Source organism: Quercus lobata, chromosome 2 (genome assembly GCF_001633185.2).
Source record: "Quercus lobata isolate SW786 chromosome 2, ValleyOak3.0 Primary Assembly, whole genome shotgun sequence".
NCBI classification, from domain to species: Eukaryota; Viridiplantae; Streptophyta; class Magnoliopsida; order Fagales; family Fagaceae; genus Quercus; species Quercus lobata.
Window position 1 is genome coordinate 97,078,393 of NC_044905.1, and position 72,089 is coordinate 97,150,481.

At 34.5% G+C, this 72,089-nt stretch overlaps 4 protein-coding genes and 2 pseudogenes across 9 annotated transcripts; 3 read left to right on the forward strand and 3 right to left on the reverse strand.

Moving 5' to 3' along the window:
- Window positions 1-5,503: 5,503 nt before the first annotated feature.
- On the reverse strand, window positions 5,504-9,890 carry LOC115973975 (receptor kinase-like protein Xa21). Its single transcript, XM_031094210.1, has 2 exons — window positions 6,789-9,890; window positions 5,504-6,049 (listed from the first exon to the last, which is right to left on the reverse strand). Exons 1-2 carry the CDS (start codon window positions 9,772-9,774, stop codon window positions 5,676-5,678), a joined length of 3,360 nt encoding a protein of 1,119 aa, XP_030950070.1. The 5' UTR covers window positions 9,775-9,890; the 3' UTR covers window positions 5,504-5,675.
- A 6,716-nt stretch (window positions 9,891-16,606) lies between these two features.
- Window positions 16,607-21,773, reverse strand: LOC115977394 (FGGY carbohydrate kinase domain-containing protein-like). Of its 6 annotated transcripts, none has more exons than XR_004088550.1 (7): window positions 21,237-21,773; window positions 20,164-20,237; window positions 19,906-20,046; window positions 19,497-19,680; window positions 19,308-19,416; window positions 19,097-19,216; window positions 16,607-17,130 (listed from the first exon to the last, which is right to left on the reverse strand). XR_004088550.1 is itself a non-coding variant. In XM_031099225.1 (6 exons), exons 3-6 carry the CDS (start codon window positions 19,522-19,524, stop codon window positions 17,027-17,029), a joined length of 342 nt encoding a protein of 113 aa, XP_030955085.1. In that variant the 5' UTR covers window positions 19,525-20,046; window positions 20,164-20,237; window positions 21,237-21,771; the 3' UTR covers window positions 16,607-17,026. The 6 variants fall into 6 exon arrangements, 3 of the variants coding, with proteins under 3 accessions (XP_030955085.1, XP_030955083.1, XP_030955084.1); XR_004088549.1 differs by having other exon boundaries at window positions 19,497-19,711; XR_004088548.1 differs by having other exon boundaries at window positions 19,497-20,046.
- A 3,119-nt stretch (window positions 21,774-24,892) lies between these two features.
- On the forward strand, window positions 24,893-26,847 carry LOC115973976 (annotated as a pseudogene).
- Window positions 26,848-29,305: 2,458 nt separating this feature from the next.
- Window positions 29,306-30,100, forward strand: LOC115973978. The gene has a single exon (XM_031094211.1). It carries the CDS (start codon window positions 29,306-29,308, stop codon window positions 30,098-30,100), a length of 795 nt encoding a protein of 264 aa, XP_030950071.1.
- Window positions 30,101-32,707: 2,607 nt separating this feature from the next.
- LOC115973979 (probable LRR receptor-like serine/threonine-protein kinase At3g47570) lies at window positions 32,708-37,171 on the reverse strand. Its single transcript, XM_031094212.1, has 2 exons — window positions 34,179-37,171; window positions 32,708-33,080 (listed from the first exon to the last, which is right to left on the reverse strand). The coding sequence occupies exons 1-2, from the start codon at window positions 37,165-37,167 to the stop codon at window positions 32,725-32,727; spliced, it is 3,345 nt and encodes a 1,114-aa protein (XP_030950072.1). The 5' UTR covers window positions 37,168-37,171; the 3' UTR covers window positions 32,708-32,724.
- Window positions 37,172-63,154: 25,983 nt separating this feature from the next.
- Window positions 63,155-69,282, forward strand: LOC115977392 (annotated as a pseudogene).
- The last annotated feature ends 2,807 nt before the right edge of the window (window positions 69,283-72,089 follow it).

Genomic DNA, 72,089 nt, shown 5'->3' on the forward strand with positions numbered 1-72,089 from the left:
AGTATATATGTATATATATTATTTTCTGCTTCAATTACCCAAGATAAATCTGAGCACATTTACATCTCCTATGGGAGGTGGTTTACTGGTAGGAATCCAAATGATCCATCACACACGAGAGTCTTGGAATTGTGGGTTCGACTAGTGGCAAGTCTCATTTGTTTCTAGGTGGTTTCATGCCATAATACAATACTGGGTTTAAGTGGTGTAAAAATAGCAACCATACGGGGTTTCTAGGTGGTTTCCATTAGCATAATGTGTGTGCACAAGAGAGACAGAGAAGGCTATTTGGAATAGGATAGTCTTGCCGTTTCATTGGTACAACTTCTTAATACATAATCATTTCAGATGTATTATATTCATGATGCGTATGCAGCATGGTTATTCGACCCTATGTGTGAACATAATATAAATTTTTTCCACTTTACCAAAAGTGGCATGTCTCAAAATTCTAGTCTTGTCTATGGTGACGAAGAAAAAAGAGGGATAAACACAAGAAATCTATGGAACATGACATGGGATGAATCATAATAGTTGTAAGATTTTTTCTCGCTGAAGTTAGGCTCATCTCAATTAGAATATGTTTTTCTATTTTTAATGGGTAAATTTACAAACGCACTTAAGGAAGTGCCCTTTGAATTGTAAACTGATTGACAATCTCACTTGGAAGTTGGAATTCAATACCCTATCATGATTACCAAAAAAAAAAAATGGCCAAGTAATTATGGAAGTGAGATGATGACAGAGTAGAATTAAAGGTAGCACACATATCATATACATGGAAATGGAATCTCGAGCTTGACTAATTCAAGTAGTATGATTTGAATCCAAAGTCAAGGAATTAAGTGTTCTTCTTTTTTTTTTTTTTTTCTTTTTTTTTTTAAATTTTTATAGGGGAGTTAGCTTCAAGGAATTTTAAAGCTCCATTAGAATGAGTATTTGTAAACTAAAATCAAATACATATTTACTTTCCCAGCATGTTATTTCCTCTTAGTTAAGTACAATTGAACATTCAAAAGAGCAGTGAAATCCAAGAAAAAAAATTACAATGCATGAAGACTAATCTCACAAGTGATATGAATGTTGACCTTAATTTCTTCATTCCCAACACGGAGGAGTACTGCAAGTTGGTTGCTTGTGCTGAGGAAGAAGCTAGTGGAGATCAAATTTGGGAAGCCCTAACTCGTGGATTTGGGAGTTTCATTATCTGAAAATTAGGTTTTTTTAGGGGGTTAATTTAGTGTTTTGTAATGTAGAACAAAAATATAGTAAAGCAAGATATTGTTTTACCTCAATGAAATCTTGACGAATCAAGGGAAAAGAAACTAAGAATCCATTAAAATTTTTAGATATTCTTAGATAAGTATTTTATTTGAATCTACTAAAATCAGTCTAAATAAAAATACATATTCCAAAATTACAAAAAGATACCATTGAATTTCCTATAGTATTGCTACAAACCAAATTATCAAAATAAAATAACTAAATTTTGGCCTTAAAAAAAAAAAAAAAAGGGACACAAGCTTTAATGAGGTCTCTTCAAGTGCACACATACGGAATTTGAGCAATAACATAAATATCAGACACCCCTACTTTTGTTTCCAAGTAGTGTCAATTTGATTTTGTTAACCTTGGCCACCACATCCTTGATGTCAAGTCTTCCATTTGGTAATTCTTCCAAACACCTCAAGCCTAGTTCCAAGATAGATGAAACAATAGTTTGCAAGGCAATTACATCTCTTCCGTCTTCTATCCTAAGCAAACCATCATCCACAGCTTCCATTAGGTCATGAAGTAATGCAATCCATTGCCTCTTACCTAGTACTCCAACAAATATTTCATCGGTAGGTTTCTTTCTTGTGTTCATCTCCAACAAGGTTATCCCATAACTATAAATGTCACCTCTAGTGGATATTCTTCCTCAGAACCATACTATATCATGCTCATATTTGTCAAGAAATCTTTAAGTTAGTGACCCACATATATGTTTCCAAGAGTAATTTACAAATATAAACTTAATACACTGATATATATACATAGCTTTATACATTATTATTATTATTATTTTACTATAACATCCATGATCCATCAAATGATATATATATATATATATATATACACTTGATTCTTTTATTTATTTATTTATAGTATACCACTGTGATTTGCAAATAATAAAATTAGTGTTAATGTGGGTTCTATATAAAAGTAATGATGACAATTTGTTAAAAATGGTTATGTCCCTAATACTGATGGAATAGTTTTGAATTATTTTCAACTCTCAACTCTCAAACTGAGCACCATAGCTGAATTTTTCTAGTCAATTTTAGGATAACTTATCCAATAGGATCATTACCTTGAATAGTGTCGATGGCTATGAAATGAGCTATGAGTGGGCATAAGGCAAGCCATGCCAATACCATGGTTGCATTAACGATTCCAATATTAAAGTAATATTAAATTAATTTGTATTTGTTCTCTCAACAAAATTAATTTGTATTTGACATGTGAGCAAAATGCATAAAACAAATAATTTAAGGGTATTTTCATAAGAATCTAATGCAACTACATTACTGAGTTGATGAAAAATACCACTCTCATGGTTATTCCTAAAATTAACCACTATTAATGTTATTCACGAAATTAACCTTAATACATGCATACCTGGTGCAATGTAGCCAATTGTACCCTCGATGGTTTTGGTATGGGTTGCGTCCTTGTTTTCAACTAAAAAATCTTTGCAATGCCAAAGTCACCAACATGCACAACCATGTCCTCATCCAATAGAATATTGCTAGGCTTTAAATCACAATGCACCACAGATTCTGATTGACCATTGTGGAGATAATCCAACACTAATGCAACATCAACCATAATGCTTACTCTTTGAACATGATTCAAGCAATAGTTGTGAGAGTATAACCACTTTCTACCATTTGACATGTATTGTAGCACCAAAGCTCTTAATTCAGGATAGTCTTGCCGTTTCATTGGTATAGCTTATTAATACAAAATCATTTTAGATGTATCATATTCATGATGGGTATGCAACATGGTTATTCGACCCTTATGTGTGAATATAATAGGCATAAATGCACTTTTGGTCCCTATATTTTGGGTAATTTCTCGATTTGGTCCCTAAACTAATTTTGCTCCTGGGTCAGTCCTTGATTTTTTAAAATCGTTTTTAAAATGGTCCCTGCCGTCAACCCAGTAACAAAAAAATCTGAGGTGGCAAACGGAGTGCATAGGTGGCATGTTAGATGCTGATGTGGCTAATAAAATAACATTAATAAATACCACGTCAGCATCCATGTCAGCATTTTAATTAATAAAAAAAAACAATTTAAAAAAAATTAAACTGAACAAATTCAAAAAAAAAAAAAAAAAAAAACTTTTTTAGAAGAACATTATTCTTCTTCTTCCCTAGGACATGAACTTCATGCTTCATGTTCTTCTCCAAATCAAACCCAATAAATCCAAGAAATCAAACCCATAAACATCCAATAAATCAAACCTAATAAATCCATGAAATCAAACTCATAAACCACCCAATAAATCTAAGAAATCAAACCCATAAACATTCAGTAAATCAAACCCAATAAACCCAAGAAATCAAACCCATAAACCCACAAATGGGAAAGAAAGTGCACCTAACCTTAAACTATAACCAACCCAGATCTGAGTTTTTTATTCAACAAGCGAAACACACAACGTGTGTTAACGAAACCCAATATAGAATCCAACAACCTTAGCTCAAACGAAACACTATTAGATACAATTCGAAAACAACGACCAGATCTCGGGTTTTTATAAGTAAATACTAAATAGTACCAAACTTTTGAAACCTCCAAACGGCTCACTAACAAACAAAACAAAGCATTTTTTCTCTCAACCTCGAACAAGTCGAATAATCTAAGTTATTGGAGTTGAAATACAAACAGGAATTGGAATCCACGAGAAAATGGAAAAGAAAAAAACCCAGATCCGGAATAAGAATTGCAGTAGTTAAAGTTGGGTCAATGAAAACAAAAACCAAGAAACGAAAGAAAGAAAGTTTGGGAAATGGGATGTACCTGGCGGAGAAGAAAAGAAATACAAACAGGAATTGGAATCCACAAGAAAATGGAAAAGAAAAAAACCCAGATCGGCTTATAATTTCAACTATAGATAACTCAAATTATGAAAAAGTTTTTTCCTTTTTTGTTTTTGATTTTGAATTTTTTCAGTTTAATTTTTTAAAAATTTTTTAAATTTTTTTATTAATTAAAATGCTGACTTGTCATTAAAATGCAGACATGGATGCTGACGTGGTATTTATTAATGTTATTTTATTAGTCATAACAGCATCTAACATGCCATCTATGCACTCCGTTTGCCATCTCAGATTTTTCTGTTACTGGGTTGACAACAGGGACCATTTTAAAAAATCAATGACTTACTTAGAAGCAAAATCAGTTTAGGAATCAAATCGAGAAATGACCCAAAATGTAGGGACAAAAAGTGCATTTAAAATTTTTCCACTTTATCAAAAGCGGCATGTCCCAAAATTCTAGTCCAATCAATGTTGATGAAGAAAGCAGAGGGATAAAATGGAACATAACATGGGATAAGTCACAATAGTTGGAAGATTTTTTTCTCGTTGAAGTTAGGCTCATCTCAATTAGAATTTGTTTTTCTATTTTTAATTGGTAAATTTACAAACGCACTTAAGGAAGTGCCCTTTGAACTGTAAACTGATTGACAATCTCACTTGGAAGTTGGAATTCAATATCCTATCATGATTACAAAAAATAAAGGGCCAGGTACTTATGGAAGTGAGATGATGACAGAGAAGAATTAAAGGTGGCATATATATTATATACATGGAAATGGAATCTCAGAGCTTGACTAATTCAAGTAGCATGATTTGAATCCAAAGTCATGGAATTAAGTTGTTTATTTATTTATTTTTTTTAATTTTTACAAGGAGTAAGCTGAAAGGAATTTTAAAGCCTCGTCTAGAATGAGTATTTGTAAATTAAAATCAAATATATATTTACTTTCCCAGCATATTATTTCCTCTCAGTTAAGGACAAATGAACATTTAAAAGAGCAATGAAATCCAAGAAAAAATTACAATGCATGAGGACTAATCTCACGAGTGATATGAATGCTGGCCTCAATTTCTTCGTTCCTACCACGGAGGAGTGCAAGTTGGTTGCTTATGTTGAGGAAGAAGCTAGTGGAGATCAAATTTGGGGAGCCCTAACTCGTGGATTTGGGAGTTTCCTTATTTGAAAATTAGGTTTTTTTTTTTTTTTTTTTTTTTTTTTTTTTTTTTTGGAGTTAATTTGGGGTTTTATAATGTAGAACGAAAATATAGTAAAGCAAGATATTGTTTTACCTCAATGAAATCTTGACGAATCAAGGGAAAAGAAACTAAGAATCCATTAAAATTTTGAGAAATTCTCAGATAAGTATTTTATTTGAATCTATTAAGATCAATCTAAATAAAAATACATATTCCAAAATTACAAAAAGATACCATTGAATTTCCTATAGTATCGCTACAAACCAAATTATCAATATAAAGTAACTAAATTTTGGCCTGAAAAAATAAAATAAAAAAAGGAACACAAGCTTTAACAAGGTCTCTTCAAGTGCACACAAACGAAATTTGAGCAATAACATAAATATCAGACACCCCTATTTCTGTTTCCACCCCTATTTCTGTTTCCAAGTAGTGTCAATTTGATTTTGTTAACCTTGGCCACCACATCCTTGATGTCAAGTCTTCCATTTGGTAATTCTTCCGAACACCTCAAGCCTAGTTCCAAGATAGATGAAAGAATAGTTTGCAAGGCAGTTACATCTCTTCCCTCTTCTATCCTAAGCAAACCATCGTCCACAACTTCCATTTGGTCATGAAGTGATGCAATCCATTGCCTCATACCTAGTTCTCCAACAAATATTTCATCGGTAGGTTTCTTTCTTGTGATCATCTCTAACAAGATTATCCCATAACTATAAATGTCACCTTTGGTAGATACTCTTCCTTCAGAACCATACTCTATCATGCTCACATTTGTCAAGAAAATTTTAAGTTAGTGACCCACATAGATGTTTCCATAAATAATTTACAAATATAACCTTAATACACACACACACACACACACACACACACACACATATATATACACATTCATACATTAAAAAAAAAAAAAATTGTTTGTTGTAACTATCCATGATCCATCAATTGATGTATATATGTATACTTGATTCTTTTATTTATTTATTTTTCAAGTATGCCATTGTGACTTGCAAATAATAAAATAGGTATTAATGTAGGTTCTATATAAAAGTAATGTTGACAATTTGTCAAAAAAGGCTATGTCCCTAATATTGATGGAATAGTTTTGTAATTATTTTCAACTCTCAACTCCCAAACTGAGCGCCATAGCTGAACTTTTCTAGTCAATTTTAAAATAACTTATCAAATAGGATCATTACCTTGAATAGTGAAATGACTATAAAATGGGCTATAAGAGGGCATAAGGCAAGCCATGTCAATACCATGGCTGCATTAACAAGTCCAATATTAAAGTAATATTAAATTAATTTGTATATGTACTCTCAACAAAAATAATTTGTATTTAACTTGTGAGCATAATGCATAAAACAAATAATTTAAGGGTATATTCATAAGAATCTAATGCAACTACATCACTGAGCTGATGAAAACTACCACACTCATGGTTATTCCTAAAATTAACCACTATTAATGTTAAATTAACCTAATACATGCATACCTGGTGCAATGTAGCCAATTGTACCAATGGTTTTGGTATAGGTTGCGTCCTTGTTTTCAACTAAAATCTTTGCAATGCCAAAGTCACCAACATGCGCAACCATGTCCTCATCCAATAGGATATTGCTAGGCTTCAAATCACAATGCACCATGGATTCTGATTGACCGTTGTGGAGATAATCCAACGCTAATGCAACATCAACCATAATGCTTACTCTTTGAACAAGATTCAAGCAATAGTTGTGAGAGTATAACCACTTTTCAAGACTACCATTTGACATGTATTGTAGCACCAAAGCTCTAAACTCGGGGTTGGAGCATGTACTAATGACTTTAACTAGATTCCTATGTCGGATTGCCCTTAACACTTTGCATTCAACATCAAAACTTCTTAAAGCACCCTCCAATTGCAAGTTTAGAACTTTGATAGCAACAATGGTCCCATCAAATAGTACCCCTTTGTAAACAAAGCCAAAACCTCCAATTCCAAGCAAGTTGCTTTCACAGAAGTTGTTTGTCCCACGACAAAGCTCATGATATGATATCATTCTATAATCCACTGCACGCAATGTGTTAATAAAACTTGGAATCTGGATTTTACATTTTGGGTGTCTTCTTAGCATAGTAACCAGTGCTGTAAAGATTATAATTGATGCAATGGCAGGAATAATATATCTAAGCAAAATTTGCTTCACCCTTGATCGTTGAGAAGAAATCTGACTTGTACAAGGTGGAACTCCAAAAATTGGATTCCCACAAAGAAGTTCATTGCCTAAAAATGATTCCGCTGTGAAGTTTATAAAAGCTCCACTAGATGGAATCTCTCCTGATAGCTTGTTGAAAGACAAATTCAAATACTTGAGATATGGAAGTGCCACAAGAGACTTAGGAATTGCACCAGAGAGATTGTTGTTCGAGAGGTCCAACTGATCCAATCCTTTCAAAGATCCGAAAGATTTTGGAATATCTCCTTGAAATGAGTTCTTTGACAAATTAAGACTACTTAGGGTTTGAAAAAAACCAATGATACTTGGAATATTTCCAGTAATTTGGTTACAAGACAAATCTATGAATATAATAGCATCTAGTTCTCTCATGTTTGGAGACAAAGATCCATTGAAGTAATTCGATGATAAATCCAAGAACAGCAGATTTTCAATGCTCCATACTTTCAGTGGGATTGATGATGTCAATCTGTTATGACTCAAGTTTAATCTCTGCAAAAGATTGAGGTTTCCAAGGCAATTTGGGATGGGTCCAGAGATTTTGTTATGTGAGAGAACTAACTGTCCCAAATTCCTTAGCTGACAAAGTTCTTTTGGAATGTTTCCTCCAATATTGTTGACTCTAAGAAGCAACCTCTGCAACCCTTCAACTCCTCCTAATGTTGATGGTATGTTTCCAGTCAAATTGTTATAGCTCAAATCAAGAAAGGTCAAGTTTTTCAAGGAACCAATTTTCATTGGAATTTGACCCTTGATTTGGTTATAACTTGCAATGAATTTTTTAAGTGAAATGGATAAGTTTCCGATGTAATCTGGAATTGTAGTATTGAAGGAATTGAACGATATAACCAGCTCTTCCAAAAATATGCAATTAGATAAAGATGAAAGGAAAGTCATCTCTTGCTCTCCAGGCTCCGCTGTTAGCTGATTGTCATACAGAACAAGAATTTGAAGGTATTTTAAGTTTCCAAGACTTTTGGGTATTGGTCCAGAGAGTGAGTTCCTCCCAAAATCTACTTGGGCGAGATTGGAACAATTTGAAATATCCGATTGGATATGACCACTAAGTTTGTTGCCACCCAAATACAAAGTTTCAAGATTAGGACAAGAAAGCCCAATATCTAATGGAAGATTTCCGTACAAAGAATTTTCTACTAAGGAGATCTCTTGAAGAGAGGAAATGTTTAAAATGTTGTTGGGTATTGTCCCTGTGAGATCATTCAATTCAAAATTCAATATATATAGATTAGTAAAATGCCATGAATCACTCGGAATGCTTCCTTTAATATTGTTATCTTCAATATAGAACTCTTGTAACCTCGAAAGGTTACCTAGGCTAGGAGGTATGTTACCACTTAAATCGTTACCACCAAGATAGAGCAGTTCAAGGTTTTCTAAACTCCCAATACCTTTTGTAATACTTCCAACAAACTTATTGTATGACAGAGATATTGCTACAAGGTTTCTACAGTAATGGATTTGTGAAGGAAGCTGACCGCCTAAACTGTTTTCTGAAAGATAAAGTCCTTGAAGATTAGGACAGTGGGTGCAGAGTTCCATAGGAAGAGTTCCTGAGATGTAATTTGATGAAAGGAAAATATTGGTAAGAGAGGATATGTTAAAGATGACATGAGGAAAAGGACCAGAAAGGAGATTGGATTCCAAATTCAAGAACTCTAACGATGAAACATTGCTTAGGGACCATGGAATTGCACCCATAAGACGGTTTATACCAAGGTCTAAATAGCGAAGCATTGGTAACATGCCTAAACTTCTAGGTATGCTACCATTTAACTCGTTTCCTGGAAGAGATAAATATTCAAGCTTGTGGCAATTATGTATAGTTGGAGGGATACTACCTTCCAATAAGTTGTATGACAAGACAAGTTCCCTCAAGCGGTGTAGATGACTAATCTCATGAGGCAGGAAACCATAGAAGCTGTTGTTAGAAAGATCGAGTGAGACTAGGAAGGAGAGGTTGCCAACATGAGGTGAAATAGTGCCTTGGAGACCAAGGTAGGAGAGGTTCAAGGCTGTGACTCTTTGTCTTCGTAGGCTGCAAGTGACTCCAATCCAGTTACAGAAGTTTGTTCTTGTGGACCAATTACCAGCCAAGTCAGTATTGTTGATCTTGGAATTGAAGGCAATGAGAGCTGATTGATCAGTAAAGTTGCTGGCAGATTGGGACAATTGAAGTACGAATGAATGCACTAACAGAAAAGCCAAGAGCAAGTGAATGGATGGCCTCTCTATTGGCATCATGAGTTTGCACCAGAGAGACACAGAATACTCTTTGAACTCTGGAACTAAGATAGAATAGCCCTTTGTGTGGTCTTCTTTTGATTATTTTTCAGCTTTTCTAAAGAAAACCGCTTCATATGCTTGACTGTATTCACACTAGCTTTATATATTTATATATGTATATATATATATATATATATATATATAAACAATAATAATTAATTAAAAAGAGGAAAAAAAGTGAGATTGAATGCATTAAAAGGCATGAATCAATATGCTATTATAGCCATTTGATTAGAAATTTTGTTTAAGTATTATGAAAATACGTGTGAATTAAAAAATGATGTGAAAATAAGTATTTTAGTGTTTAACCACTGAAAACGGTTGTTTAAATGTACCAAACATCTTCTCAGTTGGAAGATAAAAAAATTTCACCTTTTTCTTTTTTAAATTATGAAATAAGTTGTATTTGGATTTATTGTTGAGTTAAACCCTACGAAATAATGAACACCCTTTCCAAATAACAATAAATATCAAAAAATTTAGTTAGTTGTCACGTTTCAAAACAATGTTGAAAAGTAGCATCTCGAGTGTCTAAAACTCGAGTTCCAAGAAAAAACTCGAGTTTTTAAGTCTCGATTTATAAGCGGATGAGTCTGATGTGGAAAAAATCTACGTGGAAATCGAGTTTTAAAAACTCGAGTTCCATAAATTGCAGGAAAACGCCGCTATAGGGCTTTAAAACGTCACTATAGGGCTTAAAAACGCCACTATAGGGCTCCCTGAACCTGGTACTGGGTGATCATCTTATAAAAAATTTTTTGCAGGAAAACGCCGCTATAGGAATTTAAAATGTCACTATAAGGATTAAAAACGCCACTATAGGCTCCTTGAAGTGTGGGTTGATCATATAAAAAAGAATTTGCAGGGAAATGTCGCTATAGGACTTTAAAACGTCACTATAGGACTTTAAAACGCCACTATAGGAACTCGAGTTCTAAAACTCGAGATCAATGTGGATTTTCACCCAACTCAACACCACAAAATGAGTACAAAGTGAGTTTTTGAGACTCGATTTTTAATGTGGAACTCGAGTTTCTAAAACTCGAAATGCTACTTTCCATTATTCTTTCCAACGTTGCTTACCTAACTATATACAAGCCCTTTACACAGCTATTTTGCACATTCCCTCCGAAATAATAGGGCAATCTGCCAATCTCACTTGGAAGATTTTTTTTTTTAGTCGGTAAGTTAAATTACACAAGAGGCAATTACAAATTTGGAAGTCTATAGATGTGTGCGTCCCAAAATTCCACCTTTGTGGTTTGCATTCAAGGAATGAATGGGGCCTAGAAAATGGAGAAACAGAGAGCTATCGATTCACACTAGACAAGACTTGTACCGCACATGACAAGAAATAAATGGCCAAGTTTTTGTGAAAGAGAAAAAAGAATAGCTATTTTCACTTTTTCTCAGTGTCGGTAAACCTCTATTTTTCTATGGATCCGGTTAATGTGTGCCCTTAGGTCACACATTAAACTTTCTATTTGTGAAAATATTTTATCGGGAATTGAAAAAGCTGTCATCACTTTTTCAATTTTCGAGAAATTTTTTTCTAAAAATGGAAATTAATGTGTGCCCTACGGGCACACATTAATAAAATATTTTTTCTATTATGATAGTTCTACGTGAGAAGGTAATCAAGCCTACGATTCTATTAGAATATCATTTTCAACTTTATAGTAAAACTTATTTTTTAATAATGGTTTATTTATTAATTAATTATTTTAGAAAAATTTTCTTACTACTATTGTGTTTTTTTTTTTTAATAAAAAGTTTTTAAAAGCATTTTCTTAAAAGGGTGTTTATTAATTAATTATTTTTAAAAAAAATTTCATACTACTATTATGTTTTTTTTTAATAAATTTTTTTTAAAAGCATTACAAAAAAAAAAAACCAATTCCGTTTAAACAAAATACTTGTACCTTGGTCGACAAGGAATAAATGGCTAAGTAATTGTTTTCAATTTTTTAAAGTAAAAAACCACTTCAGATGGTTGACTATAGTCGCATTAAACTTTTTTTTATTAAAAAAAAAAAAAACAAAAAACAATGATAATATATATAAGTTAGGAGACAAATTTTTTACATAATTTTTTTTTTAATGGGATACTTCCACTCAACAACAATATGATTAGGAGTAAATGCCAAAACAGTGAGCTAGCAATAGCAACAGTAGTGACTAGAAATGACTTTGACTAGAAATGACTTGTACAGTACATTACGAGAAAAAAATTGCCAATTTATTGTGCAAGTGGGAGGTGATGGCAGACAGCAATTTACTATAATAAGAATCAAGCAATTATTATACAATCCAAACTTACAAAACTTCAGCTTTTCAAAGTCTTTGGGAGTTCAACAGTAAGTCTACTGATCTAAACCACACGTTTTCAAGGTTCATTGAATCTTTTGGTAAGATTTGTATTTTGTTTTCTTCAATACAAATTGATGGCAGATATCTTTTTTTTCGACGTGTTTCACCGACAAATCTTTTGGTCTTTGCTCAAAATTTCAACAAGTCTTTTGGTTTTTAGACAGAACTTATTCGGTTAAAATTGAAAACTGAAAATATTGTAGTAAAGAAATTTTTAAATATGTTAATAATATTGTGGGACCTATTTTTAATGAAAAAGTTACTGAAAGTAGAATTTGTGAGTCCGTGAACAGTGTATGAGTGCACTGTTCACCGTGGAAAAGTCAACAAATACGGGTTTCAAAGAAAAAAAAAGAAGGAATAACACGGAAGAAGCAAAATGTGGACGTGATAAGTTGGATCCAAACCGGCACATAATCTTGTCTATTAACCCGTGTGCGTTTTCAAGGTTGATGAATGATTAAAGAATGACCAACCCATGCGGCATTTTTTTTTTTTTTTTCACCAAAAAACGCAAGTGGCAACTGTGGCATGACTGTACCCCCACTAACTCATTTGGCCATACAACATTTTTTATATCTTCTTTTTTCCAAAAACTGAAAGTGGGAGACACTAGATTTACTTAGACAAGACCACCCAAAGATAGACTATAACTATTCCTGACACACGTTTTTGGACAAAGCCTCACAGGCCAACGACCTTTCTAATTCAATTTTTTTTGATAAGGACGTTATGCCTATACAGTGTACACTCATGGATAAGAATTCAGAATTCTTTTTGATAAGAACGACCCTGTTCAGTGTTCATGGATGAACTGAACGTTAGGCCTGTTCTTCTTTTTATACATATTAGGTAATATATATATAAAACATGCTCGGGTTGGTTCGGTCTTTGTTGGTGTGCACATCTTGGCGTCCATGGCCGTACCGATCCGACGTCAGCACTGAAAATCTGTAGCCGACCACCGTGCCGGAAACCTTCAGCGGAGCCCTGAGCGGGGTAGGGCAGTGTGGTCAGACCGGTTTTGTTGGTGTCAGTATATCCTTGAACAGGCCTAGTGTGATGTGCAGTTCATAAAACCAGAAAAAGGGGTTTATGAGGAAACACTTGATCGAGAAGCAAGCATGTAAGCTTGCTTCTTGATCAAGTGTTTCCTCATAACATGCTTGCTTCTCGATCAAGTGTTTCCTCATAATCCCGTGCCTGCTTCTCAATCAAGTGTTTCTTCATAATCCCGTGCTTGCTTCTTAATCAAGTGTTTCCTCATAATCCAAAGTAAATTAAAACTTTTTTAGCAAGCATGTAGGCTTGCTTCTTGATCGAGTGTTTCCTCATAATCCAAAGTAAATTAAAATTTTTTTAATTTACTTTGGATTCACACTAAGAAGCAAGTAGTTAAGTCTAACTCTTATATATAAATAATATATTTGTACTGAGATGAATTAATTTAATTTATTCTCTATTTTTTTTAAGGGTTATGCTAATGAGCTCTCTTAGGGTAATAGTTAATAATCTATTTTAAGAAAATTTTGACACTACTTTTATAGAAAGTGAAAAAAGTTATTAAAATATTAATGGCTATTTTTTTTTTTTCCTTTTCTTATAAAATTTTTCTTTAAATGGATTGTTAATTATTGCTCTAAGGACATTCCTTATCATTTTCCTTTTTTTAATCTAAATGTCTCTTGCTTCTTTTAAGTTTCCTTTTCTCTTCGCTTCCCAAACTCTCTTATTTCTCATTTCAATTTCTTGTTCGTTGCTTTCGACTCAGGGTTCGTTTGGATACAGCTTATTTTGCTGAAAACTGAAAATACTGTAGTAAAATAATTTTTTAATGTGTGATTGGTGCCGTGAGACCCATTTATAATATTTTTTAAAGAATAAAATAGTTGTGGGTCTGATGAACAGTACATGAATAGTGAACTTTGTCTCTTACACATTGTAGCAAAATAATTTTTAAATATGTGAATAGTATTATGGGACCCATTTTTAATATTTTTTTATGAATAAAATGGTTGTGGGTCCCATGAACAGTGAACTTTGTCTTCTGCACAGTGAATTCATGTGCATGAACAGTGTGCTTACCCATCATATGCGTTGAAATGAAAAAAAAAAAAAAAAGGTGATACTCAAAGCACAGATACGCAATAAGCTCAATCCAAATGGGCACTTTATCTCTCGATCCTCAAGATCTACATGAATATTTTTTCCCCTTTTAAAATGATGATATTTTTTTAATAAACAATTTTATGCATTAGAATTCACAAATAATGAAAAATGATGGATGAAAAATAGAACTCCACCATGATCGATGAGTGTGATGTAGCGGTGTACACGGTTCGTTTTGGTCAGTTTTGGACAGGTTTTTTGCATCACACCTATAGGGTGCAGTTTCACCCTATGCTTAACCGCACCTCACTTTTGGAAGATAAAACCTGATCTACACAAGTTGCGGTTAATTTTAGTGGCTCAGTGCAGTTCGTTCGGTTATATCCTGGGAGCCTGAAAATCTGAGATTGAGAGGGAAACACTACTAATTGTTCGGCGGGATTAGGGTTTGGAAGAAACATTATGCGACTGTCTGGCTGAGAGCAAAAAAGAAGAGAAAAATGGTTAGGTGAGAGCCTGAGATTCTAAGATTGAGAGGGAAAAAAAACTAATTTTTGTTCGGCCGGATTAGGGTTTGGAAGAGAAATGAAGGTAGCTGATGACTGAGTTTTGACTTCTGAGTCTGAGAGGCGAGAGTGTGAGACACTGAGACTTGAAAGGAGCAGCAGTCTAAAGAGTGAAAGCTGAAGAGGAGAAATGAGAGTAAAGAGCATAAATAACTAATGAGAGTAGCTGAGTAGAAAACAATTAAAGGGAAAAGATGTGTGTGGCTGAGATCAAAAGAGAAAAAAAAAAAAAAATATTGTAACTTGCACGGTACTAACTCAAACAGTGAAAAGCATCATTTTTTATTTTTTATTTTATTTTATTTTTTTTGAAAAACGCAAAAGTAACAAAAAGTTCGTTTGGATAGAACTTATTTTGCTGAAACTGAAAACTAAAAACATTGTAACAAAATAATTTTTAAATGTGTGAATAGTACCGTTGAACCCATTTTTAATGAAAAAATTGCTGAAAAGTGAAGTTTGTGGGTCCCATGAATGGGAGCCACTGATGTGCTGAAAAGTCAAAAATTTCGACTACTGTTCATGCACAGTAGCCATTTTAGCTAAATTTTGTCTCTGAAACGCGTGGGAAAAAAAAAAAAAAAAAAAAAAAAGAGCAAAACGCCATATAAGTCCTATCCAAACCACACCAAACTAAGAATAACTTCATTATATGTTCATTGAATTGATATTTAATTTATTTTTTACTTAAGAATTTATTGTAACATAGAAAATTAATAGTTGATAATGATGCTTAATTGCAAAGTAATTTTGTTGAGGACCAAAAAAATAAAAATAAAAACAACTAAACAATGTTTTAGATGGAGTTAAGCAACACATATCCAAATATCGAAATCTCGAACTTTAATTTTGTAGTCTAAATAAGCAACAAGCCAAACTCTCAAGCCAAATACATAGTTATAGTGTATAACCAAATATAATTTAAGTGGCCATTTCAATGTTTGCGTTTTTATGGACAAATTTTATTTTTCGGGGCTGATTTTTAATTTTTTAGGGGGCCAAGAATTTTTTGAAAAAATATTCTCAAATATTACCTATTAATATGTAGAACTATATATATATATATATTTTTTTTTTTTCTATAAGAAATAAAAAAATAAAAAATAATCCTAGTGCCCTTGGTCCCTTCCGAGTTCCACCACTGACTATAAAGGGTATTTTAAATCTAACATAAGTACATTACTGTCCCTCAAATATGAAGTTTATTCAACTTTGGTCACTCCACCTTTAAAAGTTCGATTTTTGTCCCTCTAAATTTTCAAGTGTAACAATTTAATCTCTTATTTATTTTTCCATTTACGTAACTATTGAATGCTAAAGTACCCCTTATTTTGAGGGGGCTGAAATCGAACTGGCCTCTTATTATAGGGAACAAAGGTGCAAGCAAGAAATGTAGGGAAAATAGTCATACTGACAAAATTTTCCTCTATTAAATTTATAAGATTGGTGTAATTTACCCTAAAAATCAACAATATTGTTCTTCATTGGTAGGATCTGTGACATGAGTGTGCACAATTTGAATAGGAATCCTAGTTAAAATGAAATGTTCCCTTTGTTAAGTAGTTTGAGAAAATATGGACATCATTGTTGTATTTATTCAAACCTCAAAAGGGAAATGCCATTTCATAAAATGTTTAAGAGATATATAAAATCTTTTCTTGAAATCTCAAGTGAGGTTTACGTAATTACACCCCCCCCCCCCCCCAAAACACACACACACACACACACACACACACACCAATAAATAAATAAAAAATAATGGGAATATCCCCAAAACTCACAAAAGAAAAAAGGAAGTGACTTACACCAAGGTCAATCTTGGAGAAAATATAAGCCTAGGCCTCATATGCAGTCTCGCTAAACAAAGCATTGTAAACATAATATCTGAGATGATACCATGCTATTTGTGCAAGTTTGACATATCAAAACCTTTTGAGGTCCTGCTTCCAAATCAAGACCAAACACAATGAAGATTCCATCTATATGGAATAGCATACCATGAGGAAGGTTTTACTCCAGAACTACATTCAAGTCCCTTGCCGAGTTTGAACACCTTTCTCACCTCATCTTGAATTTAAAGAAATAGGATTGAATTAAAGAATAAAAATGATAGTAAAAGAACCATTTTGTATACCTGACCAGCTGCATTCATGGCCCTCATGACCTCATTCAGACTTTAAAACTTCCTTGCAGAAACTGCACCAAGATCCGAGAATGGCAGCACCCAAAAGCACAAACTTGTTCCCTGGTGGAACAATTATAAGGCAACCTACAGCAATCATGAATAAGTAGGCCAATACTTCAGATGTACAGATTAATGCTTAAGAGAAGCTAAAATAATACATCCAGACCTTTCTCATGGATTTCTTCATTTGTTTATTAAACAGAAAATTTTGTATCAGTAGGTCATTTAACTTTGGGACTAAGGCTTGGAGGTAGTTGTCACTAGTGTGGTGGAGAAGGAATTCCAGTCTTTTAATTTATTCAAATTTTGAATTGTTATCATTATTATTATTTTGGTGTGTATGTATGCATATAGGACCAAATGTAATATCTTATGTAGGGTTTTCTTATAGCACCAAGTGTGCTTTCTTGGTCTTTAAGTTAATAGCTTTATTAGGTAAATATAGATTTTGGTTTGATTTCCCATTTTGTCTTGTCTACATTTAGGAGAGTTTTACTTGGCAAGCTAGTCTTTTTGACTCAAACAATTGGGAGAGATTAACTCATTTGAGTATTTTAAAGACACATTTGCCTAGAGTTTCTCCAGTCTCTTCTTCTCTCTCTTGCTTGTGGCACTGTTTCTTTTCTCTTCCTGAACTTTTGTCTCAACACACTATTCTAATTGCTCCACACTACTATTCCCTGCACGTTGATCCTGTTTACCATTCAACTGAAACTAAACATTGAAATGCCCATACAATCCTATCAATTGAATTTTCCAACAACTATGAATCATCCAATCAACATTCCTGTGCAAGTCAAGCTTTTTATTCAGAAATCATTCAAGATAGTTTTGCCAACTTTTTTTGCTTTTTATTGGTTGATTACCCGTGCACCAAAAGGGTCTTGAACCCACAAACTCCCCCTCCAACTTGTTATAACAAGAGAAGGAACTATCATTGGAGGTAGAGCTCACTAGCATGTGCCATGCCATCTTTATATCCTCTTTTTAATCACCAATCTCCAAAGTTCAACTTTTTTCCAAGAGCACCATAGTGTAATATTGGCCCAATTAATTGAATAGCTACGTCAGGGTCCATTTGGAAGATAAAAGTTAAAGCAACAAAAAGTTTTTTCCTTCATAATCTCTTTCTAAGCCTCTTTTCACCCCCCCCCCCCCTTCTTTTTCTATTGGTTAAGTTACACAAACTTGGTGGGTCATCAACCCTTGCAGTTACAAGGGAAGGAGGTGCTATTTGAGCTATAATTCATTGGAAATTTCCTTCTCAAGCCCTTGCCATATTTCAAGCAAGAGGGATGACCAAAAGCAGATTAAGTCATTCACTTCAGGCTCTAACCTTTCAGATCTTTTAACTTTCTTCAGGACAGGCAACCCAGCCTCCACCAGGCCGAGGGAGTTTCAAAATCATGTTGATGCTTCTGTGGGTTCTACTTCTCTCAGAAGCCTAACAATGAAGTGATGGAAGGAACTTCCAAAAGAGAAAAAACAAAATTCTTAAATTGACTAATGCAGTACTGCTGTCAATGACTTAATGAGAGATTTGTTGATAAAGTGTGCACTTATGCCAGTCATCGTAGTTTTGGAATGTGTAACAGGAAATGGACTGCAGCAGCATAACAAATAAAGGATGACCAACTTTCGACAAGTTAGCCCCAAAATCCTAGGCTCTGGTGAATGGTGATAATGATCTAGAGAGGGATGGGCTTAGATTGCCTGTTAGATCCCAATCTCACATTGGCAATTTTAGAAAATCTTGAAATAAAACTGCACATACCACTCCATCTTCATTCGACTCATTCTTTCTTGAACTTTATTGCTTCTTGAATTTAGAATGTAACTGTTTCAAGGCTACTTTGTATGCCTAAGGTTGATACTTTCCGCTTATTTTTCTAATAATGTTTTTATTACTTAATTACTTTTTAAGTAATGCAAAATACATGTAAAAGATTAGTCGCCTCAACAATGATTCTTCAGCCTGTCAAATTTTAAACAACACATTATGATCCAAATTCCATGAGATAAATGCTGAACATAAGTTCCAGAAGTGTACCAGACCAGAACGGTACCCTGACCCCTGGAATGAATAACTTGCTCCTTGATATGGCCATATGGCAGGTAGAAGTTCCACAGACTAACACCATGTGGTAGCATATAGCTTCCATATCACACTCTGAAAATATCATTGTTATAAGAAACATATTACACAAAGTTAAGCTACTAAATCATGCTAATAAGAAGATTTTTTGATAAGCCATAATAACCTCTAGCTTCAGAATCCAAATGTGGCACACTTTCCATTACCCCCACGCCACCAGCATGAGCATCAATCAGTGAAGTTTCAAAATGAATTCCTGCTACAAGACCCAGTTCCTGGAAATTTAAATCAATTATATACATATGAAATTAGCTACAAATAGGTGTGAATACTAGTATCAAGTTAAATCACCCACCAAAGGCCAGGAAAATAGTGTGACTCATATTTTCTTGCAACTAAATAAATATGTTTTTTTGCTAATGGACCTCAAGTCATGCCACTGTAAATCAATGTGAAATCTTCAGTACAAAATTTCTTGCCTTCACGGCAGCTGGAGTAAGACCAGAACCCAAAAGATGGTCAGGAAAAGCTACACAGTCCTGTTGACATTATTCATTACCAAGTCACAAACTGCAGCAGAAAATGCAAAGGGTAGAATAAATAATTAAAATTGAAATTTAAAATTTAAAAATAAAATTTTTTATAATGACCAGGCAATAAAAGGTTATTGCTATTAATTACTACACTCAAAATTTACGTATAAGTTTTTAAAAATCAAGAAAGAAGACCCATTCAAGAAAATAATTATATTTCATATATGCTACATGTTAAGCTGTCCTGAACTCCCATCCACTAGCTTCCATATCTCAGGAATCTTTTTCATTGACTTTCTGCATATATCCCTGACCAAGATATGTCCATTTGCACACCGCGGTGCACAGACTAAAGTATCATCTCCTTTTGCCCTTGAAGAATCAAAACAAATCCCAATTATCATCAAGTTAAATTCCAAATTGACTTGTACTTAAGAAAGATGCCTGAACTTAAAGAAGATTTACTCATGACTGGTAGATTTGAAGTACCTGTATGACAGCCAATCACCCAATTCCATCCAACAAAACACCATTGACCAAGATACTTGCAAATTTTCTTTCACCTAAAGGAAGCTGAAATATTAGTCTGTATCAGAAAATGTTTAATAGAGAGACATAGAAACAATAAAGAAACCGCAATTCAGCACAATGATTACGGACATGACTTGGGAATGGAAATTCAGATCTGTTGATAAGCTTAATTTGCAAAAATAACAATGACAAACTGCTTAAGTGACATCTCTTTCAGGAGGCACGCAACAAGAGAATGCATACTCCGCTCCATATTACAAAATAACATAAAAGATGGTCAGTCAAATGAACATGATGTCCAATCAATGCAAGAACAGCATGTAAAATACAAACTGCTTTGCCATTGTCAGCCTATCATCGTCATCTCCATGACTCCAATAACCAAGAGAACCATACAAAACCCAATGAAGATTTCAAGGCTTAAGTCAAATTAAATCAAAGGTTTTTTTCTTTTGTTATGGTCCAGCTAAAGGGTAAAAGAAAATTTTGAGACTGCTATAAGAACAGCTATGCAATAGAACATGATATATATGTCAATTAAGGAGGTAACAAAAAATATGATTTTGGATAGGATAGAATGTCGGAAAAAAATACATGTAATCAAACCCTGATTAATGCGTTGAGATCCGTAGCAAATCCCAAAAAAGTTTTGGGACTAAGGCAGGCTTGGCTGTAGTTGTATAATTTGAAAGGTTTGTTATCCCCTGCCCTACATCATGTAAAGTTTAGTTGTCGAGTGGCACAACATTGAAGTGATAATATAAAACCGAGCAAAGTGGATACACAGAAGAAAAATTTTTCTAAATGATACTTCGAATAGTTCTACGACATCAAATTTCAGCCCACTTAAGGAAATGTAATAGGTGGTTGCAAATCAACTTTAAAGCCCTAAACATGAAGCAGAGCAGTTGCTAATAGAAATCCAGCAGCACGATGCTAAAGCGCACACACCAACTACCGTGCAATTTAATAAAATGGCCGATTGTATATTACGAATTGAATAAAATGATTAGATTAGCCCATGTTAGTACCTTTGGTAGACGCTGCCAATTAACTCCGCCTTGTTTTCCCATCAAGAGCGGCAAGCCTCAGTCCCCAGTAACCAATGATATGGATTCCGTTCCGTTTCCGCCGGAACGGCCGGAATATATCGTACCGGTGTGTAAAACGGAATACCCTCCATTCCACCTCGGATTAAATTTCGCCCCATTTCGGCCCGTTCCGGTCAACCGAAATTGGCCGAAATTCATTTTCCGGCCGGTATGAATTTTGGCTGCTTATTTTCACTTTCTGAACTTGGTCGGCATCTTTTTCACTAGATCCCCAATAATCCTTCTCATTCTCTCATCAGTATCACATTTTTGCACTTGTAGTTTCTCGTCTCTCTATCATCTCTCACTATCTCACCCTCTCAACCGTGATAGAAAAGTTGAAAATAAAATTGAAGAGCAAGATGAAGCAAAAATGGTGTGACTTGTGAAACAAAAAGGGAGAGGAAAAAGAGGAGAGGAGGAGAAAATAGCTGAGAAGGTGAAATGATGAAGAAAAACTAGCAATAATGAAAGAAGTAGCATTTGAGCAGGCTATAGTGTTGTCAGTTGTCGGCCGGGCCGGCCCGGGCTGAATGGAAAATCCCTAGCTCATGGCCCTACCCATGGTCATGGGTAATGCCCATTTGGGCTTTAACAGGTTGGGTTAGTGAAGTGGATTTAATGGGTTACTTATGGACATTTTTAACAGGTCTTCAATGAGGTTATAAAAATTTAACCAAAAAATTATAATTATATATTATTACAAACTATGAAATTGAACAATTAATTAACTTGTATTGATAAGAATAAATAAGTACATTAAATTTTTAATAAATATATTAGACTAAAAATAGTTGCATCACTACAAATTGTGTACATCCCAACTAGGTTGGCACCCACACACTTGTCTATCATTTGCAATTCTCAATCTATTTGTGTTGAAACATCAAATAATTTTATCTAAGATAAAAATTGAAAAACTTGTTACATAAATTTTATAACTATTTGCCAAGCATTATCTTTAAATGGTGGACTTCTTGGCATCCACTCGGGCCTTTCTAACTTCAATCACTCAAATGCCTCTACTAATTCTGCTTCTTGCTCTGTTTCTTGTCGTCTTGTGTCTGCTAAGTTCCAATCCTTTAAGCACACAAGTGCCTCAACAGTCTCGAGACTAAGACCACATCTCTTGTCAGATACAACTCTACCACCTGCAGAAAAAGATGCTTTCGATGCTACCGTGGAAACAGGAACTAATAATATTTCACAAGCCATAATGGAAAGTATGGGATACTTAATTTGATTTGTTTTCCACCAGCCCAATAAATCAAATGATCCTTCTTCATCAATTTCAAGTAAAGGTTGATTTAAATAACGTTGAAATTTTGATAACCCACCTGATGTTACTGAAGATGCTTGTTCTCTTCTTCTTTTAACCATGTGATAAGCATTTTGTTCTTCTTGGTCATCTAGAAAACTAGTAGAGGACAAAGAGCTTCTTGTGTTTTGTGTTTGGGCACCAATTTCAGAATTTTTATAAGCATTTCCGTAATAATCAAATTATTGTGTCATTGAATTTTGAAATGATTGTATGGTCTTTTGAATTTTTTCAACTTCATCATTATAAATTATTTCTAAAAAAACATTCAACTCTTCAATCTTAAATCTAGGATCAAGAATAATAGCCATTCCAAAAATCAAAGGAATATCTCCCCAATATTTGTCAAATTTTGTCTCATTAAATCTAATGTTTCATCAAATATTCCAAAAGATTGCCCATAAAATTTTGAAAATTTTGCACAAGTGTTAGTCAATTGAATTATAACTCTACAAGATGTTGGATAATATACACCACAAAATTTTTTTGTTGAATCATCAAAAACCTTTAAAAAGTCTCTTACAAGTTCTGCTAACATCCAATCATGTTCTTCAATTTTTTCTAGAGGACAACGTGAATTTTGAGAAAGATGAGAATAATATAAATTTAAAACATCTTTATATTTTATTGCTGAATCTAAAAGAAGATAAGTAGCATTCCACCTATGAGGCACATTAATATTTATATTTTTTTTTGTTTCTTTTCAATTCCATACAACATTTTATATACAATTCATATCTTGCTTGAGAACTATTAATATTACGAACAATGTCTTTTATTTTTTCAACAGATGAGGATAAATTTGATAAACCATCTTGAACAATTATATTTAAAATATGTGCACAACAACGTATTCGAAATAATGTACCATGTAAGGTAAGCTTAATTTTTCTTTTAAAAACATCTCTGCCATATCATTATTTGTTGCATTATCAAGTGTTATTGAAAATATTTTATCAATAATCCCCCAATATTGAAGTTCCTTACTAATAAGATTTGCAATGTTATATCCCGTGTGTGGAGATTCCAACATTTTAAATGATATTATTCTTTTATTTAAATTCTAATTAGAATCAATATAATGAATAGTTAAAGAGAGAAAACCTAATTTATTTCTTGATGTCCACAAGTCAGATTTTAAACAAAATCTACCACTATGTGCATGCAAAATACTTTTTAATTCTTCTTTATAAAATTTAAAACTCTTCATAATATCTCTTTTTGAGGTGGATGCAGAAAATCTTTTATATTGTGGAGTAAAACCACGTTGCCCCATTCCTGTAAAATCATGTTTTTCAACGAATGTAAAAGGGTGTTCAACTCTAACAAGATATTCTGCCACTTCATTACGTGCATTTGCATTAGTGTACATAAATGTAGTTAAATTTCCCTCCTTATCTTTTCCTAATTGTTGAAAATCTCTAATATCCATTTGATTTTTTCGCTTACAACTATTTAACATATGACGTTTTAAATGGTTAGTCCCCGCGCTTGGGCCACCAACCAACTCGTCACCACATTTGCTACATATAGCTTTGAATTTGAGAGATTTTTTGTAAGTAAAATGAGAGAAATGTCATAGGTATTTATAGATTGGATACTTGAACCAAAAAAAAAAAAGAGAACTGACTTTTGTATTGTTCAAACGGTAAGCTTCTTAAAGGAAATATTTGAAGAATCCTATATCAATTCTTAAAGGAAATATATGAAGAATCAAATATCAGTTCTTAAAGGAAATATATGAAGAATCAAATATTAATTCTTAAAGGAAAGAATTTCTTCCAACCAATGGTAAGCTTTTTTTTTTTTTTTTTTTTAAAGTAATTTCTTCTATAATTTTTACTTGTAAGGAAAGAATTAGAATTTATCAAAGGAAAGAATGACTTTCTTTCCAGAAGCACAGAGGTAGGGCAACGGTCATCTTAGTAACTTAGTTTTAAAAATCAAAGCTACTAGACTAATACCAAAATATATATATTTATTATGCATAATGTATCACAATCGCTCTAAGTATTTAGTGGTTAGGTATGTGGTCTTAAAGTTTTCATAATGTCTAAAGTTCAATCCCTCACCCACCCAATCCCCAAATTATTTTGTTATGAATTTTGGGCAATGAGTTAGGCTAACGGGTTAGGCTAATGAGCTGGGCTAACGGGCTAGCCCACTGGGCGTCCATGGGTAAAGAAACCAACCCATAGCCTGTCCCATTGGGCTACTAGGCAGCCGGGTTGCGCATTAGCCTGATGGGCTAGCGGGCTACTGGGCCAGCCCATGGGTCATGGGCTATTTGATGACCCTTATTGGTATTAAACCCCCCAAAGGAGTCATACTATATGGGGAGCTTGGCATAGGAAAAACCTTGCTTGCCAAGGTGCATAATTGTTATATATTTTATGCTTTTGGTTGTTTTTGTGTTTTGTTCTGTACTAATTGTTAGTTTATCACTGACCAGATAATGGTTGTTGCTACATTCTAGTCAATTTGTTCAGGTTAAACTAAGCATGCATTGTTAAGTTAGTATGATAGGTGTATGCATTATTAAGTGCACAACAGGAGTTTAACTTTCCATAAGTTTATGTATTAGGATGCTAGTATTGAATGTTACCTCATGCATACTGCAACCTCTTTTTTCTTTTCTTCTTCTTAGGCTGCATCATAATATTATAGATTTTTAGAGTTTGTTGGTGGTTGCACCATGAACTTGAGTTGAAGTCCACTACTTGTTCTTGAATGCCTTCCTCACATTCTTGTCTATTTAGAACACCCAATTATTTATATATTAATGATCTGTTAAAATTTAAATTATATATTTGACTTTTGAATCCCCTCGCAAGAAAAGCTTCCTATATCCTGAATATTGCCACCTGCAAGTTGGATAGAGTCAGTTGGGCTCCTGCTTTGAAATTAGTATAGAGATTTGGTGTTTGTAGTATGTTAACAGAAATGTACACTACATTTATGCTTATGGAACCTGTATGGTACACATTCAACATATATTACATGCATGCTTTACAGCCTATATGGAATTCAGTCACCATGGGTTTCTCTCATGTCAATTTATTTTAGATATTGGTTGGGAACTGTGATTATGCTTATGCTTTACTTCAGGCAGTGGCAAACTCAACGTCAGCTACTTTCTTGCGTGTGGTTGGAAGTGAATTAATCCAGAAATACTTGGGTGATGGGCCTAAATTAGTCAGGGAACTCTTACGAGTTGCAGATGATCTTTCACCATCAATTGTCTTTATTGATGAGATTGATGCAGTTGGCACAAAAAGGTACTTAGTTAATATAGCACAGTCATATTTCTTGCCTGCAACCTGTGCTTTAGGTAACATCTATGATTGAACTATGTTACCCAGGTATGATGCCCATTCAGGTGGTGAACGTGAAATCCAAAGGACAATGTTGGAATTGCTGAACCAGTTAGATGGTTTTGATTCAAGAGGAGATGTCAAAGTGATTCTTGCCACAAATAGAATCGAAAGTCTTGATCCTGCCTTGCTTCGTCCTGGTAGAATTGACAGGAATATTGAATTCCCTCTGCCAGACATAAAAACAAGGGGGCGTATTTTCTAGGTACTTTGGTACAGAATGTGTAGAAATGGAATACCATTGTGAATGATTATACAATTCCTTTGTTTTTCACTATAAAGATCTTATTGCTTATATGTTCATGTTTTTGGCAATTCAGATACACACATCAAGAATGACATTGGTAGATGATGTCAACTTAGAAGAGTTTGTGATGACTAAAGATGAATTTTCTGGGGCTAATATCAAAGCAATTTGTACCAAGGCTGGCTTGCTTGCATTAAGAGAGCGCCGTATGAAGGTGACACAATATTTCTTGCTTAGTCTTAACACATACATGAACGTTCTCCCTGTGATGTTGCTTAACACATACATTGGCAGATTTCATTTGTTCTTGCTTAGTCTTAACTTCACTTTCATTTCATATGTATATTTGGTGTTGAAGCATGTGCATGGGAGTTTTAATCTTATTTCACAAATACATTATGCATGCGTGCATTTAAACTCTTCAATTTGCCTTCATGCTGCTTCCTTGGATTGGCTCATCTCTATAATTGTTTGACCAGATTTAATAATTACTTGTTAACATCTTTTACATTTGCTTCAGGTGACACATGTAGACTTCAAGAAAGCCAAGGAAAAAGTGATGTACAAAAAGAAAGAAGGGGTGCCAGAAGGGCTCTATATGTAGAAGGTGGTCAGTTCTACTGGCCCGAAAAATACATGTGCATCTTCTTTGTTGTTTTTAGCTTTTGATGTCAAATTAATTTGATGTGAAATATTTTGCTGAACAGTAGAATGCCAACACCATTTTTTGGACATCACTAGTATTGAATTTAGTCACTGCCATGGGTTGACTAAGAAATTTTAATTTGATGAGTTCTCTAATCGAGATAGGAACCCTATTTTAGGAATTGCATGTTTTAGGCTAAATTATGACCCAAAGTGGGATGTATTTTAGTTTTTGGATACGACAAACAAGATAGGTAATTACATGTTGGGCTTAGTGTGCCCAACAAAGTTTACAAAAAAACAACGGTCTAGGAACTGCTAGCTGAAGGCAGGTGACAAGAATACGTCCTTCTTCCACATAAAGGCCTCTAACAGGCACCAACGCAACACAATCCAAAAAGTTATGTCTATGGAGGGTGTTTGGCAGGAGGATGAGGAGCTCATTGGCAAAACCTTTGTTGAATACTATGAGAACTTGTTCACATCCTCTAGGCCTGTGGTGAGTAGGGAACTGCTTATGCTATACACACCAAGGTGACGGCCAGAATGAATGATATGCTGTTGCAGGAATTTAGAGCACCTGAGGTGGAGAGAGCTCTGAAACAAATGCATCCGTTGAAAGCTCCGAGGCCGGACGTTATGCCTCCTCTGTTTTATCAACACTTCTGACCTAAAGTTATTCCTGTCGTTATTCAAACTGTCTTAAATTTTCTTAACAATGGAGTAGCTCCACCAAAATTCCATGAAACACATATAGTGTTAATCCCGAAAATAAAGAACCCTGTAACAGTTATGGATTATAGACCGATTAGCTTATGCAATGTGGCTTACAAACTGGCGTCAAAAACGATTGCCAACCGGCTAAAAGGGGTGCTCAGAGAGGTAGTTAGGGAAACCCAAAGTGCTTTTGTCTCGGAAAGGCTTATCACTGACAACGTTTTAGTGGCCCATGAGATCATGAATCATATCCACAGGAAAAGGAAAGGAAAGTATGGGGAGATGGCACTGAAGTTGGATATGAGCAAAGCATACGACCGTGTGGAGTGGGAATGCCTCCAATTAATCATGCAGAAACTTGGCTTTCATGAGTGGTGGATTCAGCTAGTCATGAGGTGTGTGTCACCGATCACCTATGCAATTCGAGTTAATGGGGTTCCATGTGGTGCAATTCGGCCAACCAGGGGGCTGCGTCGCGGTGACCCATTGTCACCTTATCTTTTCATCCTACTGGCAGAAGGTTTGTCCGCTCTAATCCATAGGGCAGTCCAAAATAGAACCTTGAAAGGACTGGTAGCATCAGTAAGGGGTCCGAAAGTGTCACACTTGTTCTTCGCTGACAACAGCTTGATTTTCAGCCGGGCCACCGTCAAGGAATGTCAGGAAATCCAAAGAATCCTGCAAGTTTATGAAGCCTCTTCGGGTCAGCAAATAAATCGGAGTAAAACCTCCCTCTTCTTCAGCCGAAACACTGATAATGCCACAAAAGAGTCAATCAAAACCATGTTTGGTGCCCAGCTCATTAAGCCACACAAGCCTTATTTGGGCCTTCCATCCTTCGTGGGTAGATCAAAAACGAACTCTTTTGCTCAGTTGAAGGAACGAGTTGCCAATAAGCTGGCTGGGTGGAAGGAGAAGTTGCTCTCTAATGCCGAGAAGGAGATTTTAATTAAAGCGGTAGTGCAAGCAGTGCCATCGTACACCATGAGCTGTTTTCTGCTACCTAAGGCTTTGTGTCAAGAGCTTATAGGGATGGTGCGGCATTTTTGGTGGGGTCAAAAGAAAGATGAAAGGAGAATGACATGGATGAGTTGGGAGAAGATGTGCCTCACGAAAGATCAAGGTGGTATGGGATTTAAGGACCTGAAGAAATTTAACCTTGCTTTGTTAGCGAAGCAGGGGTGGCGACTACAGACCAACTCTTCCTCCCTTTTCTATAGAGTCTATAAGGCCGGGGTGTGACTTTATTGATGCAGAAATGGGCAGACAACCATCCTATGGGTGGAGAAGCATAATGGCTACACAGAACTTAATAAAAAAGGAAGTGAGGTGGCAGGTGGGGGATGGAGAGAAAATAAATATCTGGCGAGACAAGTGGATCCCCAGCTCGCACACATACATGGTCATCTCCCTAAAGTGTGATCTTCCATGTGGGCCGAGAGTGTCCGCTCTCATTAATAGTGCGACCAAAGAGTGGAAAGTGGACCTCATTAAACATTGTTTTATACCCCAAGATGTGGAGGCCATACTTAGTATACCTTTGAGTGCACATGGAGCACAAGATAGACTCATCTGGACGAAGTCAAGAAATGGTAAGTTCTCGGTGCATAGTGCTTATCGTCTAGCTCAAACAGCACAGGAAGGAGGTGGCCAAGCGACAAGCTCGAATTAGTCGGTGGCTTGAAAAATTTGGAGAGGTATATGGAGCATGAAGGTCCCTAACAAGGTGAAACACTTCACATGGAAGGCATGTAGGAACATCCTGGCCACTAAGGAAAATTTATGGAGAAGGAAGGTCACTCAAGAGGGAATGTGCGAGGAGTGTGGCGATACGATTGAGTCGGCATCCCATCTATTCTGGTTTTGCAAACAAGCGCAGGCAGTGTGGTCTCACAGTAAGCTTGTCCTGCCTTTTACCATCTCACAGTCATGGGAGTTTATTGATGTAATGGGTCAGTTGCTGAAGTGGAAGGATGTCTACCTGGATATTATGGAAAGGGCCATGATGATATGCTGGGGGATTTGGAGGAACAGAAACGAGGTGAAGCATGGTGGGAAACGAAAAACTGGTGTGGCTGTGATTAAGTGCTCGCACTATTCATTAGAGTTCCAAACGGCGAATGAGGTACGAAGCAAGCAGGAAGCTCTGACTCGGGAGGTGGTGAGATGGACAGCTCCAAAGCATGGCCAATACAAGGTGAATTGCGATGCGGCAGTCTTCACTAGGAGCAGAGAGGTGGGTTTTGGCATGATCATCCGTGACTGTGCTGGTTTGGTCATTGCTGCTTTGAGTAAGAAAGGGATTAGTCTTTCCAGAGCGGTGGAAGCGGAGGCGAAGGCGATGGAAGTGGTTGTCCAGTTTGCAAAGGATGTGGGGATAAGGGAAGCAATCTTCGAAGGTGACTTGCTTATTGTGAGTGGAGCAGTCCAAGGCGGTGGTGATGTTCCTTCCTCGAATCCAAAACATTGTCTGTGGCATTACACAGGAACTTCAGACTTTTAGAGCTGCAGAAGTGTCACATGTTAAAAGGCAGGGGAATGCCCCTGCCCATTTACTCACCTAATATGCTTTGCATGTGGCAGACTATTTCGCTTGGCTAGAGGAATGTCCTAGCTTTATTGAGCACGCGTGTGCCTATGATGTATTTCAGTTTTCTTCTGTTTGAATGAAGTGTGATTTTCCCATAAAAAAAAAAAAAAAAAGTTTACAAAAAAGCATGAGGCAATGCCTAGCCCACACCAACACGAGGCTTAAGGCTCTTAGATTTACAACAAAGCAACTAAATATAGGGTTGTGCTCTAGATCCTCTATAAGTATAGAGCAGTGCCAAGGGACTATGTTTTCTTCTCCAAAACTGATTTGAAGTGTGTGCTATCCTACTGTTAAAACCTCGAGTTTGCAACCAATGTAGTATGTATTAGTCTATTTAGGCCAAGTGGATCATTAATGGGTCTTCGTTTGGGCAAAGTGATAGAGCTACAGTCTCGCCCAACATTAGTACATGAGTGGGTTTGAGCCCTCAATTTCAAGCATTTTTTATTTTTCCCCCTCTGTAAATCCTTTGGTTGAAGGGGATCAAGTTATAACTTGTTGTTTCAAGTAAAATCTAAATATGCATTTCTTAAAATTCTTAATATTAAAACATGAAATTATTTAAGTTGTCTTAAATCATTCAAATCATTAAAAACCCTCAAATTCCAAAACTAAACTATTAAAATTTAGAAAAGTTAACAAAAATATAATAAAAGATTTCTTACCTTAGGGATTTGGGATGCTTTGATGATGTTGGTTCTTGAAATTTTTAGTTTGGGTATGTTTATAACTCCAAAGGAGGTTGATTTCAGAATTAACTAACCTTTTATATATATATATATATATATATAGAGAGAGAGAGAGAGAGAGAGAGAGAGAGAGAGAGAGAGAGAGAGAGAGAGAGAGGAGAGAGAGAGAGAGAGAGAGAGAGAGAGAGAGAGAGAGAGAGAGCCTACAAGTTTATAATTCACTCATTTACTTCAATTAAACTTACTAATTAAATTTCTATCCCATATAATAATAATCAATAAATAAATAAATAAATAAAGCTTGTTAACGAGATGTATTAAATTTAAAGGGTAAACCTACGGAATTTTTAAAAAATCAATCATAGATATTTTTAATTTTGAATGGAAAATGAGTTCCTTTTTGATAAATGAATGATTTGAAATATATTGATAAACAATTTTTGGTTGTGTTTTCTTTTGTTTACACACAAACAAGAAGTTTTTTTTGTCAAATGCTAATTGGAATGGAAGTTTTGTTACATAAACACTCTATAATGGCATATTGCACATTTTTATGTGAAATGTTTTGTCATGGTTTGCTGTGTGTATGATTGGTTTAGCCTTTTCATTACTTCGTATTATTTTAATTTCAAAAGAAAATGTATAAAATTTTTAAACAGTTACTGTTTATAAAATTTTAATTACTCCGTATAAAATTTTTATTGATTTAAAGCAAAATAAATCAATAAAATTTAATCATATCAGGCAAACACTAAAAAACAACAAACACGCAAGAGATCCAACATGAAATCAAAAATTATTACTCTTTAGCATTTAGGGTTTGTTTGGGATACACTTATTTTGCTGAAATTGAAAACCTTTTTACTGAAAGTACTATACATAAAGGTAAAAATTAACTGAAATAGTACAGTGAGACCCATAAATAGTACCAAATAGTGTAGTGGGGTCTATGAATAGTAGCAAAAATAAGCTGAATAGTAAAATAAGTTGGCTTTTTAATTTTTTCCAAACACACACTTAGTGTGATATATTAGAGATACAATTTATGTTTGCCTAATATTATATAACGTATATGTTTTCTTTTCAAGTCTATCATTATTTTTATTGTGATGATATTGGTGGGACACATATATGATTATAAAGCTCTCTGTTCCGAGCTAGGACGAAACACCTTAAGATTGGTTTTTATTTTGTTAAGGAAAGGATTGCCCATTGTTGCATTGTATATGCTATGTATCCCACAAAAGACTAGTTAGACCATATTTTCATCAAGGTGCTTCCTTTTGCCAAATTCTAAATGATCAAATTCAACCTAAACCTTATTTCAAATTATACTCAGTTATTGAGCAAAAAAAAAAAAAATTGTGCGCGAATTATTGCAAGCAAATTGTATACATATTTGCATGTATTGAGAACATTTTGTGTAATTATATGTGTCATTCCTTAATACAATTGGTATTTATGTCATTCTTCATATAGTTGCTATAAATACACAATTCCACACGCATCGTATGTGGGGTTGACAGAGTGAAAATTTTTAGTCATTCTTTGCCTATTGATACTAAGACTATAGGTTTTCTTATGCATAAGATCCCAAATACCTTTTTCATACAACATTTTAGAATGTTTAAGTAAATCATCTTTATACCATGTATTAAAAGCCAAATATATTAACTTCAAACACTAATAACTTGGGATAGTTTTAACTGATTTTGGTTTCCCAAGTAACACCATTTGCAGGTACCTTACAAAATCAAAGGACATACCAAACCAATGTCACATAATCACATCTCAAAAAAAGAAAAAAAGAAAAAGAAAACTGAAGCAATAACACAGTTTTTAATATTAGACACCTCTGCTTATGTTTCCAAGTAGTGCCAATTTGATTTTGTTAACCTTGGTCACAACGTCCTTGATGTCTGGTCTTTCATTTGGTGATTCTTCAGAACATCTTAAGCCTAATTCTAAGATAGATAAAAGAATAGTTTGCATACCAGTTACATCTCTTCCATCTTCAATCTTGAGTAAACCATCATCCACGACTTCCATTCTATCTGGAAGTGATGCAATCCATTGCCTCATAGCTAGTTCTCCAACAAACATTTCATCAGTGGGTTTCTTTCTTGTGATGATCTCCAACAATATTATTCCATAGCTATAAATGTCACTTTTGGTTGACACTCTCCCTTCTGAGCCATACTCTGCCAAGCTCACATTTGTCAAGATGTCGATAAGTTAGTGGTCCACATGCTTGCCAACAGGAGAGAGAATAAGTTTATAAAAATAACCATTCACGCATTCATGCAAGTTTTTTATTTTATTTTTAAATCTTGTTTATTGTATCCATCCATTATCAATATATTGATGTATATATGTAAATTTGATTTATTGAAAAAAAAAATGATATGATCAAGATGTGTCCATTTGCTATTATCTTTATTCTAATAAAAATAAAAATACATTTGATATTATGTTCTTAGGGTTTACCTTTGTTATAGGAGTATATATGTACATATATTATTTTCTGCTTCAATTGCCCAAGATAAATATGAACATATTTACATCTCCTAGGGAGGTGGGTTCGACTAGTGGCAAGTCTCATTTGTTTCTAGGTGGTTTCATGCCATAATACAATACTAGGATTAAGTGGTGTAAAAATAGCAACCATACTTGCAATTTTTTTTTTTTTTTTTTTTTTTTTTTTTTTTTTTAATTCTATAAAATATAATCACATCTTCGAGTACCTACCTATCCATTTGTGTCTTCATTTGCAATAAATATAGGAATACAATATTTTTCACAACTTTTATTTTAAGTATTGACATCACCAGATCTACCGTGACCACTATATTGTTTAATGTCAATAGCTATAATGTTGGCTCTAATTAATATCTGGCGTAAGGCAAGCCGAACATTACCGTAGTTCTATTAACAAGTCCAATATTGAAACTCACACTAAATTATTTTATTGAACAAATTCATTTTTGATTAGTGAGCATGGCTCATATAACAAATGGTCTTAATACAAATTATTTATTTACTTTCTTAAAATAAAAATTTTGTAGAATAAATTAACACCGGTAACCCTTACATAAGAGAGACTAACAAGTAATTAATTAATTATCCATTGAACTAGTCACACTATAGTTTAAAGTGTATGTTCATATGTATCTAATGCAATTACAAAACTGAGCTATGAACTACCAAAAAAATTGTTAATATTTAAGATTTTATCTATTAAAGCTATGTACAAAATTAGCCTAGTAATTAAATATATAGACAAAGGTGAATTCATGTACCTGGTGCGATGTAGCCAAGCGTACCGAGAGTTTTGGTTTGCGTTGCGTCCTTGTTTAGGGCTAAAATTTTTGCAATGCCAAAGTCACTAACATGTGCAACCATGTCCTCGTCCAAAAGAATATTGGAAGGCTTCAAATCACAATGCACCACAAATTCTGATTGACCATTATGGAGATATTCCAACGCTAATGCAACATCAACCATGATGCTTACTCTTTGGACAAGATTCAAGCAGTTGTTATGAGAGTATAACCACTTTTCAAGGCTACCATTTGACATGTATTGAAGCACCAAAGCTCTAAACTCAAGGTTGGAGCATGTACTAATGACTTTAACAAGATTCCTATGTCGGATTGCCCTTAACACCTTGCATTCGGTATCAAAACTTTTGAAAGCACCCTCCAATTGCAGGTTTAGAACTTTGACAGCAATGATAGTCCCATCAGACAGTATCCCTTTGTACACAGAGCCAAAACCTCCTATTCCAAGCAAGTTGCTCTCACAAAAGTTGTTTGTTCCACAAGAAAGCTCTTGATATGATATCATTCTATGATCCACTGTAGGCAATGTGATAGGCAAACCTGGAATCTGCATGTTACACTGTGGATGTCTTCTTCGCATTATGACCAATGCTGCAAAGATTATAATTGATGCAATGACAGGAACAATATATTTGAGTAAAACTTGTTTCACCCTTGATCCAAGAGAAGTTGGACTTGTACATGGTGGAACTCCAAACATTGGATTCCCACAAAGTGCTTCATTACCTAAAAATGATTCTATGGTGAAGTTTGCAAAAGGTCCGGTGGATGGAATCTCTCCTGATAGCTTATTGAAGGACAAATTCAAATACTTGAGATATGGAAGTGTCTCAAGAGATTTTGGAATTGCACCTGAGAGATTATTGTTTGAGAGATCCAGCTGATCCATTCCCCTCAATTGTCCAAAAGATTGTGGAATGTTTCCTTGGAATGAGTTCTTTGACATGTTTAGATAACTTAGGCTCTCAAAAGCACCAATGATACTGGGAATATTTCCAGTAATTTGGTTACAGGATAAGTCCATGACTACAATAGTGGACAATTTTGTCATGCTTGGAGACAAACTTCCGTTGAGGAAATTCGATGATAAATCCAAGAATAATAGGTTTTGAAGACTCCACAAATTCAGTGGGATTGATGATGTCAGTCCGTTATAACTTACGTTGAATTTTTGCAAAAGACTGAGGTTTCCAATGCAATTCGGGATGGATCTTGAGAGACTGTTTATAGAGAGCAACAATTCTCCCAAGTTCTTTAATTGACAAAGTTGTTCTGGAATGGATCCTTCAATCAAGTTCTCTTCAAGAAACAATCTTTGCAATCTCTCCAATCCCCCCAATGTAGACGGTATGCTTCCGGTCAAACTGTTACCCGACAAATCAAGTGAGTACAAGTTTTTCACGGAACCAATTCCCATTGGAATTTGACCCTTTATTTGGTTTTCACTTGCTTGAAAGACTTTAAGCGAATGTGAAAAATTTCCAATGGCATCCGGAATTGTAATATTCAAGGGATTTAAGGATAAATATAGCACCTCCAAAAATCTGCAATTAGTTAAAGATAAAAGGAAACTATGCTCTTGATGTCCAGGCTCCGCTGTCAGCTGATTTTCACCTAGACCAAGCAATTGTAGATTTTTTAAGTTCCCAAGATTATTGGGTATGTGTCCAGAGAGAAAGTTAGTAGAAAAATCTACTTTGAAGAGGTTGGAAAAATTTGAAAGATATGATGGGATATGACCGTTAATTTTGTTTGAACCAAGTGTTAGAGTTTCAAGATTAGGGCAAGAGATCCAAGTATCTAATGGAAGATTTCCAGACAAGGAATTTCCAGCTAAGCTGAGTCGTTGTAGAGAGGTAATGTTGAAAATATTTTGAGGTATTGTCCCAGTGAGATCATTCTGTTGAAAGAACAAATTTTTCAGATTTTGGAGACGCCATAAATCACTTGGAATGCCACCTTTCACGTTGTTTATTTCAATGGTAAACTCTCGTAACATCGACAAGTTGCTTATGATAGGAGGTATATTTCCAGTTAAGTTGTTACCTCCAAGATATAGCATTTCAAGCTTTTCTAAACTCCCAAAACCTTTTGGAATACTTCCATCAAACTTATTGTATGACAGAGATAATTCAGAAAGCTCTGTACAGTTATTAAACTGTGAGGTGAGCTTACCGCTGAATTCATTATCGGAAATATACAGCCCTTGAAGATTAGGAAAATGGCTGCAAAGATCCATTGGAAGGGTTCCTGAGAAGTGATTTTGTGTAAGACCAATACACATTAGAAAAGAGAAGTTAAAGATGACAAGAGGAAATGGACCGGTAAGGCTATTAAATTGCAAACTCAAGATCTCTAATGACGACATGTTGCTGAGGGACAAAGGAATTGTACCACTTAGACTATTTGTACCAAGATATAAATCTCGAAGTTTGGGTAACATGCTCAATTCTTTTGGTATGCCACCACTAAAATTGTTGTTATAAAGACTTAAATATTCAAGCTTCTGGCAATTATGTAGAGTTGGAGGGATACTACCTTCCAATAAGTTGTTCGTCAAGTCAAGTTTCCTCAAGCGGTTTAGATGACTAATCTCATGTGGCAGAAAACCACTGAAGCTGTTGTTTTTAAGATCAAGTGAGACTAGGAAGGAGAGGTTGGCAATATGAGGGGAAATGGTGCCATGGAGACCCACGTAGGAAAGGTTCAAGGCAGTGACTCTTTGTCTGCGTCGGCTGCAAGAGACCCCAAACCACTCACAGAAGTTTGTTGTTGTGGACCAGTTACCACCAGCAAAGACAGAATCGTTTGGGCTAAAGGTGATTTGAGATTTGAAGGCAATGAGAGCTGATTGATCCGTAATGTTGTTGGAAGATTGGGACAACTGAAGTATGCATGGCTGCATTAACAGAAATGCCAAAAGGAGGAAAATGTATGACCTTTCCATTAGCGTAATGTGTGTTGTCAAGAGAGACAGAGAAGACTCTTGGGAATAGGATAGTCTTGCCGTTTCTCCGATCAGAGGGTTCGGTGGGTACAAGTCTCACTTATATGACAACGAATAAATGGCCAAATAATTGCTGTGAAAAAGAAATAGTATTAAAAATGAAAAGGTCAAAAACACGGAATTTGAGAGCTTAAATTGCATTATTAAATTGCAAGATGAACTTCTTTTTCATGGGAATCTCCCCCTACTTGACTCTCTTATTTCCATGTCTTTCATCGACAAACCAATTCCTATAAGATAAAGTAAATAATTACATTATTTTAGTTGAAATTCTATAGTTCACAGTTATAAAATTACAAAATGATTGCAAAAGAAAATGGAAAAAAAAAAAAAAAAACTATTTGACACATGTGCCTTTACTAATAAAATGGATAAATACAACAAATAATAACTTCTAATGAGAATTAAAAGGATAAAAAAAAAATGGTGTTATCCCTTGATCATTTTTCATCGTCTGACTTTGATCCAATTTGATACTTAGGTTGTGTTTGGTCCGGTGTAAAATATTTTCCGGGTTAAAATATTTTCAGGAAAGGAAAATATTTTCTAGTGTTTCGTTGTATTTTAAAAATTATATTAGAAAACAATTTTTAGTGTTTGGTAACATTCTGAAAATGCTATTTTCCCACAAATTTTTCACATTTTCTCAGCTTCCAAACAAATTTTATATCAGAAAAAACCACCGACACCACCACAAACTCACCTCAACAACCCACCCACATTAACAAACCACCACTTGCCACCACAACAACTCTGATTAAAAAAAAAAAAAAAAAAAACAACAATCAACACCACCACAAATCCACCTCAACAACCCATCCACATCAACAATGGCTATCAACAAACCCACCACAACCCAATAAAAACCCACACAACCGACCACAGCCCACAACCCAAGGACCCACACCACCAATCCCCACCACCACCGACTCATAAGCCACAACCCAACGATCCATTCTCTTCAAATCGGAGTGATCGGAGCCATCAATTTTGTCGGAAGAGAAGGTAAAGATCGAAGCTTTGGAGGAAGAAAGGAAGCCATCAATTTCTCGGCGATCTCGGTGATCTTGGCGATCTCGGCTTTCCTTGTGGCTCGATCGGTCATGAGCTAAAAGGCTCTCTACTCTCTCTTCTTTTTGGGCGGTGAGGCGGTGTGATCTGGGTGGTGGAGGCGGCGGTGGGGGCGGCACAATCTGGCCTGGTCGAAGCTTGGCTGGGCGACCACCTATGCTCTCTCTCTCTCTCTCACTCTCTACACGTTTGAAGTTCGGAAATGGTTTGAAGGTAAAATAGAAGTGTAAAAAATTTTCCAGGTCAAAGCCATAATTTTTAAGGTCAACTGAAAATATTTTCCGGAAAATGAATTTTCCATGCGCAACCAAACACCCGCATTTACGGAAAAGCATTTCCGAAAGTGATTTGAAGCCAAAACAAACACAGCCTTAGTTCCTTAGTTTTACCCCCCACAAAATCAGTTGTACAACAACGGTAACTACTCCAATAACCTTAAAAATAGTTATATACAGTTTGTGTTATTCCAAATATTTTTCCTACAATTTTCTTAACAAATAAATCAAAATCTCATACAACAATCAAAATAATATAAGCAATAAATGATAAAAAAAACAAAGAGAATTAAGAAAATTACCTAGAAGGGAAGGACTACTTCTTCTTCTTAGAGAGAAAGAGAAAGGTTTTTTTTTTTTTTTTTTTTGAAAACTGTAGGAAGAGAGATAATTATTTATGTTTGATTTTGGCAACTGACCTGCGGTACAGAAGGATTAGGGAAATCTGAAAGTGCCTAATTTTAAGAGATATGGATAAGGGGTTATAGTTTCAAATTGTAAACATTCCATTAAAGAAAAATTGTAACTACCCTATCTTTTAATAAAATTTTAAAAATTGTAACGAATTATGCTTGTGCCACAACTGGCACACGTGGCAAGTTGTGAGTGGTAGGGAGTGATGGTGGGTCCATGTGGGGACACCCCTCTACCACTCACAACTCACCATGTGGGCGAGTTATGGCACAAATTGTGCCACTTTATGTGGCACTAGCATAGCTCTTTAATCAACTGAACTTCTATGATATGACTTTAATCGAGATGATTTATTTTATTTTAAATTCAATCGAAATGATTTACTTCGACCTATTCGATATTGTGATGATGCAATCTGACTTAATCAAGTAGACATTTAGTTTAACTTAGTTACTTTAGAAATTTAGTCTTTTAGAATCTCTCACTCTCTAGTTGTTAACTTGTGCGTATTTCAAAAGTATTATTAAGTTAGTCGTTTCCAGACCCCATATCATAGTCTATGAGGTCAAATAGCACTTCGAGCTAATGCAACTATCATGAAAACAATCTCGAGGTGATATCAACGTATACATAACCATCTCGTATAACCTAAAAAGGTAATTAAGAAATTAGAATGAACTTTTTGATCAAACATACTGTATAGAATACCAATGCTTCCATTCATTCATTCAATCTATAGTCACACTGCAGCCTTCATAAAATTAATTAATTAATACCACCGCGCACCCTTGGTGCGGTAATCACTCAACAAGTATAAATGCTTGTGGGGTGTAGGAAGCAAGGGCTGGGGCTCAAGTCTTCAGAAGGGAGCTTTACACACATATACACTTAGATTAGGCTAGAGTAGAAATTCTATCTTGTATTAAAAAAAAAATAAATAAAATTAATACATCAATTAAAAGACGAGCGATAATCATGATTGGTAAGTGGGCTAAAACAGTAAGTTTAGAGAGAAATTTTTTTAATATTTTTAACAACTATTGAGGTGACATAGTTTGATCGGTATTGATAAAGCCATTGTGAAAATATTGGTGGTCTAATCAGTAATATAACTTTATCATGTCAAATTTTGTGATAAAGACTATAAAAGTTATTGTACTCTAAGCATGCCCAATGACCAATGAGATTTATTTCTCATATTCTTCTAAAAAAATGATTTATTTCTCACAATCTTTTATCAATAATCTATAATTAATTAATCTTTATATTTATTCATATCTAAAAACTAAAGGCGTTGCATTTATTGTTATTACGTTTTTGTTGAGCCACATCATCCACTTATTTTCTACATTCTTTTCTCTTTTTAAACTTTTATAAGCTAGCATTTATTGTTGTTACGCTTTTATTGAGCCACATCATCCACTTCTTTTCAACCTTTTTTTTTCCCCCTTTTTAAACTTTTATTCTACCTATTCTAAAAAAAAAAATCTTCTCCTCCCAATTAGTCCACGTTTACTGTTATACTTCTTTCAACATTTCCCCTTCCTCTTTATCTTTTTATCTTCCCACTACTCTCTACTTTACCGTTACACTTCCTTCATCCTTTTCTCTTTCTTATATTTTGACTTTTTTTCTTCCTATTTTATTTTGTATAAATTCAATATCATTTCTCTCTTTCCATTCATATTTTTCCCACAAAAAAATTGTAAGTACTCTCTCTCTTAGTAGATTTTTTTTATTTCTTATAACTCTGATTAAGGTTGATGGTTTTTTTTTTTTTAATATGTGTTTTGGTATTGTTTGTCTTCTATTTTCCTTTTATAGCGTTGGTTGAATTTTGGTTTGAGTTAATATTTAGTTTTTTTGGACATGGGAATTTGAGTTTATATCAAAACACAATCTACATGGCTATGAATTTGAATATGTCTACCATTTGTTTGAGTAATAAATTATTATAAAGTCTATCTCTTATTCATTTGGTTTCATTTTAATTTTGGTTAAGATAACATTGTAATTTCGTGATAAATTTTTTTATTATAATAATAAACTCCTTATTTCTTAAGAGATGAGAAATTTAAATAATAAATTTGACACTTATAAAGTTTAGTTGTATATTAGGCAAATATAATACGTGTGAGTTAAAAAGCGCTCTGAAAATATGTATTTTATTATTTAAACACTGTAAACTGTTGTTTAAACGTAGCAAACACCTTCTAAGTTTGAAGATACAAAATTTTTCACCTTTTTTTTTTAATTATAAAATAAATTGCATTTGGATTTATTGTTAAGTTTTTCCCTGCGAAATAACATGCCAATCTCACTTGGAAGATTTTTTGTTTTTGTTTTTTGTTTTTTTTTGTTTTAGTTAGTAAGTTAAATTACACAAGAGGCAAATTCCGAATTTGGGAGTCAATAGACATGTGCGTCCCGAAATTCCACTCCTGTCAACGTAAACGAAAAAGAAAAAAACATTTGTGGTTTGCATTCAAGGAATGAATGGTGCCAAGAAAATGGAGAAACAGTGAGCTATCAATTCACACAAGACAAGACTTGAACCGTATAAGACAAGAAATAAAGGGCCAAGTTTAATTTTGTGAAAGAGACAAAAAAGAACAGCAGTTTTCACTTTTTCTCAGTGTCGGTGAACCTCTGTTTTTCTATTAGGATAGATCTACATGGGAAGGTAATCAACCTACGATTCTATTAGAATATCATATTCAACGTTTTAGTAAAACCTATTTTCTAATAATGGTCTACTTATTAATTAATTATTTTAGAACAATTTTCTTACTACTATTGTGCATTTTTTTTAATAAAAAGTTTTTAAAAGCATTTCAAAAAAAGGGTATTTTTTATTTAATTATTTAAAAAAAAAATTCAGACAACAATTATGTTTTTTTTTTAATAAAAAGTTTTTAAAAGCATTTCTTAAAAAAAAAAAAAACCAATTCCGCTTAAACAAAAAATTTGTACCATAAACGACAAGGAATAAATGGCTAAGTAATTGGTTTCAGCTTAAAAAAAAAAAAAAAACGCTTCAGAAGCTTGACTATAGTCACATTAAACTTTTTATTATTATAAAAAAAAATGATAATATATATATATATATAAGTTAAGAGATAAATTTTTTACACAATTTTTATAAAATGGGATACTTCCACGCAACAACATGACTAGGAGTAAATGCCAAAATAGAGAGCTAGCAATAGCAACAATAGTGAATAGAAATGACTTGTACAATACATGACGAGGAAAAAATGGCCAATTCGTGCAAGGGAGGTGATGGTAGAGAGCAATTTACTATACAGTCCAAACTTCCAAGGCTTCAACTTTTCAAAGTCTTTGGGAGTTCCAAACAATGACCAAAGACTTGCGAAACGTTAACAGTAAGTTTACAAATCTAAACCACACATTAACAGCTGTATTTTGTTTTCTTCCATACAAATTGATGGCAGATATCTTTCATTCAACCACCGTGAGTTTCATTAAGTCTTTTGGTCTTTCCTGGGAACTTCCACAAGACTTGGGAAGCTATAGTCTTTGTCTTTAACCAGTGTGCGTTTTCAAGGTTGATGAATGATTAAGTCGAAAGCAACGAACAAGAAACAAAAAAGAGAAATAAGAGAGTTTTGGAAGCGAAGAGAAAATGAAACTCAGAAGCAAGAGACTTAGTACAAATATATTATTTATATATAAGAGTTAGGATTAACTGCTTGCTTCTTAGTTTGAATCCAAAGTAAATTTAATTTTTTTTTTTTAATTTACTTTGGATTATGGGCAACCACTTGATCGAGAAGCAAGCAACGTGCTTGCTTCTCGATCATGTGTTTCCTCATAAACCCTTTTTTCTGGTTTTATGAACTGCACATCACACTTATCATGGTGAAGTACTATTTTTTGTCCATAATTTTTCATTATTTGTGAATTTTAATGCATAAAATTGTTTATTAAAAAAACTATCATCATTTTAAAAGGAGGAAAAAAAAAAAACCAATTTCGTTTAAACAAAATACTTGTACCATAAAAACGACAAGGAATAAATGGTTAAGTAATTGTTTTCAGCATTTAAAAAAAAATAAATAAATAAAATAAAAACCGCTTCGAATTCTTGACTATAGTCACATTAAACTTTTTTTCTTATAAAAAAACAACGATTACATATATATATAAGTTAAGAGGCAAATTTTTTACACAATTTTCGTTAAATGGGATAATTCCACGCAACAATATGACAAGGGGTAAATGCCAAAATAGAGAGCTAGCAATAGCAATAGTAATGAATAGAAATGACTTGTACTGTACATGAGGAGGAAAAAATGGCCAATTCGTGCAAGGGAGGTGATGGCAGAGAGCAATTTACTATACAATCCAAACTTCCAAGACTTCAGCTTTTCAAAGTCTTTGGGAGTTCCAAATAATGACCAAAGACTTGTGAAACGTTAACAATAAGTCTACTAATCTAAACCACAAGTTAACAGTCATATTTTGTTTTCTCCCATACAAATTGATGACAGATATCTTTTAGTCAACCACCATGTGTTTCATTAAGTCTTTTGGTCTTTGCTCGGAACTTCCACAAGACTTGGGAAGCTATAGTCTTTGTCTTTAACCAGTGTGCGTTTTCAATGTTGATGAATAATCAAGTCGAAAGCAACGAACAAGAAACTAGAAAGAGAAATAAGAGAGTTTGGGAAGCGAAGAGAAAAGGAAACTAAGAAGCAAGAGACATTTAGATAAAAAAAAAAAAAATAGAGAATCAATTGAATAAATTCATCTCAGTACAAATATATTATTTATATATAAGAGCTAGGATTAATTGCTTGCTTCTTAGTTTGAATCCAAAGTAAATTAATAAAAAATTTAATTTACTTTGGATTATAAGGAAACACTTGATCGAGAAGCCAGCAATGTGTTGTTTCCCCATAAACCCTTTTTTCTAGTTTTATGAACTGCACATCACACTTATCATGGTGAAGTTCTATTTTTTGTCCATAATTTTTCATTATTTGTGAATTTTAATGCATAAAATTGTTTATTAAAAAAAAATATCATCATTTTAAAAGGAGAAAAAAAAAAAACCAATTCCGTTTAAACAAAATACTTGTACCATAAACAAAATGGAATAAATGGCTAAGTAATTGTTTTCAGCTTTAAAAAATAAAAAATAAAAATAAAAATGCTTCGAATGCTTGGCTATAGTCACATTAAATTTTTTTTTATTATAAAATAACAATGATAAATATATATATATATATATATATATTTATATAAGTTAAGAGACAAATTTTTTACACAATTTTGTTTAAATGGGATACTTCCACACAACAACATGACTAGGAGTAAATGCCAAAACAGAGAACTAGCAATAGCAACAGTAGTGAATAGAAATGACATGTACTGTACATGATACGGAAAAAATGGCCAATTCGTGCAAGGGAGGTGATGGCAGAGAGCAATTTATTGTACAGTCCAAACTTCCAAGACTTCAGCTTTTCAAAGTCTTTGGGAGTTCCAAACAATGACCAAAGACTTGTGAAACGTTAACAGTAAGTCAACTAATCTAAACCACATGTTAACAGTCGTATTTTGTTTTCTCCCATACAAATTGATGGCAGATATTGTTCATTCAACCACTGTGTGTCTCATTAAGTCTTTTGGTCTTTGCTCGGAACTTCCACAAGACTTGGGAAGCTATAGTCTTTGTCTTTAACCAATGTGCGTTTTCAACGTTGATGAATGATTGAGTCGAAAGCAACGAACATGAAACCGAAAAGAGAAATAAGAGAGTTTGGGAACCAAGGAGAAAAGGAAACTAAGAAGCAAGAGACATTTAGATTAAAAAAATAGAGAATCAATTGAATAAATTCATCTCATTACAAATATATTATTTATTTATAAGAGCTAGGATTAAATGCATTCTTCTTAGTTTGAATCCAAAGTAAATTAATAAAAATTTTAATTTACTTTGGATTATGAGGAAACACTTGATCGAGAAGCAAGCAACATGCTTACTTCTCGATCACGTGTTTCCTCATAAACCCTTTTTTCTAGTTTTATGAACTGCACATCACACTTATCATGGTGAAGTTCTATTTTTTGTCCATAATTTTTCATTATTTGTGAATTTTAATGCATAAAATTTTTTATTAAAAAAAACTATCATCATTTTAAATGGAGAAAAAAAAAAAAAACCAATTCCGTTTAAACAAAATACTTGTGCTATAAACGACAAGGAATAAATGGCTAAGTAATTGTTTTCAGCTAAAAATAAATAAATAAATAAATAAACCACTTCGAATGCTTGACTATAGTCACATAAAATTTTTCTTATTATAAAATAACAACAATAATATATATATATATATATACATATATAAGTTAAGAGAAATTTTTTTACACAATTTTGTTTAAATGGGATACTTCCACACAACGACATGACTAGGAGTAAATTCCAAAACAAAGAGCTAGCAATAGCAACAGTAGTGAATAGAAATGACTTGTACTGTACATGATGAGGAAAAAATGGCCAATTCGTGCAAGGGAGGTGATGGCAGAGAGCAATTTACTGTACAATCCAAACTTCCAAGGCTTTAATTTTTCAAAGTCTTTGGGAGTTCCAAACAATGACCAAAGACTTGTGAAACGTTAACAATAAGTCTACTAATCTAAACCACACGTTAACCGTCGTATTTTGTTTTCTCCCATACAAATTGATGGCAGATATCTTTCATTCAACCATCGTGTGTTTCATTAAGTCTTTTGGTCTTTGCTCGGAACTTCCACAAGACTTGGGAAGCTATAGTCTTTGTCTTTAACTAGTGTGCGTTTTCAAGGTTGATGAATGATTGAGTCGAAAGCAACGAACATGAAACTGAAAAGAGAAATAAGAGAGTTTGGGAAGCAAAGAGAAAGGGAAACCAAGAAGCAAGAGACATTTAGATTAAAAAAAATAGAGAGTCAATTGAATAAATTCATCTCTTTACAAATATATTATTTATATATAAGAGCTAGGATTAACTGCTTGCTTCTTTGTTTGAATCCAAAGTAAATTAATAAAAATTTTAATTTACTTTGGATTATAAGGAAACACTTGATCGAGAAGCAAGCACAGAAGCAAGCAACGTGCTTGCTTCTCGATCATGTGTTTCCTCATAAACCCTTTTTTCTAGTTTTATGAACTGCACATCACACTTATCATGGTGAAGTTCTATTTTTCGTCCATAATTTTTCATTATTTGTGAATTTTAATTCATAAATTTTTTTTTTTTTATAAAAACTATCATCATTTTAAAAGGAGAAAAAAAAAACCAATTCCGTTTAAACAAAATACTTGTACCATAAACGACAATGAATAAATGGCTAAGTAATTGTTTTCAGCTTATTAAAAAAAAAAAAAAACCGTTTCGAATGATTGACTATAGTCACATTAATTTTTTTTTTTAATTATAAAATAACAATGATAATATATATATATATATATATATATTTATATAAGTTAAGAGACAAATTTTTTACACAATTTTGTTTAAATGGGATACTTCTACGCAACAACATGACTAGGAGTAAATGCCAAAACTGAGAGCTAGCAATAGCAACAGTAGTTAAAAGAAATGACTTGTATTGTACATGACGAGGAAAAAATGGCCAATTCGTGCAAGGGAGGTGATGGCAGAGAGCAATTTACTGTACATTCCAAACTCTCAAGACTTTAGCTTTTCAAAGTCTTTGGGACTTCCAAACAATGACCAAAGACTTGTGAAACGTTAATAGTAAGTCTACTAATCTAAACCACACGTTAACAGTCATATTTTGTTTTCTCCCATACAAATTGATGGCAGATATCTTTCATTCAACCACCGTGTGTTTGATTAAGTCTTTTGGTCTTTGCTCAGAACTTTCACAAGACTTGGGAAGCTATAGCCTTTTTCTTTAACTAGTGTGCGTTTTCAAGGTTGATGAATGATTGAGTCGAAAGCAACGAACAAGAAACTGAAAAGAGAAATAAGAGAGTTTGCGAAGCGAAGAGAAAAGGAAACTAAGAAGCAAGAGACATTTAGATTAAAAAAAATAGAGAATCAATTGAATAAATTCTTCTCAGTACAAATATATTATTTATATATAAGAGCTAGGATTAACTGCTTGCTTCTTAGTTTGAATCCAAAGTAAATTAATAAAAATTTTAATTTACTTTGGATTATGTTGAAACACTTGATCGAGAAGTAAGCACAAACACTTGATCGAGAAGCAAGCAACATGTTTGCTTCTCGATTGTGTGTTTCCTCATAAACCCTTTTTTGTAGGTTTATGTACTACCCATCACACTTATCATGGCGAAGTTCTATTTTTCGTCCATAATTTTTCATTATTTGTGAATTTTAGTGCATAAAATTGCTTATTAAAAAAACCTATCATCATTTTAAAAGGAGAAACCAAAAAAAAAAAAAAAACAGTTCATGTAGATCTTGAGGATTGAGAGCTAAACTAAGAATAACTTCATTATATGTTCACTAAATTGATATTTAATTTCTTTTTTACTTAAGAATTTATTGTAACATAGGAAATTAATAATTGATAATAACGCTCAATTGCAAAGTCATCTTGTTGAGGACCAAAAAAAAAAAATAAAAACAAAAAAAATGTAGAACTATTTTTCAGGGCTGATTTTTAATTTTTGGGGGGCCATGAATTTTTCGAAGCAAAATTCTCAAATATTACCTATTAATATGTAGAACTTTTTTTTTTCTATAAAAAAGTAAAAAAATAAAAAATAATCCTAGTGCCCTTGGCCCCTTCCGAGTTCCACCACTGATTATAAAGGGTATTTCAAAACTAACATAAGTACATTACTGTCCTCAAAAATGGAGTTTATTCGTCTTTGGTCACTCCACCTTTAAAAGTTCGATTTTTGTCCCTCTATAGTCTATTTCAAGTGTAACAACTTAATCTCTTATTTATTTTTCCATTTACGTAACTATTGAATGCTAAAGTACCCCTTATTTTGAGGGGCTAAAATCGAACTGGCCTCTTATTATAGGGACCAAAGATGCAAGCAAGAAATGTATGGAAAATAGTCAACTGACAAAGTTTCCTTTACTAAATTTATAAGATTGGTGCAATTTACCCTAAAAATCAACAATACTGTCTTCACTGGTAGGATCTGTGACATAAGTGTGCACAATTTGAATAGGAATCCGAGTTAAAATGAAATATTCCCTTAATTAAGTTAGAGTTTGAGAAAGTATGGACATCATTGTTGTATTTATTCAAATCTCAAAAGGGGAATGCCATTTCATAAAGGGAAATGCTAACGAGCACTGATTAATAATCCATTTAAAGAAAGTTTTTATAGGAAATGGAAAAAAAGTAATTAATATTTTGACAGCTTTTTTCATTTCCCATAAAAATAGAATCAAAACTTTCCTAAAATAGATTATTAACGAGTGCCCTTAGGGCACTCGTTAGCATGACCTTTCATAAAATGTTTCAAAGATATCTTTTCATGAAATCTCAAGCCCCCACACACACACCAATAAATAAATAAAAAAGAATGGGAATATCCTCAAAACTCACAAAAGAAAAAAGGAAGTGATTTACATCAAGGTCAATCCCGGAGAAAATATAGGCCTAGGCCTCATATGCTGTCTCGCTAAACAAAGCATTGTAAACAGCCATTTAGTATGGCATTTTAAGCAACATTTTTCTGTTTTTAAACAACATTACATGTATTTCCAAAAAATACAAACAATGTTACTAGAACAACGTTATCAAACGGACCCTAAAATCTAAAATGATACCATGCTATTTGTGCAAGTTTGACATATCAAAACCTTTTGAGGTCCTGCTTCCAAATCAAGACCAAACACAATGAAGATTCCATCTATATGGAATAGCATACCATGAGGAAGGTTTTACTCCAGAACTACATTCAAGTCCCTTGCCGAGTTTGAACACCTTTCTCACCTCATCTTGAATTTAAAGAAATACGATAGAATTAAAGAATAAAAATGATAGAAAAAGAACCATTTTGTATACCTAACCAGCTGCATTCATGGCCCTCATGACCTCATTCAGACTTTAAAACTTCCTTACAGAAACTGCATCGAGATCCGAGAATGGCAACACCCAAAAGCACAGACTTGTTCCCTCGTGGAACAATTATAAGGTAACCTACAACAATCATGAATAAGTAGGCCAATACTTTATATGTATAGATTAATGCTTAAGAGAAGCTAAAATAATGCATCCAGACCTTTCTCATGAATTTCTTCATTTGTTTATTAAGCAGAAAATTCTGTATCAATAGGTCATTTAACTTTGGGACTAAGGCTTGGTGGTTGTTGTCACTAGTGTGGTGGAGAAGGAATTGCAGTCTTCTAATTTATTCAGATTTTGAATTATTACCATTATTATTATTTTGGTGTGTGTGTATATGCGTATAGGACCACATGTAATATCTCATGTAGGGTTTTCTTAAAGCACCAAGTGTGCTTTCTTGGTCTTTAAGTTAATAGCTCTATTAGGTAAATATAGATTTTGGTTTGATTTCCCATTTTGTCTTGTCTACATTTAAGAGAGTTTTACTTGGCAAGCAAGTCTTTTTGACTCAAACAATTGGATTAACTCATTTGAGTATTTTAAAGACACATTTGCCTAGGGTTTCTCTAGTCTCTTCTTCTCTTTCTTGCTTGTGACACTGTTTCTTTTCTCTTCCTAAACTTTTTTCTCAACACACTATTCTTACTGCTACACACTACTATTCTCTACGTGTTGATCTTATTTACCATTCAACTGAAACTAAATATTGAAATCGCCCATACAATCCTATCAATTGAATTTTCCAACAACTATGAATCATCCAATCAACTCCTGTACAAGTCAAGCTTTTTATTCAGAAATCATTCAGGATAGTTCTACCAACTTTTTTTGCTTCTTATTGGTAGATTACCTGTGCACCAAATGGGTCTTGAACCCACAAACTCACCCTCCGACTTGTTATAACAAGAGAAGGAACTATCATAGGAGGTAGAACTCACTAGCATATGCCATGCCAACTTTATCCTCTTTTTGATCACCAATCTCCAAAGTTCCACTTTTGTCCCAGGAGCACCATAGTGTAATGTTGGCCCAATTAATTGAATAGCTACATTAGGGTCCATTTGGAAGATAAAAGTTAAAGCAACAAAAAATGTTTTCCCTTCATAATCTCTTTCTAAGCCTCCCTCCCCCCCCCCCCCCCCTTTTTTTTTTCTATTGGTTAAGTTACACACACTTGGTGGGTCATCAACCCTTGCACTTACATGGGAAGGAGTTGCTATTTGAGCTATAATTCATTGGCAATTTCCTTCTCAAGCCCTTGCCATATTTCAAGCAAGAGGGAGGACCAAAAGCAGATTAAGTCATTCACTTCAGGCTCTAACCTTTCAGATCTTTTAACTTTCTTCAGGACAGGCAGCCCAGCCTCCACTAGGCCGAGGGAGTTACAAAATCATGTTGATGCTTCTGTGGGTTCTACTTCTCTCACAAGTCTAACAATGATGTGATGGAAGGAACTTCCAAAAGAGAAAAAACAAAATTCTAAATTGACTAATGCAGTGCTGCTGTCAATGACTAATGAGAGATTAGTTGATAAAGTGTGCACTTATGTCAGTTGTTGTAGTTTTAGAATGTGTAACAGGAAATGGACTGCAGCAGCATAACAAATAAAGGATGACCGACTTTCGACAAGTTAGCCCCAAAATCCTAGGCTCTGGTGAATGGTGATAATGATCTGGAGAGGGATGAGCTTAGATTGATACTTTGTATGCCTAAGGTTGATACTTTCCACTTATTTTTCTAATAATGTTTTTATTACTTAATTACTTTTTAAGTAATGCAAAATACATGTAAAAGATTCGTCGGCTCAACAATGATTCTTCGGCCTGTCAAATTTTAAACAACACATTATGATCCAAATTCCATGAGATAAATGCTGAACATAAGTTCCAGAAGTGTACCAGACCAGAATGGTCCCCTGACCCCTGGAATGAATTAACTTGCTCCTTGATATGGCCATATGGCAGGTAGAAGTTCCACAGACTAACACCATATAGGGGCATATAGCTTCCATATCACACTCTGAAAATATCATTGTTATAAGAAACAAATTACACAAAGTTAAGCTACTAAATCATGCTAATAAGAAATTTTTTTGATAAGCCATAATAACCTTTAGCTTCAGAATCCAAATGCGGCACGCTTTCCATTACCCCCATGCCACCAGCATGAGCATCAATCAGTGAAGTTTCAAAATGAATTCCTGCTACAAGACCCAGTTCCTGGAAATTTAAATCACATATATACATAAGAAATTAGCTACAAATAGGTGTCAATACTAGTATCAAGTTCAATCACCAACCAAAGGCCAGGTAAACAGCGTGACTCATATTTTCTTGCAACTAAATAAATACGTTTTTTCGCTAATGGACCTCAAGTCATGCCACTGTAAATCAATGTGAAATCTTCAGTACAAAATTTCTTGCCTTCACGGCAGCTGAAGTAAGACCAAAACCCAAAAGATGGTCAGGAAAAGCTACACAGTCCTGTTGACATTATTCATTACCAAGTCACAAACTGCAGCAGAAAATGCAAAGGGTAGAATAAATAATTAAAATTTAAAAATAAATTTTTTTATAATGACCAGGCAATAAAAGATTATTGCTATTAATTACTACACTCAAAATTTACGTATAAGTTTTTAAAAATCAAGAAAGAAAACCAATTCAAGAAAATCATTATATTTCAAATATGCTCCATGTTAAGCTGTCCTGAACTCCCATCACCAAAGAAAATAAGCAAAATATAAATCAATAAGTAGCCAACAAGCATACCTATCTTAGCATGATGCCCATCTAAAACATCACCTAATCCAATCTACTCCCAGAAGTCATCATCCCATCCACAAGCTTCCATATCTTAGGCTATGAAGCACGGGTGTGTTTCGAGACTCGAGTGTGGGTGTGGAACTTGGCAATTTTTGAAAAAGGTGGGTGCAGGTGCGGCGGGACTCGGCAATTAAAAAATTATTAAAAATATTCTTATTTATATTTTCTATTTATTTTTACTATTAAAATATTCTTAAAAAACACATTAGATTCACAAAACAAAGAAAGAAGAAGGCAAAAAACACAAAACAAAAAAGAAATGTCCTACCCTCTCACCTAATCATGCCATATCAGATCATGCACTATACCCATCTCAACCAACACGTGTACATTAAGGTAAAATGACCAAAACAGCCACATGACTTTGGGTGCATCTAGGGGGTCCAATAGAATACAAAGCAAAGGGCATTTTGAGGTAATCAAAGATTTTTATATTGCAACTCTTTGTCATGGGACAACAGAGTAGCAATTGTGTTTTTTTTTTTTTTGAGAAGCCAGCCTGGAAGACCAGGCAGGAAAGTAGCATTTGTGTTGGGTTGCTGTGGAGATGCTGAGACGGAGAGCAAAGACAGAGAGGCAGAGAGTGATTCAGTGAAGCCAAGCACACGCACACCGCAGAGAGCACAGAGAAGAGAGACGAGTGATGGAGTGAGAGAGAGTGTTTGAATTTCAGCCTGAATCGACCGTTTCGGCTTGAACCGGCCATTTCACCGATTTCGGCATCGGCACGAATCGGGCCGAGTCTCAGCCGCGTCGGCGCAAATCGGACCGAGTCTTAACCGCGTCAGCGTGAGTCGGCGAAAAAAAAAAAAAAAAGAAACCACGTGGCAAACGCGGCACTACGCGGCACCGACGCGCAGTCAGCGGCGTCCCTCCTGCGTCGCTGCGTCGCACCACGTCGGACGCGGGTGCGGCGCCTCGGGAGCCGCGTCCGTGCATCCTAGATCTTAGGAATCTTTTTCATTGACTTTCTGCATAAATCCATGACCAAGATATGTCCATTTGCACACCATGGTGCATAGAATCATCTCCTTTTGCCCTAGAAGAATCGAAACAAATCCCGATTATCATCAAGTTAAATTCCAAATTGACTTGTACTTAAGAAAGATGCCTGAACTTAAAGAAGATTTACTCATGACTAGTAGATTTGAAGTACCTGTATGACAGCCAATCACTCAATTCCATCCAACAAAATGTTTAATAGAGAGACATAGAAACAATAAAGAAACTGCAATTACGCACAATGATTATGGACATGACTTGGGAATGGAAAGTTAGATCTGTTGATAAGCTTATTTTGCAAAAATAACAATGACAAACTGCTTAAGTGACATCTCTTTCAGGGGGCACGCAACAAGAGAATGCACACTCTACTCCATATTACAAAATAACATAAAAGATGGTCAGTTAAATGCACATGATGTCCAATCAATGCAAGAACAGCATGTACAATACAGACTGCTTTGCCATTGTCAACCTATCATCATCGTCTCCATGCCTCCAATAACCAAGAGAACCATACGAAACCCAATGAAGATTTGGAGGCTTAAGTCAAATTAAATCAAAGGTTTTTTTCTTTGTTATGGTCCAGCTAAAGGGTAAAAGAAAATTTTGAGACTGCTATAAGAACAGCTATGCAATAGAACACGATATATACGTCAATTAAGGAGGTAACAAAAAAATATGATTTTGGATAGGATAGAATGTCGGAAAGAATACATGTGATCAACCCTGATTAATGCGTTGAGATCTGTAGCAAATTCCAGAAAGTTTTCGACTAAGGCAGGCTTGGCTGTTGTTGTATAATTTGAAAGGTTTGTTATCCCCTGCCCTACATCATGTAAAGTTTAGTTGTCGAGTGGCACAACAATGACCTATTGAAGGGATAATATAAAACCGAGCAAAGTGGAAACACAAAAGAAAAATTTTCTAAATGATATATCGAATAGTTGTTCGACATCAAATTTCAACCCACTTAAGGAAATGTAATAGGTGGTTGCAAATCAACTTTAAAACCCTAAACATGAAGCACGATGCTAAAGTGCACACACCAACTACCGTGCAATTTAATAAAAGACCATAACACAAGAATTGTATATTACGAATTGCATAATATGATTAGATTATGCTCAGGTTAGTACCTTTGGTAGACGCTGCCAATTAACTCCGCCTTGTGTTCCCATCAAGAGCGGCAAGCCTCAGTCCCCACGTTCCGTTCCGGCTGGAACGGCCGGGATATATCGTACCGGTGTGTAAAACGGAATGGTAATACCCTCGAATTTCGTTTCTAAGTAACTGTAATATGCTAAGTATTTTGTTAGTTGTCCTGTTGGAAAAGAATTTGTAATAATAGCATCTCGAGTTTCTTAAACTCGAGATTCAATTAAAAATCGAGCTTTTAAGACTCGTTTTTGTTGTTTTTCAGTTGCTGACATGGCGAAAGTTTCCACTTGGATAGCGAGTTTATAAAACTCGATTTCCAAAATCGAGTTTTATAAACTCGGTTTCGCTTTAACGTTTTTTTCCCTTCCCACTTAAAACAATCTACAGTCTCAAACCCGTTCAAAATCTCTCAATCTCAGACACCGCTCTCTCAAACTCCGCTCTCTCAAACTCTTCCCCTCACTGTGAAAATTTCAAAATCAACTCACTCTCAGACACTCCGCTCTCTCAAACTCGCCGTGCCGAAGGTGCTGCTCCCATTGACACTCAGCCACCGAAACTCAGTTCTGCTTCCATTAACAGTCAGGCACTCAAAGTCAGTACTGCTCCCATTGAACCACCGTGTGCCTAAGGTACTCTCTCTTTCTCCAACTTCAATCTTAGGTTTTGGAATTTCATGAGGTTACGTATTTCGTTTTTCAATTTCGGATCTTTCTGGGTTTTGGTGGTTCATGTCATTTCAGTGAATGCATGTATATTATTCTGTTTGGTTGTTTGGGAAATTAAATTTTTTTAACTGATTGGGCATTTGATTGGGTTTCATTAGTGTAAAAAGTGTTAATATCCAGATTACATTGATATTTAATCTAGTTTGTTGGGGTTTCATTTGATTTGTTTGTGGGTTTTGTTTGATTTGTTTGTGTATCTTGTTTCATGGTATTTTCACTGATTTGTTTTGGGTTTGTTTTAATTTTTTGTATGTATTTTCGTTTGTGGGTTTGTAAAGCAAATTATGGGTTTGATGAAATGCTTCTATGAACGGTGTATGAGTTGTGAAGTAATAAGTGAGAATATTCATTTGAAAAAAATGAGAACTTACACCAGAACATCTGTATTTGAGCATGGACAGGGTTTTGGGGTTGTGCCCCATTTGGTTCAGCCATGGGAATAAGGAATGAGTCATTGTTTGGTTTCCATAGATTGATATCTGTCAATCTTTATCATTCTAAACAGAAAGAGACCAAAGAAAACAAAAAAATCATTGATAAAACTCAATTTCTAATAGTTCAATGGGTTAAGTGTAATGAAGATAATAGTTTAGTGTGAAAAGGTGTAATTTGCTCTTGTTTTTATAGGCTTATTGCTGTTAATTCAAGAGCTAAAGTAGCTTCCACATTCCTTTCTTCATATTGTTAGGAATAAACCACTTCTTTTGATAGTATATATCGATTTCGATGTTGAGAGCTTCAATTTGTCCATCATCATTGTGAAAATTAACTTTAGCTATAATGCTCTTATGGTTAATTTAAACTAGATGATGTCCCATGCGATACACAGACTATTTTACAATTTCACTTGAACGTGTTACATGACAAAACCATAGGCTACCATAACCGAATGAATTATATATATATATCCCCTAACCAATTCGAAATGAGAATGAGGACAAAGAGAATGAGAACCTCTTAATCTCATTCTTTGAATAAATATGCCAAGGTACCACAATGAAAAATTTGAAATAATTTTCTTTTGTGTTGTCCCTGTTCTGTTACAACTGCATTGTTTAATGTCAAGATGTGTCTCCTCTTTTTTATTTTTTTGGATAGTATAGATATGTCTCCTTTAGTTGCATTGTTTCATTCTTGTAGGTGTCTTTGTCACTTCTCTACCTCTCTCTCTAAATGAACAAGCTTATTCTTGTGGGGGTATAAACCCAATTCTAAAGTACATTGATTCAAAGAAAAAGCAGAATTAATGAAAGTAGTAATTTAATTTGGAACAGAATTCAATTTCTTTTAATTGTAAAAGTTTACAAAATTATTCCAACTCCAAAAAATTCATTATGTTTTTTTCTAACTTACCAATTCTAATTTCTTTGATTGCTTAAACATCATCGATTTGCATTAGTTCTATTTTTGGTATGATTGTTTTGGTTTTTCACAATATTATTAGTAGCTTGAAGTTAATGTATGTGCAGCATTGGAGCTCCAACTAAGAGGCCATCTCCCTTCCTTATTGCTCCTTTTAAAGAAGTGGGGTGGCTTCAGCAGTTTCCTTGGCCAATTGAGGCCTTGATGCCATGCTTATGATCACCTGCGTGGACTTTTTTTTTTTTTTTTTTCCAGATTTACAACTTGCCCAAATATAGTCATACTATTTCACAATCTGGTTAAAGAATTATGTTCTTGCATTTACATAATATAATCGCCAGATTGTTGCTTTGTATGAAAAGGATATAGGTGCAGGTGACTGGTCACTTCTAGAGGTTGGCCTCCAACCTGATTCAAATAAACGTGTAATTTTGCTCCTGCTTAGTTAAAAATCATAAGCATGGGTCAGTTGTTTACTGGTCGAACGTGTTCTTAATACACTTTCTGCTTCACTTGCTTGCCTTAGAGCACATTTCTAGGCCCTTTCTTTCTATCAAAACTTTGCAGGCTTTGAACTAACAATTTTTTATTCCATTTTATGATGTATATTCCTTTTTCTTGTGCTAACCTGCTGCCCAATATTTTCTTAATGTGCATTTATATGTTCTTCTCCTAGTTGACTTTTGAAGTAAAAGTTTCTATCTTTGCAGACTAACGTGGCAGTACACATGACCATTTATGTAAATGAAATTAATATTTTATTTTTACTAGTTAGACATATAACATTTTTAATCTATCACTTAACAACAGAGACCATTTTAAGACAAAATTAAAAGATTAGGGACCAAACTGACACAACAAAAAGATTAGGGACCAAATTGAGATTAGGCACCAATTTTATAATTTTCCTAAAAATATATAGTGTTTCTTCGTAACTAGATGTGGTACACCGCAGCAGATAACACAAGCCTGCTGACAGAGCACTTTAAAATCTTTTATTCTTCAAGTGCCGTTACTCCATTGAAGCACCTAACCCCAGTCATAACTAGAGTCCTCCATCAAACTCTAAACTCTGACCTGATGCCAAATCCTTCTAGTTATTGAGCAATCAAAGAAAATGTAGTCCCTAATCTTCCCTTTGCTTTGAATCTTCCTCCAACCCCAAGATTAATTTTCTCTGGACCTTTAAGTTTTAACAACCCAAAAGCTTTTAACCCAAGCCACCCAAATTTATCTGGTCAGGACAAAAAGATTTCAAATATGCTTCATTATGACAAATTTTTTCTAATCCTCAAGTTTTTTAACCTCAAGCCCCCTTCTTTCCCTTCCTATGAAACTGTTAAACTTACTATCCAAGCTCCTAATAACCTTTTTAGGGAGAATAAAAACCCCAGGTTAGTACCCTTGAACCCTGAACAGAATAGATTGAATAAGTCGGAGTCTCCCAACAATAGAGAGATTCTTGGTAGTTCATGAGTTTATACGAGTTGTGATTTTCTCAATGAAAGGCTTATAATATTTACAAGACAGCTAGGTACCAGATATTTAAATGATTGAACTTTAAAAGATCTTCACTCTGTTATATTGTTTGTTGATCCCCTCCAAAGTGGAAACTTCACTCTTAGTAGCATTTGCTGTCATGCCAGATAAAATTGAAACTCAGCACCTTGTTTTGAACAACCTCTAGCTTTCCTCCAGCATTCTCAAGTTACTGCAACAGATTCCCAAAAACTTTCTCATACCAATCCTTAAGTCTCAACTTTCCAACCTCCAATCTCTTATAGACCTTCCTCTGTCTATGTATGTAATGACACAACTAGATTGTGCTCCAAAAGAAATGGCAAAATTTGGTATTTGGCCTTTGTCAATAGGTTAATTCTTGAAATTTTTATGGCGACCCTCTCAAAATTACCAATCTTAGTACTGGTTAAGCACTTATAACCCCACTCTTTTTTATGGGGGCTAAGAACCAAGAACAAAAAGACTTGCAACAAACTAAATCTGGTTAACCACTTAACCCTGCTTGGTGCTAATAAAATAGTAATTCTCGAATCATATGATGACAGTTCTGCTATGAAGTCTCAAATGTTGACAAATGGTCTCCAATGAGATGGCTCTAGCTCAGTAAACAGAAAATGAAAGATTGATTTTTTCCCCATGTTTGGTAGAATTGAGTAGTTGAAATTAAGAAAAAAATTAAAAGTGGTCAGATTATTATTTTCTATATGGGTTCATACTTTTAATCTTCCCAACATTGGAAGCAAATATGGAAAAAAAAAAAAAAGGTTTTCTTTGCGATGAGAAGATAAATATTGTCCTAATTTATAATTAATTACTAAAAATAATTCAATAAAATAACACAACCCGCTCCCAAATAGTAATTTTCTTTTAATAGTATTAACAATGTTTAGGAATAAAACATACCATGATAACTTCTAGAAATAGAAGCTATAGTAGTTTGCTTAATTGGGGTAGGTTGCGAACTTACTTTTTTTGAAGAAAATTCTATTTTATAGTAGCAGGTCATTTATGTATGAATTGAATCCCTAAAAAGTGGACTTGCTTTTTATTTTAAATTAATGGGCACATTGACTGAAACCACATTTGTTTGACTGGATGAATCATTTGATATGTGAAATATAAAATATCCAATGAATTAATGAGATTAGTCAAAAGAAAATCTAATAGTATTTGTCAGCAACTAATTAGTATTAAAACGTAGTGATATTGGTTTCATCAAATAGCAATTATCAGTACGATATCACTGCAATATTAATGATGCCATTCCTTAGCCCTTATTAGCTAGTAGCCTCCTAGTACTAAAATATAATCCATATTCCCACTCTAGGTTTACTTTGACCAAACCAATTAAATCTCAATTTGGTCAAGCTTGTGTTTAATTAAATAAAATGAAAAATTGAAGAATCAATTGCCTTGTTCTACACTGGTACTCTAGTAAGACCATTCACTATCACACTCACATTGTGTAGGTCCCACATATAGTACATAAATCTTTATTACTTATATATATATATATATATATATTTAAAGCATTGCAGTTAGCCAATGGCATGCATCCTTGTGTAACTATAAATAGACAAGGTAGTGCATATTGTAATCATCTGTTATAATTACTTATCAAAAAAATAGTATAGTCATCTTTTATAATCAACAAGAAAGAATAACTGAGAGGCATTTTCCAAGATTTTGTCTCTTGAAGAGTTGAAACAACCCCAGCCTGCTCTAATAAGAGACTTAGCCTTGCCCATCTTTCCAAGTCGTAAACTCATTCTTTCTATCAATTTGGTACTGCATTTTGGTGCTATCCTCTGCCATCCTATGAAACTGGAAAATTAAAGGATCCTTTAACAGTTTTTACTAGTCTAAAGTAGTTTGATTTGTCAAATGTGCTCAATTCTTCCGCCATTACCAGAAAACATCTCTACTGTAGCTAATCCCACTCAACATTATGGCTGAAGATTCTATGGACAGGTGTTTCTATTAGTGATCTTTATAGTGAAGAAGTTAAAGCTTCTGTTACATTCTACTTAATTTGACAATCTTTCCATGTGTTTTTAGAACAATAAAATGAACTACTATATGAAGAAGCACATTGTGTTTATTAATGCTTCTCAAGCATTTTGACATAATTACTCATCATTGTTTTTGAGTTTTCTGTAAACAAAGTCGTCTTATTAAATAATGCTAATAAGCTGCTCTTCAGTATAGATTTTCCCTGCATGTAGAGTAGCACTCCTTTGCCCTTACACTATTAATGATCTCACAGTTGCACTGTTTGCAGTATGGAGCCTCAGATCGATGAGGAGCTAGAGGTCTTGGACCCCGGTCCGCGTTAGAGGTCATTGTTGACACGACAACCATATCATCGATCAGAGGCCATTTGGAATGGCGAGGTGAAATTTCTAGTTCTAACAACTGCTTTAATTTTTACGTTGTCTTTGACTGTTAGTTAGCAAGTTCTTTCAATGTTGTATTTCTAGTTCTAACAACCGCTATAATTTTGATCGATTTGTAGGACTCGGGCCCACTTACGTGCCATGGTCGCACTAAGGAGATGGTAAACGTTCAGATGCAAGATAATCGAGTCATTGACATTATCAAATTGCTAAGGCTAGAAGGATTGTTTAGAGCCCCTTCAAGAGAGATAGATCATTGCCTAATATCGGCCCTAGTTGAGCGATGGCGGCCAGAGACTCATACTTTCCATCTTCCACATGGTGAGATGTCAATCACCCTACAAGATGTGGAGGTAATTTTCGGACTTCCTATAGACGGTGACGTCTTGGTTGGGCCGACTACTGTGGTGGATGATGGGGGTTGGAGGCAACTGTGTACGGAGTTGCTTGGTTTTACTCCGCCGAATGACAATAAAACTTTGATGGGGTAAAGAATTCTCATCAGCCGACTTGTTGAGGCCATTGCAGCGCCATTGCCTCATGACGCAACAGAGATGCAGATACACCGGTATGCCCGGTGCTATATTTTAGCGCTAGTAGGGGATAAACTTTTCATGGACAAGTCAGGAGATAGGGTGCATCTGATGTTCCTGGACTTCATCCGTAACCTTCGTGATCCGCCACAGTATAGTTGGGGTAGTGGTTACCTGGCCTGGTTATACAGGGAGTTATGTCGGGCAAGCGAGAATGGGGCATCGCAGATTGGTGGGGCGTGCACCTTGGTCCAGTATTGGGCATGGGCAAGGTTGCCATTCTTGTGCCGGAGGATAGAGCCCCCACCTGGATGTGATTATGGCCCATGGCCATATGCTCCACTTGCATTTAAGTAAGTCTTTTCCTGATACCAAGTGTGTTCTGCAATGTACTCTTCTTAGTAACTAAATTGTATTATCGTTCTTATGTTATTTGCTTGTAATTGTAGGTGGGTGCGGGTGCCAAGCCCGAAGAGTAGGCCATCCGGCATGGCCTTGGTCCACTATCCCGAGCTATTAGTTACAATGCAGCCAGAGCAGGTAATAATATTCAAAAAATCTGTTTGGTTATGATAATTTTCGTTAAGAATATGATTGCTTCATCCTTTAACATATCTTTTGTTATAATTTTAGTTTTATCCTTTATCTATGTATTCTCCCTTGTTTCACATTTGAAGATGCTATGATAATTGTTTTCTTTTTTCTATCGTAGATTGTGTGGCAGCCATACGAGGCACACTTCGGCCACCTTCCTGAGTTCTGCGTTGCAGGGAGGGATACGTGGACAGCAAGGGTGCCACTGGTGTGTTTTTGCATAGCAGAGAGACACCACCCAGACCGTGTCCTTCGACAGTTTGGCTTGGTGCAGGAGCGGCCCGACGATGTTGTCTACAATGATAGGCTGCATAAAATCGACTTACGTGGGAAGGTGGAAAAGAATTGGAGGGAGGAGCATGGACCATATATCATTTCATGGGAAATGAGACGACAACAACTTTGTCATGCACCTCCTCAGATTGGTGAGATGCCCCGCAATCATGCCTATTACGTCTGGTACCGTCCGGTCACTCGAAAGTATGTCGACCGCAACAGTGCTAAATTAGATATAATGGTAATGTGTTCTAATTACATTTGATTGCCTACTTCATTTTACTTGAGTACATGTATGAACATAGAATCAATTTCTATGAATTTCTCAGCAAATCTGGTTTGATTTGACTGACATGTAATGAAAGAGTTTTTGATACATATAGTATTCTAATAGAACTGTTAGTTTTGAGTAGATTCATAAGTATTATATTATTCATTCATTAATTGATACATAAATGTCTCAAGTCTAATTGTACTGGTTCTTTCTCCGTTTCAGATTTAAAGTGATTTAGCGCTGCTGGCGATGCTTCCTGAAGGCAGCCAAGCTCACAACCATGTCCAGCGTGTCCTAAATAATGTGGCTGGCCTTGGTGGTGATCCTGCAGTAAATGAGCAAGCAAACAATGGGCATGAGACTGAACTAGCAGCTACTGCAACCCCAAGCACAAGTGCAGCACCCGTAAGTACACCGACTCGTGGTCATCGTGCTACTACAAGCCCAAGCACAAGCGCAGCTAGGGGTCGTCTTTGGCCTGCTACAGCAACCCCAAGCACAAGTGCAGTCAGGGGCCGTGGTCGGCGTGCAACAACCCCTCGGGTTGTAACTAGTCTTGAGATGCCTCCACCCATCCCGCAGGCATCTCCTCAGCCCGAGGTCCCTTCACCCAGCCCACCTTCGCAGCCCAATTTCGATGTCAGTATTGACCAAAATGTGACCCCTCCTATACTCCCCGAGACACCCTCATATCCACACACCGACTCTAGTGCACCCACTCCTGGCCTCTACATAGAGCAGGATTACCCACCTACTGCATCCTCATTTGACCCTCTAGGACCTCCGGTTGGGATTGACACTGTACAGCCACATATTGATGTACCGAACGAGCATCCCCCTCATCAGCCCTCACCCCCACGAGGTAAACCGCAACGCACTAGAAGAGCACCCACTTGTGAGACAGGTGGACACAAAATAGGACACCAAGGCAGCTCTATGGTATGATAACTTTAATTTGAATGTAATAATATATTTTCTACTTCACTTTATTCTTACCATTATATCGAATATTGATTGCATGCATTTAATGGAATTTGCAGCACGATGATGACCCTAAGGTTGATGCCCCACAACCTCCTCCCCCGCCCAAACATTACATGAGGGCTAAAAAACACAAAATTGGTGAACCTTGAGTAAGTGCTAAAGTCATGGAATTGGACCATAATATTAACTTCTCAATATGCATTACTGCGTTCTTTACAGGTTTGATTGTTTTGTGCAGTTTTGCTTGCTGCAAAAAAAATTCTACATAAAGATATATTTTAGTTGATGTAATGACATAAACAAAAAGATAGATATTTCTTCTTTTTTATTTATTTATTTTGTAAAAATTTAACTATAAAATGAAAGATCTTCGGCAATGTACAACAACAAATTTTTTGTTCCTGAAGTTGGTCTTGTACAAGTGTCTTTGTTTATGCCATCCTCAAAAGTTGAGGTTGTGGGCCCTTCTGCAGCTTATCAACTGTAATAAAGCTTGCTGGATGACATATGAGTAATTCTTGTTTGGGAAAAAAGTGTCCCTATATACTCCAAAACGCATACCTACATTTATAGTCCCAATACATGTGTACAGGAAATTACTGCTGTTCTGCCTATATCTGCAGCAGCGAAGTTGTTGTTCCCTTTTTTTAGAGTAATATTTCTTGTATAAAAATAAATTAGGCAAGGATTTCTGTCATGTGTGCTTGATTTACTTCCTTTATTTTGTTGTTTCAGACAAAGTTATAGACTGCCACAAAACTGAAAAAGATTCTTCAAGATTCAAAGGAAACTGTGGTGGAATCTGATGTAAGGGGTAAAATGCAGCCACTGAAAGAGCAGCTGAAAAATACAATGAATCATCTCGATACCATCTTTGAGACTCATGTGAATGGTGGGAAGGAGGAAGGGTTCATTCATGGGGAGTTTATGCCTGTTGGGGCTGATGGGAGGATTGTGCTTTCCTTTAATTTGCTTACTCTAACCCATATGATTGGGTTTATGATTGGTATGAATCTTGGCTTTTGACTCTTTTGTTATTTGTATTGTGATTTCCTATATTTTGCTCAATTCAAATTCACATGATTGTGTTTATGATTGGTATGAATATTGGGTTTTGACTCTTTTAACTCAAAGTTGTCTGTATTGTGATTTTCTGTAAGTTGCTCAATTCAAATTCACATGATTGTGTTTATGATTGGTATGAATCTTGGCCTTCGACTGTTTTAATTCAATGTTCTACATATATTTAGCTTCAATTGAACCTTGAATGTCGTTGTTAGAAGCATCAAGAGGTCATTGTTGAAAGTTATATTGTTAAAATGGTATTCTTTTCCAATGAGCTCTAGTTCAATTGACACTTCCTTCTTCTTAAGAATGGGTGAAGGGCCTGAAGGCTGAGGTTTTGGGTTTGAAAATTCATTGGTTGTGTCTAAGTTACCAAATTATGACTTTTTGTTTTTAGGGTTTTATGTTAGAGACATGTTAAAGTTGTTTCATTTGGTAATTAAGTTGATTGAATAAAAAAAAACATTTATAACACAAGGTTGGCTACAGATATTAACTCATTTCTCCTTAATTTTTTTCTTGAAAGCATTGGTAGCTGATAGAATCTTGAACTGGTTTCCTTGTAGACGCTTATCATGTCTTTGGTTGTGGCTTTCAGTACAAATATCTAAATATTGCTGATCTCCTCAAATATCTAATTATCTCTGATGGATAACATAATAATAAGATAACAGCTCAAAGTGAAGATTCTCTGTTTTGGTGTTTTGAGTTGTTGGGTATATATTTGAAGTCATAATTTCTTGCTTTATGCTGTGGTGAAAGTTATGTCAATTGTTTTATACTTAATTTTATTTTGGAGCATATCCATCCTTTAGATGGTAGGAAACTTACTAAAAACATGTTAAGCAGAAAATAATATTTATTCCAGTTTCTCTTGCATTCTTGATAGATTTATATTTGGAGTAATTTTTTTATTGCTTTATGCTGTGGTTAGAATTATATGAATTGGGCTTAGTGTTATTATTAATATTTTTTATGGATCGTTTTCATCTTTGACATGGTAGGAAACCTAATCAAAACATGATTATCATCACATAATATTTATTCCATTTTGTTCTTTCATTCTCTTGTTACTGCAGGGATTTTCAAGCAATAGATGATACACTATTGGCCCCTATAATTAAGGCTCTAGGACTGGTAGCTAACATCAGTGTGGAAAGTCAGGTAATAAATGTTCCAAAATTTTTAATTTTTGCTTATCATTGCTTTGTATTATGGCTAATTGGCTATCTATAACATCCTCATATCTGATTGTAATTTGATTTTGTTGTCTGCCTGCTGGACAGGTTTTATACCATACACCAAAGTCTTCATTTTCTTTCTGGGACGATAAGAGGAAAGGCTACATCTTTAGCACCAATAAAATACCTTTCTTTGTATGCTTCTTTAAATCTTTAACTCCTCATGACTTAATTTTCAAATAGAAATTTAGAAGAGTATTTCTAATAATCTATATTCTCTTTCCCCCCTTTAATATCTCATTTAAGTTCTTGAAGTTTCTTGGTGCAAAGATCTAAAAGCCTAGTACATTCATTTTAGCGTGTGTGTGCATGAATGCAGTCACCTACATGTTTGCTCTCTATAAGAACCCCAAAACAAAAGTTTGTTCTTGGGGGGGGGGGGGTTGGTTAGCTTAAATCACCTAAGTAATGTATGGATTATTTTACTTCAAGATCCAACGGGTGACATACATATCACTTTTCGTTTAAGGGGTAGTAATTTATGGAGTATTTTACTTCAAGACATAAGAAATCTGTGCGTTAGTTAGAGACTTTTATTGTATTATGATGTTACTGATAATGATAGCCGCAATGTGTGGTGACACAATGGCAACATAATACATATCAGCATTTACATAAGTGCAGAGTTTCATTATTCATTAATCAAACTGCATTGGCCATAAGTTATTTTTTTGTATGTTTCGAGAAACCCAAATTAATTGAAGCCAAAATCTCCTTACCTTTCGTTTGCTCTGAAAATAATGAGGTCACTGTAGTTAAAAAACCTTTCTCCATTTTCTTCATTGAAGTATGTGGGCATTGTAAGCAAGGGCCATTTTTCTTATTTGTCTGTCTGTGTGTGGATATTGTTTTTTTGTATTTTTTTTTTTAACATTAGAGGTTTTTTGATCTTCTTTTCTTTGTAGTTTGAGTTATATCTGTAATTTCTTTCTAATTTATTATGTTAATGTTATTGCCCTATTATAATAGGTCAACTCAAATGAGTGGCACTTGGATACTTCTATTGCAGCAGGAGGGAGGTCAAAGATATTGCAATTTGTGGTGTATATTCTTTAACTAGATTCTCCTTTTAATTAATATCTCAATGGAAGTACCTTAGGTGTCTGATTTTTAAATGAACTCTTTGAGCAAAATTGCAATGTGCGTCCATTTATTGACCATGTGATATAAGGATCTGAGGATATGTGGCCTTTAGTTGATGTATGTCCATATTCTAAAAATTGGTGTCTGTACTCAGTAGCGGGAAGACGTTTCCATTCTTAACAGCTTCAATGTCAATGTTCTTTTTATTTGCTTTCAGATACATACCATCTGCAAAGGAATGCCCTCTTCTACTACAGCTTCCAAATGGAGAGATTTCTAAGACGAATGGATTCATATCTCCTGTGAGTTATCATGCCTTTATATTATCTTCATACTTACAGTTCTTGTGAAATTTCCTAATGTTACTAAGTCTGACTAATGACATGATGAAGATGTGGGGAGGTGTTTTTGTTTGGAATCCCCAAGGTTGTCTGAAGGATTCAGAAAGCCAGCATCCTATCAGGCAAACAATTTCCCACCAGGTTAGATGTTTTTTTCAAAGTTGTTTATATGTATTCTGTATATATCATTTGAAAACTGACTTTTGAATTTAAAAGCTGATCTTTATCAAAGCATGATGCCATTTGTCTTTCCCAATTTCCATTTATTTCTTGTTTTTGCTTGAAACTGTGTGTAGTGACAGAACATATGATTTACAAATTTTTCTACCCCTCGGAAAAAAATGTGTGGCATGTTTTTTACAAGAGATAAATTTTCCATAAAAAGAAAAAGTTGAACCGTAGTAGGAGAGAATACAAAAGAAGCACAAAAAGATGAGAAGGAATAAAGTTGTATAATTACAAAGGGCTAGACTCCATTAGTGAAAGTGTGCTTATAATACCAACATGCACTATCTAGCTCATCAGATTTTTATTCAGAACTTGAGATGGTTAGACATTCATGTTCTATCATTGCAAATGGGATTTAGTTATTTTCTCAAGACTGAAAGATTGATGAATCCTTCATCTGAAGCAGGATCTGCAGAAGGTTTTTGAAGTTTTCATGGGGCAGTTCCGACAACTTTTTGGTCTTCAATCTCACAGTCATTATTTTGGTTCCTCTGGCACATACAGTCTTAGCCAGTGAAAAAGGCTTCTCAGAATGGTAAGAAAATGATTCTTTTGTTATCTAATTAAAATGATGGGTTGAGTAACTTCTGCTGTATGCTTGCGCTTATTTTACCATGTTTGTTTTGTTGTAAAATCTGGTTAACTGTAAAATATTTTCCGGTCAAACTGTAAAATTAAGGCAAGAAGAAAAATGTTTTACACTTAAAACAAGTGTAAAACTTTTTACATCTGACTCCTCATCAGCCACACTGCCACGGTACCATCCCCTTCCCCAAATTCTCATCAGCCACAACCATCATGGCCAACCATCTCCTTCCAGACTTTCTGCTTTGTTTCCTTCATCAGTGCACATTTTCTGAAATGGTTCTTTGTTTTTTAGAACAGGGAAAATAAATTCTTGCTGGAAGATATTTTTATGAAAAAAGACATCTAATACACTTTTGTTGAAAAGATTTCTAAAATAAACTTCCAGATGCTATGAGCATTATTTCATTTTTTGTATTTGCTACCTTCATGTTTTGTATTTTACACCAAAATAAATATGTAGACTTGAGTTATTGTAAGTTAAGATTACTAAATCATCCTAATAACACTCAAGGGACAAGGGTTGTGAGTTGATATATACTTTTGACAAGTTTTCACTGTATTTATTTTTATTAAAAGAAAAATGAGAAATTGTAAATACATGAGGAGTACATAAATGGGACACCCAAATAGCTACAGCCTATGATATAAATCTGTAACATCAATAAAAACTCTGAAAAGAAAAGAGAAGGAACGGTTTCCAAAACAGACATTGACTCAAAAGACTGATCTAAAAAAATAATAGATTAAGCTTATTCCAAACCAATTCTTCTTGACACCTTCAAAGATCTGGCTATTTTGTATATGAGATCATCACTCTTGTTTTGATAAACTTTTAGCAGTTCTAGCATATGGAAGTTTGTGCTTCTAATTTATTTTTTGGTTTTCTCCTGGATAAGGTAAAATATTCTCTTGAGGCGGCAAACTTGGCTCAAAGGAATGCCTCTCTTGGACTTTATGATGGTTCAGCTGGTATGTTACGCCAGCTCCTTGTAGGTTGTAGCACTTTAGCTTCAATTGAGGAATTTCTGCTATATTCTCATTGCAGCAACCTAATATGTAGTTTTCTCTCTTTCCTTGTCAGTGTCCTCTAGGCAAAGCAAGATCTCTGGCAGAAGATGCAGAAGATGCAAGATCTCTAGGCAACCTAATATGTAGTTGCAGTATGATTGTTTAATTTTTGTGCAAGAACTTGGTTTTTCATTCTAGGTATGTATGGATCTTTTCGTATCTATTTTTTTGAACATTGTTTGTATATGTTTGATTTTGCTTCGCGAAAGGGATTAGTGGTCTAGGGATAAGAGTAACACCGTGATCGACTTTAAGCTATGTATTTTGTTGTGTAAAAAAAGTGAGTAAATGTATATTTACAAATTTGGGTTATTTATTTATTTATTTATTATTTATTATTTATTATTTAATTTTTTGGTTTTTCTTTAAGCTCATAACTAACAGTTTGACTCAGATGAATATACTTGTGCTTTTCCGGCAAACAAAAATTCAAAGCAGTTATGATTTGGGAAAGAAAAAACAATTGTTAAGTTTTCTTACCTTACGTGTTTTGGACATGTAATAGCCTTATCATGCAATTTTGTAGAATGTGCTAATACGTTTGTGTTAGTTATGTTTATAAGCATTTGACATTTTAAGGTCGGTAACTTTTCTTCGCTAATGGTTTTCTCTTGCACAGAACAAGAGAATGGAGAAACCCAATCTGGACGAATTGTACCACGTATTTACCAGTCGCGCAGTAAAATTCATCGACTACGGCATGATGGGTGATGGTTCCAAGTCTGAAAGCTGGAAAGAATTCAAGACAAGTTGTTTAGGGAATTTCGCGAAGAATTTGGTGAGGAAGAGCCTGGGCGAAGGTGTAATGTTCCCTCCAAATCAACTACTTCCTCTTTTTATTGTAGGTTAAAGCTTAGTCATTGCTTTTCTTCTTCTTTTTTATTGCAATATTACTGTGAATTTTTTGATTACAATATTATAATACAACAACTGTGGAATTTGGATGAGTATCATCTTGTATACAAGAAATACAAATTGTGCAATTTGGATAAGTATCACGTATTAATTAATTATATTGCAGTGACCTCTATTTCGAAGCATACAATATATAGGCAAAGGAGAGTGATTGACCATTATATACATTTTACTAATAGATTTGTAAAAAAAAATTAAAAATAAAAAATAAATTGCCACAGATTGAGAAAAATGGAACAATTTTTTTTTTTTTTTGATAAGTAAGAAAGATATATATTAAAAGCTACCTCATGAAAACACAAGGCAGAACAGAGAATACAGAGAAGGAAAGAAACAAAAAAGAGAGAAGAAAAAGATAAAAAGAAGAAAACAAACGGAGACAACAAAGAGCATATTAATTACAGAGAAGAGAACTAAGGAACATAGGGATAGAATCACTAGAGGTGAGTCCCCAAGCCCTAGACCAATCAAAAAGAGAGCCACTAAAATAAGCGAGCAACTGGTCATCGGGCTTGTCCCTATCCTCAAAAGTACGCCAATTACGCTCCCTCCAAATACACCACAATAGGCACACCGGAACTAGATAAAAATGGAACAATTATTACTAAATAATAGACTAACTTTTACGGGTAAAAACCTAAAACGCGGGGGTTTTATTAATTTTTTTTTTTTCCTTTAAAGATAAAATTGTAAAATCATGGAGAAAATTGCTTCTAAATAATAGGCAAAATTTTAGGAATAAAAATACCGGGTAAAAACGTAAAAACGTTTTTTTTTCCTCTTCTCTTTAAAGTTATAATTATAAAATCATAGACAAAATGGCTTCTAAATAATAGGCAAACTTTTAGGAATAAAATTACCTAAACATGGGTTTTCCTATTTTTATTTTTTTGCTTGAAATTGTAAAAAAATTATCAAAGCAACGTTCAAGGATCACAATTGATTAACTGAAACAATAAAAGTAATGCATTTATTTTTCACCAAAACTCTATTGGATATTGTTATCCTTAAACATAGCAATTTATCCTTAACAATATTGCACAATCCAAAATCCTGAATCTCAACCGTGGAACATAATAAGGAAAGTAAAAAAAGAAATGTAAAACAAAAAGATAATTTAGGATTCTAAAATCCTAAAACATGAAATTTTTTATTTTATTTTTTATAATGGGAAACTGTGCTGGTTAGTAGGCCATTAGTAGAGAATCTGAAATCCTAAAATTTAGGATTCGTTTGTGGCTTGAATTGTAAAAAAAAAATATATATATATATATAAAAATACTACAAAATTTTAGTCTTAAGTATAGTATCTTAGGTGTTATTCCTTAGGTTATTTTCTTAAAATTCAGTCATGTGGTTACTTAAATCAAAAATACTATGATTGGATGGGCTTATGTGCAGTACAACTTCCTAGATGAGCGACTTGTCAATTGATTGGATTAGAGAGTGTTTTTAATTTTGTAATCTTCATTTGTGTACGAGATCACTAACATAATTGGTGTATGTGCTAGAGTGGCTATTGCTTATTACTTTCTTGGTAACATAATTTTTATCCCATACTTATTGCATTATTATGTAATAACTAAATTATTTTGATTTTTCTTATTTCATGGAAGACCTATTGCATAAATTTGTTTTAAACTTTATTCCTTTAACTTCCCAAATGCAGGTCCTTTATGGGCTAGAATCTGCAGGTCTGTTATGGGCTGGAATATGCAGGTCCTTTAAATTTTATCAAATTTTTCCTAGTCGATGCATCTTCTGGCTCTCATGCATACGGTGCTGAAGCAAATGCATCTTCTGCATCGAATGTTGACGAGCTTCATCAAGAAATCTCAGTTCGTTCAGCAGTAGTCATAATTCCATTGATTATTGTGTGGACACACACACATATTCCTTGGAGTATTTTCAAGAAGCAGAAGCAAAGGCCAAGAAGCTTAAAGTGTCATTCGAGAATCTTCTCAAAAATAAACCCGAGGTTTATTATTTGGAAAAACTTAATATTTGTTTAACGGTAGTTATTTGGAAACATAAACAGAAAGAATAAAGAAAACATAAAGAACGAATAAAAAATAATATTTAAATCAAATGGTAAAATAATATAAGTTTTGATATTTGGTGGATTGTAAATTGGTATGTTAAAATTGATAAAGCAGGAATTGAACTGAAATTGTAAATGCCGAAATATTTAGCAGTCTTCATAAGTACGCTCTAATGGTTTAGTCCTAAAATCAGCACTTGTATTAAAGGTTTAATGTTCAATTTAATCATTACCCGTGATAGTGGCTGCATGATTTGAACTCAGAATACTATGATAATTTGTCATGGATAAAACTATTAAATCTGATTATGTTGGACATTATAGCAAGTGGCGTTTATCATAAAGTTAACTCAAAGAACCTGCAATCCATAATATTGGGACACGTTTGTGTAGTTGGGATAACACTCGATTACAGTCCGTATACGTTATATTTGTGTATTTATTGATACTGTCATACTGCCTTTAGAATTGTGTTGCTTTATTGGGTTTTGGTATGATTTATGTTATGAGGTTGGAGATTGTAAATATTGTTTATCTGTTTTCATTTTTGTTCTACAGGGAGTAATTTAAAAATAAATGTGAACAAGTTGACATCTGCTGGGTGTAGAGTGAAAATATGGATTGTAGATTGGTTTGCCCAGCTAACCAATAAGATGGGAGGTCAATTGAAGAAAATTGATGTTGTTAGGCGCTACCTCATTCAGATTTGGAAGGCCGTTGGGATGGATATTGATGGAGGGAAGGTGGAGTTTCTGCGGTCGTCGAACGAGATAAACCGAAT

What these genes read in the sequence shown, in the direction of transcription:
- LOC115973975 (XM_031094210.1), bottom strand. Translation starts at nt 9,774, where the DNA reads ATGATGCCAATAGAGAGGCCATCCATTCACTTGCTCTTGGCTTTTCTG. An exon ending in AATTGGCTACATTGCACCAG is followed by an intron (nt 6,050 to 6,788) that starts GTATGCATGTAT and finishes TGAGCATGATAG; the next exon opens with AGTATGGTTCTGAAGGAAGA.
- LOC115977394 (XM_031099223.1), bottom strand. Translation starts at nt 19,524, where the DNA reads ATGAGTCACACTATTTTCCTGGCCTTTG. An exon ending in CACTATTTTCCTGGCCTTTG is followed by an intron (nt 19,401 to 19,496) that starts GTGGGTGATTTA and finishes TGGGTCTTGTAG; the next exon opens with CAGGAATTCATTTTGAAACT. An exon ending in TTTGGATTCTGAAGCTAGAG is followed by an intron (nt 19,217 to 19,307) that starts GTTATTATGGCT and finishes TGATATTTTCAG; the next exon opens with AGTGTGATATGGAAGCTATA.
- LOC115973978 (XM_031094211.1), top strand. Translation starts at nt 29,306, where the DNA reads ATGAAGGTCCCTAACAAGGTGAAACACTTCACATGGAAGGCATGTAGG.
- LOC115973979 (XM_031094212.1), bottom strand. Translation starts at nt 37,167, where the DNA reads ATGGAAAGGTCATACATTTTCCTCCTTTTGGCATTTCTGTTAATGCAG. An exon ending in GCTTGGCTACATCGCACCAG is followed by an intron (nt 33,081 to 34,178) that starts GTACATGAATTC and finishes TGAGCTTGGCAG; the next exon opens with AGTATGGCTCAGAAGGGAGA.